The sequence below is a fragment of the Dama dama genome, chromosome 19 (assembly GCF_033118175.1).
Source record: "Dama dama isolate Ldn47 chromosome 19, ASM3311817v1, whole genome shotgun sequence".
NCBI lineage: Eukaryota > Metazoa > Chordata > Mammalia > Artiodactyla > Cervidae > Dama > Dama dama.
In genome coordinates, this window is record NC_083699.1 from 5,816,389 (window position 1) to 5,888,477 (window position 72,089).

General features: G+C 38.6%; 1 protein-coding gene and 1 pseudogene across 1 annotated transcript; both read left to right on the forward strand.

Moving 5' to 3' along the window:
* The first annotated feature begins 7,836 nt into the window (after positions 1 to 7,836).
* LOC133073859 (arylacetamide deacetylase-like 2) lies at positions 7,837 to 37,476 on the forward strand. The gene is made up of 5 exons (XM_061167850.1): positions 7,837 to 7,974; positions 29,350 to 29,572; positions 32,753 to 32,822; positions 34,763 to 34,934; positions 36,874 to 37,476. The coding sequence occupies exons 1-5, from the start codon at positions 7,837 to 7,839 to the stop codon at positions 37,474 to 37,476; spliced, it is 1,206 nt and encodes a 401-aa protein (XP_061023833.1).
* An 8,045-nt stretch (positions 37,477 to 45,521) lies between these two features.
* Positions 45,522 to 53,835, forward strand: LOC133073906 (arylacetamide deacetylase-like 2; annotated as a pseudogene).
* The last annotated feature ends 18,254 nt before the right edge of the window (positions 53,836 to 72,089 follow it).

Below are 72,089 nucleotides of genomic sequence, written 5' to 3' on the forward strand. Positions count from 1 at the left end.
CTTTTCTGCTTTCTCCCTTTGTACTTCACATGAGACAGGAAGATCAGAAGGGGCTGGAGTTGGCTATTTTTTCTTTCTCCAGGTGAGAGAAGGCTTTTTCGGTGAAAAGGAAACCTTCATTATGAAGATTACTGGGAACAACTTAAAAAAATTTTTTTTCTCTCCCTACTAAAGACAGGAAAGAATTTTCTCCACTGTTCACTATGACAACTCCCTAGTGGAGTTTCTGGATGTAACACCCAAAAAAGTGTTGGGAACCTCTTATCTCTGAGTCCTCAAGGGATTTTGACTCAAACTTATCCACATCAGGCATCCAGCCATCTACTGAAATTATAATTGAAGTCATTCTATCAATTTCTAATTTCAGTGTCTTCTGCTTCAGGTAATCTGACCTTGGCTGTGATTCTTTGTCTTTGCCTATCTCTCCAGATTGGGGCTGATTCTTTGCCTTGTGATCTCAGTTCTCTAATGAAGCAAAGAAAAAAGTTCTTAATTTTGTATCTGTTTGGAATTTATCTTTTTATGAAGATAATGTGATGACTTACAAGGTCTTTGCATGCTGAAGCTTGCAAAGTAAGCTTCAAGCATGCTGAAGCTTACTCTAAGAGATTTATGTTAAATTTCCATCTTGATAAATTGATGGTTTTGAGTGTATCTTCCAGGTTGCTGTGGAAGCCTTTGAATATGTGGTTCTTGATCAGCTCTTGCACTGGAATTGGGGAAAATGTAGACCATTAATTGAATGAGTTTCCTCTTGGAGGGTGAACTGGTACCTCTAGGCTCTAGGACCTAGACGGAAGACCCACTTCATACATGAGAAATCCATGCTTTTCCCAGAACACAGCCTGGGACCCTGAGGACCAACCCAGGAACCTCAATTTCCCCTAAGATTGTAATAGCAAATTTTTGAAAGTTTTTCTGAGTCATAAAAATATTTCTTACCAAAAAAAAAGAGAGAGAGAGAGAGAAAAGAAAAAGATGATCACATCAATGTGGTTCATGTTTGTATCTTCATGTTTCTATGTTGAATAGAGCATTTTGGGCATCCTTGGTGGCTCAGCAATAAAGAATCTGCCTGTCAATGAAAAAGATGCAGATTCTATCCCTGGGTTGGGAAGATCCCCTGGAGGAGGAAATGGCAACCCACTCCTGTATTCTTGCCTTGGAAATTCCAAGGACAGAGGCGCCTGGAAGGCTACAGTCCATGGAGTCAAAAAGAGTCACAGACGGGACTTAGCCACTAAACAACAAAACAACATAGAACATTTTGGTATACAGTTATGCATACTCTTATAATGTCTTTTTCTGCTATTACTGACATTTGTGCTAGGTTGTTCAGTTTTGATTCATTGATTTATTTATTCATTATGGGGTTTCTATTGTCCAAATATTTACACACTGGGTTATTTTGTATTGGATATCCAAAACTGTAAATCTTACCTTTCTGTATGCTGAGTATTTTTGTTTTAAAAAGTCTGATTCTTCAGATCTTACTTTTAAGATTTGTTAGACAGAACCAGAGTAGTCTTCAGTCCAGAGCTAATTACTCCCCAGTCCTAGGGGAAGACCCTCTGTGTCCTCTATTTAATAGTCCATGAATCTCAAAATTTTCCAGTGTAGTTTTTAGAACAGGCAAGATTCTTAACCCTCTGTGAGCACTGGGTCACTCTTTAATCATTTCTGGTGGTCTTTTTCTGTGCCCCATGTATGACCCCACATGCAATGTGCCAGTCAGTATTCAAGGAAGCCAGCTACAGATCCATGAAGTTCTTTTTCTGAGCAATGTTCCCAACTATGATTTTCTGTCCTGTGAATTGTAGGCACCTTGGTGTCTAAAGACTCCTTCCTCCGTGTGTTCATACCAGACTTCTTTCCCTCCTCTATGTCACAGAAAACTCTCCCAAGACAGAAAGCTAGAGCAATCATATTTCTCGTCTGTTAGGAATTACTCTCTTTTTCCTGATCTCCAGTGTCTTGCAAACTATTGTTTCATATATTTCCAAATCGGGTGGGAGTGGGGAAGGTTGTGTGAATTCGGAGGGAGAGTAGATTTGTCATATTCATCTATTTTGGCCAGAAAATGAATAGAATTTTAAATGTTTTTAAAATACATTTCCAATTTTTTTTGTGAACATTGATTTGTAATATTTATAATTTTACATTTTATTCCCCACAATCTTGCTAAATTTTCATTTCTAGAAGATGTATTCTTTTGGATTCTCTGTGAGTATTAATGAATCACTTAAAAATAACAAATTTTATTTTTTGTTTTCAATCTTGATGCCTGTCAACAATGTTCAACGAACAGTCAATAAGGAAAAGGAAATTTTATTTGGGCTAAAGTGAAGAATATAACCCAGGAGAGAGACTCTCAGAAACCTCTGAGCACTGTTCTGCCAGTTAGAAGCTGAAGGCATAGTCATACACGTTTTTGAGACAAAGGATTGTGCATCAACATGACATACTGATATTTTACATAAAGTTCTCTGAGGATACATAATACAGGTTAGCTGGTACAAAGTGAGCAGCAAGTCACCATGACCTCCTGCAGAGTTGGGAAAGAATGCTGGTCTTTTATGGAGTTACATATTTAGGGTCTGCGGAAAGGGAAAAAAATGATCTCATGGTAAGCAGGTACTTCCATCTTTGAGAGGTTTGGTTAATGTGGAAAGCAGATGCACACTGCACATGAGGATGAGAAAGAGGAGGCCAGGATGGACACAGGAAATGTTTAATTCTTTTCTTGTCCTGCCTTCAAATACAGATTTTATTTCATCATGCCTCAAATTGTTGGACTAATTTCACTGGATAAGTCCTTCAGTAAAAAAAAAAAAGTGGTGGGAATGGATATCCTTGTCTCACATCCTCTCTGGTTTCTTCTGGCCTGCTGGTATTTCTCTCTGGGATTATTTTGGCTTTTCTGAAGAAGGCTTCTTAGTATTTCTTGTAATGTGAATCTGCTGGTGACAAACTGTGTTATCTTTGCCTTTATTTACCCTCTTTAAGGATAAATATATTTTTTCATGTGTAGAATTTTATATTGGCAACTCCTTTTTTATCTTCAATACTTCTCAAATATTGTCTTATTTTCTTCAGTGTCTTTTGCTTGGTAAGTAATACCGCCCATATTTCTTCCTGCTGTTTCCTTCAACAGTATGATGTGTCCCTGCCCCCTTCACTGGGTTTCTTTAATGTTTGTGTAAGTTTCCATTCCTGTGTAATCAGTTACCACAAATTTAATTTAATGGGTTAAGTCAATTCAAATACTTCAAAACTTTGTGGATCTTGTATGGTAAGGGTGGGTTCACCCATTTGAGTTTTATATTGCTTAAATCAAGGTCTTGGTTAGAACTGAGCTTTTCTGAGCTTAGAGTCTTCCTTCAACTTCTTTTAGGTTGTTGCCTGAGTAGAGTTATTTTATTTTATTTTTTTCATTTATATTAGTTGGAGGCTAATTACTTTACAATATTGTAGTGGTTTTTGTCATACATTGACATGAATCAGCCATGGATTTACATGTATTCCCCATCCCCATCCACCCTCCCACCTCCCTCTCTACCCGATTCCTCTGGGTCTTCCCAGTGCACCAGCCCCAAGCACTTGTCTCATGCATCCAACCTGGGCTGGTGGTCTGTTTCACCATAGATAATATACATGTTTCGATGCTGTTCTCTCGAAACATCCCACCCTCGCCTTCTCCCACAGAGTTCAAAAGTCTGTTCTGTACATCTCTTTTTCTGTTTTGCATATAGGGTTATCGTTACCATCTTTCTAAATTCCATATATATGCGTTAGTATACTGTATTGGTGTTTGTCTTTCTGGCTTACTTCACTCTGTATAATGGGCTCCAGTTTCATCCATCTCATTAGAACTGATTCAAATGAATTCTTTTTAATGGCTGAGTAATATTCCATGGTGTATATGTGCCACAGCTTCCTTATCCATTCATCTGCTGATGGGCATCTAGGTTGCTTCCATGTCCTGGCTATTATAAACAGTGCTGCGATGAACATTGGGGTGCACGTGTCTCTTTCAGATCTGGTTTCCTCAGTGTGTATGCCCAGAAGTGGGATTGCTGGGTCATATGGCAGTTCTATTTCCAGTTTTTTAAGGAATATCCACACTGTTTTCCATACTGAACTGTACTGGTTTGCATTCCCACCAACAGTGTAAGAGGGTTCCCTTTTCTCCACACCCTCTCCAGCATTTATTGCTTGTAGACTTTTGGATAGCAGCCATCCTGACTGGTGTGTAATGGTACCTCACTGTGGTTTTGATTTGCATTTCTCTGATAATGAGTGATGTTGAGCATCTTTTCATGTGTTTGTTAGCCATCTGTATGTCTTCTTTGGAGAAATGTCTGTTTAGTTCTTTGGCCCATTTTTTGATTGGGTCATTTATTTTTCTGGAATTGAGCTGCAGGAGTTGCTTGTATATTTTTGAGATTAATCCTTTGTCTGTTTCTTCATTTGCTATTATTTTCTCCCAATCTGAGGGCTGTCTTTTCACCTTGCTTATAGTTTCCTGAGTAGAGTTATTTATGGTTGTAGGACTTACCCATTTTCTTGCAAGCTATTGACTGGGAGCCAGTGAACATTTAGAATCTGCCCCCATTGATTGACATTGGACCTCTGCGTATTCATGTCAGTAACTGAAAATTTGAGGTCAACTGATTTGGAGCCTTAATAACATCAGCCAAATTCTTTCTTATTAATATTTGCATTGGTGCTTGATTGAATAACTAGGATAAGTTGTTTTTATACCAGTAACCAAAAACTCCGGACAGTCACCTTAGAATTCTAATTTCAAGATTTTTGTCTTCATCTTTGATTTTCAACAGTTACAACTATGATGTGACTTCTATGTGTTTTTGTTTGTATTTATACTGTCATCAGTTCACTGAGCTGTTTGACTTGTGGGCTCATGTCTTTCATGAATTTTAGAAATTTCTCATCCAACATCTATTCCAGTATGTTTCTTCCCCATTTATTATTTCCTGTCCTCTTGGGAATCTTCAAACATATTTTAGACCATTTGATGTTGCACACATGCCTAATTTATACTGCCATATCTTTATGTTCATGTTTTTTTCTTAGTTCACTCAATTCATCCTTTATATCAGACATTTTATTTTTAATTCTAGAATAACTATCTATAACCTTTTTATTTACCTATGATGAATTCAACACTTTTCTACATTTCTCCATTTTAACTAATTTCTTTAACATATTTAAAATAGTTATTATAACATCTTTCTCTGTTGTTGTGAATTCCAATATCAGGGCTGTCTGTGAGCCTGATTTATTCATTGAATTTTTGTGTATGTGTGTGTATTAGACATTGTGTTTAAAAGAATCTTTGAAAATGAAGTAATTTTTATTTATTTATTTTTAATTGAAGGTTAATTGCTTTACAGAATTTTGTATTTTATTTTTATTACAAAGAATGAACATACCTGCTATATTTTGTAGCAAGTGTGAGGGTTAATTACTTCAAACTAAGCAGGAATTGACCTGAGTTGTGACTACATAGTATCATTAATCAGTTTCAATTCACATCTGTTTTCTACAGTTTTGATATTTAACTCTGTCTCATGTGCTTGGCAGGAGAAGGCAATGGCACCCCACTCCATTACTCTTGCCTGGAAAATCCTATGGACGGAGGCGCCTGGTAGGCTGCAGTCCATGGGGTTGCTAAGAGTTGGACACAACTGAGTGACTTCCCTTTCACTTTTCACTTTCATGCATTGGAGAAGGAAATGGCAACCCACTCCAGTGTTCCTGCCTGGAGAATCCCAGGGACGGCAGAGCCTGGTGGGCTGCTGTCTATGGGGTCGCACAGAGCCAGACACGACTGAAGTGACTTAGCAGCAGTAGCGGCGGCGGCGGCGGCATGCGCTTGGCAGATACTTCTTTTCAGCAGGAATGTGGCATACATCAAAAACATTGGGAAATATTTCTCTGCTTTCAACATCAGAAACATTGGGAAATATGTTTCCCAGCAGAAACATTGGGAAATATTTCTCTGCTTTCAACCTACTTATCAGCCTCCCTCACCACCACATCCATGAGGGAAAAATCACCAACCAAGGAAAGCTATTTCTGCATCTGAAGCTATTCCATGTTGCAATAAAGCATATGGATTTATGTCTTTATCAAGAATTCTTTTTATTAATATAAGAGATTAGGTTTCAGAATGTAGGAAGAATTTATAATTTTTTCTATTTTCTGATAGCATATTCTGTCATTTAGAAATCAAGAGAAAAAGAGCTAGCCACTGGGGAGAAGGGCAGGGCCAGTGAGGTTCCAAAGAAGATGAGAAAGGATGAGTGCGCAAAATTAGACTGATATTTCAAAATGGTGACTTTTCCATTAGGCTTTTTGCAGCCTTCTTATCCTCTTCCACCCATGTGGTTCTTATTCTTCAATTGTTTTAGAATAATCATCTTTACCCCTTTCAGTCTGATGCTTAGATAGATAATCAAGCAGGGTTGTAGCAAGAAATGATGGCATGGGGATAAAACAGCAATTACAGTAAGAATAATAACTTCTGTTGCAAAATGAATGGAGAAATGGGAGAGGCTCCAAATTTACTGTTTTATGAAAAACTCCCCAAAAATGGTCTTAAGGAAAATGGAAGTCAAAAAAGTGAAAGTGAAAGTGAAGTCGCTCAGTCGTGTCCGACTCTTTGCGACCCCATGGACCGTAGCCTATCATGCTCCTCCGTCCATGGGATTTTCCAGGCAAGAGTACTGGAGTGGGTTGCCATTTCCTTCTCCAGGGCATCTTCCCAATCTAGGGATTGAACCCGGGTATCCCGCATTGTAGGCAGACGCTTTACCAGCTGTGCCACTAGGGGTTTACTAGAAAGTCAGAAAGGTAGTTCAAAAAAAGATCCACAAAGGAATGGATAAATGCCAGATTTTTGCTCAGTTTTCTCACCATTTTGTCCGGTACTTAGCATATATAAGATATGCAATAAATATTTGTTTAATGAATACATACTTTTTGCATGATCATCCAACTAAATAGATTAAAAAGATTCCCTTTCAATGTAAGGAAACACTTTATAAGTGTTTCTGGACTGGATGAATTAATTCTGCCAAGAACACTAGGTTCCACTCTTCTTGTCTAAAGCTCAGTTGACCAAAGTGGATTTTAATTTTGTAATAATGTATGACAAAGGTATTAGCCTTCAGCATGACTAAATATTACCTGACAGGCTTTGGGGTTTTTTTTTTGTGTGTGTATGTGTGTGTGTTTGTTTTTAATCTTTTTTTCTTTTTTCTTTACACTATTCAGTAGTTTTTTTTTTTAGTTATCTTTTTTATACATAGTATAAAGTATACATGTCAATCCACTTCTTCCTCCCCCTCTTGGAGTGTAAATGTTTGTTCCCTATGTCTGTGTCTCTATTTCTGTTTTGCAAACAGATTCAAGCTCTTCACATTAATCTTTGCAAAATAAAAATAGGAGAAACAGACTTTATGGTTTATCTTGTGCTCTGTTTAGACTCATAGTAAAATTTATTGTGCTGAGTCAATGATAGTGTCACAGGATGAAAGAGCTTCTGCCAATGTTCTAAATTCTTCGCTACTCTGTCTGCATGTTTCATGAGACATATTGAGAACTGTGTTTCAGATATAGTGTGTGTGTAGCTGTTGAACCAGCTACAACTGGTCATTCTTAATTTTGGAACTGAATGTTAGGTCAGCATGGTTAACATAGTCAGATTACTTGAGAGACTTTCATGTCCCTTTGTCCTACTACTTAGCATTTTAGTATATATACGGTGGCATTGTATCATTGCTACCCAGAGGTTGTGAAAAGAATATCATGGGGTACAAAATTTTATGCTCTGGACTGATTTGTATTCTTTTTGCTTTTTATATTTATACACCAATGCCAGAAAACATTCAAGAACCCTGGAAAGTAAGGATCATGGATGCTGCTACAAAAGCTACTTCACTTATGGTAATTGTTTTTTCCAAGGGATTGGGATTCATTGTTACAAGGCACATATAAAACTTCTTGTAATTAGTATTTTGAAAATGACTTTTTTTTTTAGGATAAATCACTCAAATATTATTAATCTGTTTGATTTAATAAATCATTATAAACTACTGAATCTGTATAAAACATGGGAGATAAAATTTTGCTCTTAAATTTTGGCACAAAATATACTGTGCCAAGAATAAAAGAAATAATATTATTTAAGTGGAAAATTTAAGGGATTTTAAAGCAATTAATATTTTATATTTCTGAGAAAAACTAATCATGTATTTTCTTAAACTTACTCCTGTATACTGATTATATTTTTATATTTTGATGTACATTTAGTATCTGTATTGTTTTAGTGTCTCTCTCAGTCATTTTTGAAGTTTTTAGCTTCTATACCTATACATTTTAAATATTGAGACTCAATTAACTTTTGTAATGTGGGTTATAGTTATTAGTATTTGCATTAGAAACTGACCTCATTAGAATACAATTCAGGGATTTCCCTGGTAGTCCAGTGGTTAAGGCTCCACACTTCCATTGCAGGGGGCCTGTGTACAATTCCTGGTAGCAGAACTTAGATCCTGCATGCCCCACAGTGTGGCAAAAAAAAGAAAGAGAAAGAAATCAATGCACTTAATAATGATAATGATGTTAATATAACAAACCTATTAGAAGTTAAAATAAATAACAGTGATACTGTTTTCCATTCTTGCAAATCCCATTTATGTCTCACTTCATGGAAGAGAGCTGGAGTCACCATCTGCTTTTGCATTTAACCTGTTGCAATATTACATGTCGTGTAGCTTCTAGAAAATTCCATTACATGCTCATGAGGAAATTGGACTTTTAAAAAAGGCAGGAAGTATCAAAGTATTATGTGAATTTCCTGAATATCTCTCAGAGACCCACAAGAACTTGAAGCCCATACTTTGAAAACCACTGCTTTTGTCTATCTTCAATACTAAATTGCTCCATTTTAGATTTTTTTGTGACAATACTAGAATTTGAACTAAGATCTACCTCACTGAAAGTATCAGGCTCCCCTATCAAAGCATACTGCTAACTGGAGGCCTTATAAATGATGTGAACAATAGGAAGTTTGAGGGACAGTGCATCAACAGGCAGTAAGTGATCAGGGAAGACAGAGCAGTGTGTGGTACCAGGAAGTGGCTATCTGGTGTGCTACCCAGAGAAGATGACAGATCTGTCAAACTAGATTCCAAGATATCTCCTGCCTGAAGTTAAAAGTGTGCCACATGACCTGTTGCCTTCAGTATTCCCTCTTATTGTGAATGCTTCACCTTTTCATTCACTGGATTAGAGAGAAAAATGAGCAAGTGCCAGCCCTACAGAGAAACTGCCATGTTATTGTCTGAAGAGCTTCTATAGCTTTAAACTTCAGAGTAACTAATGCTTATTTACTGCCCTGCTTCATCAATGTTAGTACATTCTGAAACCTTGCAATTGTAGAATTCAACTTCTAGTTTATCAAATGCAAAAGAGAATTAAAATATTGCACATATAAAATAGAAATGCCTTTTGCATTTGCTTGACTATACATGCAAATTATTTTAGCAATCAATCAGCTTATAATTGCTCAAGTGATAATCACTTTGTTATTGTCATAAGTAAATTTTATAATGTGCAACAATTCTTGATCAAATGATGTGGAAAAACAAGACTACAGAGTTAGACATTCATATTTTTGGCTGCATAAAGTAGAAGAAAGAATATGAATTTAAAATCCAGATCTTAAAAGAGTCTACTTCATTTTTCTGTGGCTCAATTTCTTCAACTGCAAAGTGAGAAATCTATAAATTAATTGCACCATTACTATTAGAACAGGAGGGCACGTTTTCCAAGACAGCATGTAGTGATGTCTAAAATGGTAGCTGGTGTTTGTTCAGTAGAAATCCAGTAAGTATCTACTCCCATCATCAGAGTTATCAGAAATGAGGGGCAAAAACCCTAAAAAAGTTAATTTCTTAAATTATTTTTATTAGAGTATAGTTGCTTTACAGGATTGTGCTAGTTTCTACTGTACAGAAAGATGAATCACCCATTTACACGCATACATCCCCTCCTTTTTGGACTTCCTCCTCATTTATGTCACCACAGTGCATTAAGTAGAGTTCACTTTAAAGTGATATATCTGCTAAATTGAAATTATCTTCACTATGATTATCTTCAACCAGCAATGAAAATATTTAAGAGTATTTTTCACATATATTGACAATGAAAAAATCTAAAATTTACTGGGCTCTTATGATGTACCCTGTCCTGCTTCAATTTCCTTAAAACTATGATTTAACACTTACAGTTGCACTTTGAAGAAGTCACTATAGTTATCCTCATTTTATAATGAGGAAAATGAGGCACAGGGAATAAGAAAACCAAAGACACACAGGTAATAATTTTGAGAATTGAGAATCAAACCATACAGTCTATATTCAGACTACTTTTCTTCAACACTATGCCAAATTTTAAATTTTATTTTAGCTTTGCATAAAAGTCAGTCTATTGATTATAGAGTCCTATGTAGTCTAATATAGGTATAGGTTCCTATAACCAGCACCATCAAAATATGAAAACATAACCCCCCAAATCACCTCATGCTTCCCTTTTTAGTAAACACTTCCACACCCTAAACATCTGGTAACTGCTGATCATTGTATGCCTGCACACTTTGTGTTTCTGAAATATCATAAATGGGTTCGTGTGTGTGTGTGTGTGTTCAATCACTTCAGTCATTTCTGACTCTTTGAGACCCCATAGACTGTAGCCTGCTAGTCGCTTCTGTCCATGGGATTCTTTAGGCAAGAACACTGGAGTGGTTGCTATTCCCCTCTCCATGGGATCTTCTCCTCCCAGGGATCCTGCCCGTGTCTCCTGTGTCTCCCACATTGCAGGTGAGTTCTTTACCATGAACCACCTGGGAAGCCCAGATGGGTTCATCTGCATGTGAATCATGCATCCAGCTTAATGGATTTCACTAAACATAATACATTTGAGAGACTTCCCTGTGGTTCAGTGGTTAAAAATTCACCTGCCAATGCAGGAGACCTGGATTTGATCCCTGGTCCGAGAAGATTCCACAGGCACCGCATAGGCCATTCTCTTCTACAAGACAAGCCGCCACAATGAAAAGCCCCTACAATGCAATTATAGTTGCCCACACTTGCTGCAACTAAAGAAAGCATACACAGCAACAAAGACCCAGCACAGCCAAAAATAAAATAAATAAAAAAGAAAGATATATTCTAGAGTAATCCATGCATTGAGAGTATCACAAGTTCAACCCTTTCTAAAGCTGTGTAGTATTCCATTATGTGGTTGTATCATGAAAGTGAAAGTGAAAGGCACTCAGTCGTGTCCGACTCTTTGCCACCCCATGGACTATACAATCCACAGGATTCTCCAGGCCAGAATACTGGAGTGGGTAGCCTTTCCCTTCTCCAGGGTCTTCCCAACCCAGGGATTGAACCCAGGTCTCCTGCACTGCAGGCAGATTCTTTACCAGTTGAGCCACAAGGGAAGCTGGATGTATCATGGCTTATTCTAAATAAACAGTTGAAAGATATTTGGGTTGTTCCCACTTTGGAGTGGATATGAATAAAGCTGAAAAAGCACTCATATAGAGGATCATGAATAAGCAAACATTTTAATTTCTACCAGGTAAATACCTAGAATTAGATGTTCTGAGTCATATTATAAATGTATATTTAACATATAGCAAACTGCCTAATTGCTTTTTATTTTATTTTATTTTTTTTAATTGTTTCCTTATTATCTTTATTTTTTTTTTTATTTTTTTTTTCATTTTTTTTTTTTTTTTATTAGTTGGAGGCTAATTACTTCACAAAATTTCAGTGGGTTTTGTCATACATTGAAATGAATCAGCCATAGATTTACACGTATTCCCCATCCCGATCCCCCCTCCCACCTCCCTCTCCACCCGATTCCTCTGGGTCTTCCCAGTGCACCAGGCCCGAGCACTTGTCTCATGCATCCCACCTGGGCTGGTGATCTGTTTCACCATAGATAGTATACATGCTGTTCTTTTGAAATATCCCACCCTCACATTCTCCCACAGAGTTCAAAAGTCTGTTCTGTATTTCTGTGTCTCTTTTACTGTTTTGCATATAGGGTTATCGTTACCATCTTTCTAAATTCCATATATATGTGTTAGTATGCTGTAATGTTCTTTATCTTTCTGGCTTACTTCATTCTGTATAAGGGGCTCCAGCTTCATCCATCTCATTAGGACTGGTTCAAATGAATTCTTTTTAATGGCTGAGTAATATTCCATGGTGTATATGTACCACAGCTTCCTTATCCATTCATCTGCTGATGGGCATCTAGGTTGCTTCCATGGCCTGGCTATTATAAACAGTGTGCGATGAACATTGGGGTGCACGTGTCTCTTTCAGATCTGGTTTCCTCAGTATGTATGCCCAGAAGTGGGATTGCTGGGTCATATGGCAGTTCTATTTCCAGTTTTTTAAGAAATCTCCACACTGTTTTCCATAGTGGCTGTACTAGTTTGCATTCCCACCAACAGTGTAAGAGGGTTCCCTTTTCTCCACACCCTCTCCAGCATTTATTGCTTGTAGACTTTTGGATAGCAGCCATCCTGACTGGTGTGTAATGGTACCTCACTGTGGTTTTGATTTGCATTTCTCTGATAATGAGTGATGTTGAGCATCTTTTCATGTGTTTGTTAGCCATCTGTATGTCTTCTTTGGAGAAATGTCTGTTTAGTTCTTTGGCCCATTTTTTGATTGGGTCATTTATTTTTCTGGAATTGAGCTGCAGGAGTTGCTTGTATATTTTTGAGATTAATCCTTTGTCTGTTTCTTCATTTGCTATTATTTTCTCCCAATCTGAGGGCTGTCTTTTCACCTTACTTATAGTTTCCTTTGTAGTGCAAAAGCTTTTAAGTTTCATTAGGTCCCATTTGTTTAGTTTTGCTTTTATTTCCAATATTCTGGGAGGTGGGTCATAGAGGATCTTGCTGTGATTTATGTCGGAGAGTGTTTTGCCTATGTTCTCCTCTAGGAGTTTTATAGTTTCTGGTCTTACATTTAGATCTTTAATCCATTTTGAGTTTATTTTTGTGTATGGTGTTAGAAAGTGTTCTAGTTTCATTCTTTTACAAGTTGGTTGGCCAGTTTTCCCAGCACCACTTGTTAAAGAGGTTGTCTTTTGTCCATTGTATATCCTTGCCTCCTTTGTCAAAGATAAGGTGTCCATAGGTTCGTGGATTTATCTCTGGGCTTTCTATTCTGTTCCATTGATCTATATTTCTGTCTTTGTGCCAGTACCATACTGTCTTGATGACTGTGGCTTTGTAGTAGAGTCTGAAGTCAGGCAGGTTGATTCCTCCAGTTCCATTCTTCTTTCTCAAGATTGCTTTGGCTATTCGAGGTTTTTTGTATGTCCATACAAATTGTGAAATTCTTTGGTCTAGTTCTGTTAAAAATACCGTTGGTAGCTTGATAGGGATTGCATTGAATCTATAGATTGCTTTGGGTAGAATAGCCATTTTGACAATATTGATTCTTCCAATCCATGAACACGGTATGTTTCTCCATCTGTTTGTGTCCTCTTTGATTTCTTTCATCAGTGTTTTATAGTTTTCTATGTATAGGTCTTTTGTTTCTTTAGGTAGATATACTCCTAAGTATTTTATCCTTTTTGTTGCAATGGTGAATGGTATTGTTTCCTTAATTTCTCTTTCTGTTTTTTCATTGTTAGTATATAGGAATGCAAGGGATTTCTGTGTGTTAATTTTATATCCTGCAACTTTACTATATTCATTGATTAGCTCTAGTAATTTTCTGGTAGAGTCTTTAGGGTTTTCTATGTAGAGGATCATGTCATCTGCAAACAGTGAGAGTTTCACTTCTTCTTTTCCTATCTGGATTCCTTTTACTTCTTTTTCTGCTCTGATTGCTGTGGCCAAAACTTCCAACACTGTGTTGAATAGTAGTGGTGAGAGTGGGCACCCTTGTCTTGTTCCTGATTTCAGGGGAAATGCTTTCAATTTTTCACCATTGAGGGTGATGCTTGCTGTGGGTTTGTCATATATAGCTTTTATTATGTTGAGGTATGTTCCTTCTATTCCTACTTTTTGGAGAGTTTTAATCATAAATGAGAGTTGAATTTTGTCAAAGGCTTTCTCTGCATCTATTGAGATAATCATATGGTTTTTATCTTTCAATTTGTTAATGTGGTGTATTACATTGATTGATTTGTGGATATTGAAGAATCCTTGCATTCCTGGGATAAAGCCCACTTGGCCATGGTGTATGGTTTTTTTTAACATGTTGTTGGATTCTGTTTGCTAGAATTTTGTTAAGGATTTTTGCATCTATGTTCATCAGTGATATTGGCCTGTAGTTTTCTTTTTTTGTGGCATCTTTGTCTGGTTTTGGAATTAGGGTGATGGTGGCCTCATAGAATGAGTTTGGAAGCTTACCTTCATCTGCAATTTTCTGGAAGAGTTTGAGTAAGATAGGTGTTAGCTCTTCTCTAAATTTTTGGTAGAATTCAGCTGTGAAGCCATCTGGTCCTGGGCTTTTGTTGCTGGAAGATTTTTGATTACAGTTTCGATTTCCTTGCTTGTGATGGGTCTGTTAAGATCTTCTATTTCTTCCTGGTTCAGTTTTGGAAAGTTATACTTTTCTAAGAATTTGTCCATTTCATCCAAGTTGTCCATTTTATTGGCATAGAGCTGCTGGTAGTAGTCTCTTATGATCCTTTGTATTTCAGTGTTGTCTGTTGTGATCTCTCCATTTTCATTTCTAATTTTGTTAATTTGGTTCTTCTCTCTTTTTTTCTTAATGAGTCTTGCTAATGGTTTGTCAATTTTGTTTATTTTTTCAAAAAACCAGCTTTTAGCTTTGTTGATTTTTGCTATGGTCTCTTTAGTTTCTTTTGCATTTATTTCTGCCCTGATTTTTAAGATTTCTTTCCTTCTGCTAACCCTGGGGTTCTTCATTTCTTCCTTCTCTAAGTGCTTTAGGTGTAGAGTTAGGTTATTTATTTGGCTTTTTTCTTGTTTCTTGAAGTAAGCCTGTAATGCTATGAACCTTCCCCTTAGCACTGCTTTTACAGCGTCCCATAGGTTTTGGGTTGTTGTGTTTTCATTTTCATTCATTTCTATACATATTTTGATTTCTTTTTTGATTTCTTCTATGATTTGTTGGTTATTCAGAAGCGTGTTATTTAGCCTCCATATGTTTGAATTTTTAACAATTTTTTTCCTGTAATTGAGATCTAATCTTACTGCACTGTGGTCAGAAAAGATGACTGGAAGGATTTCAATTTTTTTGAATTTTCCAAGACCAGATTTATGGTCCAGGATGTGATCTATTCTGGAGAAGGTTCCGTGTGCACTTGAGAAAAAGGTGAAGTTGATTGTTTTGGGGTGAAATGTCCTATAGATATCAATTAGGTCTAGCTGGTCCATTGTGTCATTTAAGGTTTGTGTTTCCTTGTTAATTTTCTGTTTAGTTGATCTATCCATAGTCGTGAGTGGGGTATTAAAGTCTCCCACTATTATTGTGTTACTATTAATTTCCTCTTTCATACTCGTTAGTGTTTGCCGTACATATTGCGGTGCTCCTATGTTGGGTGCATATATATTTATAATTGTTATATCTTCTTCTTGGATTGATCCTTTGATCATTATGTAGTGTCCTTCTTTGTCTCTTTTCACAGCCTTTATTTGAAAGTCTATTTTATCTGATATGAGTATTGCGACTCCTGCTTTCTTTTGGTCTCCATTTGCATGAAATATTTTTTTCCAGCCCTTCACTTTTAGTCTGTATGTGTCTCTTGTTTTGAGGTGGGTCTCTTGTAGACAGCATATATAGGGGTCTTGTTTTTGTATCCATTCAGCCAATCTTTGTCTTTTGGTTGGGGCATTCAACCCATTTACATTTAGGGTAATTATTGATAGGTGTGGTCCCGTTGCCATTTACTTTGTTGTTTTGGGTTCACATTTATACAACCTTTCTGCATTTCCTGTCTAGAGAAGATCCTTTAGCATTTGTTGAAGAGCTGGTTTGGTGGTGCTGAATTCTCTCAGCTTTTGCTTATCTGTAAAGCTTTTGAATTCTCCTTCATATCTGAATGAGATCCTTGCTGGATACAGTAACCTAGGTTGTAGGTTATTCTCTTTCATTACTTTCAGTACGTCCTGCCATTCCCTTCTGGCCTGGAGGGTTTCTATTGATAGATCAGCTGTTATCCTTATGGGAATCCCTTTGTGTGTTATTTGTTGTTTCTCCCTTGCTGCTTTTAATATTTGTTCTTTGTGTTTGATCTTTGTTAATTTGATTAATATGTGTCTTGTGGTGTTTCGCCTTGGGTTTATCCTGTTTGGGACTCTCTGGGTTTCTTGGACTTGGGTGGCTATTTCCTTTCCCATTTTAGGGAAGTTTTCAGCTATTATCTCCTCGAGTATTTTCTTATGGCCTTTCTTTTTGTCTTCTTCTTCTGGAACTCCTATGATTCGAATGTTGGGGCATTTCACATTGTCCCAGAGGTCCCTGAGGTTGTCCTCATTTCTTTTGATCCTTTTTTCTTTTTTCCTCTCTGCTTCATTTATTTCCACCATTTTATCTTCTACCTCACTTATCCTATCTTCTGCCTCCGTTATTCTACTCTTGGTTCCCTCCAAAGTGTTTTTGATCTCATTCATTGCATTATTCATTTTTAATTGACTCTTTTTTATTTCTTCTAGGTCTTTATTAAACATTTCTTGTATCTTTTCAATCTTTGTTTCCAGGCTATTTATCTGCAACTCCATTTTGTTTTCAAGATTTTGGATCATTTTCATTATCATTATTCTAAATTCTTTTTCAGGTAGATCCCCTATCTCCTCCTCTTTTGTTTGACTTGGTGGGCTTTTTTCATGTTCCTTAACCTGTTGGGTATTTCTTTGCCTTTTCATCTTGTTTAGATTGCTGTGTCTGGAGTGGGCTTTCTGTATTCTGGAGGTCTGTGGTTCCTTTTTATTGTGGAGGATTTACCCAGTGGGTGGGGTTAGACGATTGGCTTGTCAAGGTTTCCTGGTTAGGGAAGCTTGCGTCAGTGTTCTGGTGCGTGGAACTTGATTTCTTCTCTTTGGAGAGCAATGGAGTGCCCAGTAATGAGTTTTGAGATGGGTCTATGTGTTAGGTGTGACCTTGGGCAGCCTGTATGTTGATGTTCAGGGCTATGTTCCTGTGTTGCTGGAGAATTTGCGTGGTATGTCTTGCTCTAAAACTTATTGGCTCTTGGGTGGTGGTTGGTTTCAGTGTAGGTATGGAGGCTTTTGGACAGTCACTTATTACTTAAAGTTCCTTGTAGGCAGGAGTTTTCTGGTGTTCTCAGGTATTGGGCTTAAGTCTCCTGCCTCTGGATTTCAGTTTTATTCTTCCTGTAGTCTCAGGACTTCTCCAAATATACAGCCCTGATAAGAAAACTTCTAGGTTAATGGCGAAAAGATTCTCCCCCGTTAGGGACACCCAGAGAGGTTCACAGAGTTACATGAAGAAGAGGAGAGGGAGGAGGGAGATAGAGATGAGCAGGAGGAGAAAAAGGGGGACTCAAGAGGAGAGAGACAGATCTACACAGTTGTCTGTTCCTGGAGTGTTCTCCGTAGCCCAGACACCCACAAAGATTCAAGAACTGGATTGGGAAGAGAAGGGGAAAGGAGGAAATAGAGGTGTTCTGAGGTAGAAAACAGAGAGTCAAGATTGGGAGAGAATAACCTTCGGTTTAAAAATAGGGCTTCTCTCTCTCTCTTTTTTTTTTTTAAGGTTATAGTGTATTGAATATGAAAATTAAGGAGTAGTAGAGGAGTACTAGAGGACTTTAAAAGAAATAAGAGAAAAAGAAAAATAGAAAATGGAAGAGAAAAAGGAACAAAAAAAAAGAAAAAAGAAAAAAAAAAAAAGAAAAAAAAATTTTTTTTTCCCTAATTAAAAAAATCATAAAAATCTATGGAAATGAAAGTTAAGGAGTAATGGGGGAGTAATAGGGGATTTTAAAGAAAAATAAAAGAGAAAAAATAAAAAAGAAAAAATTAAAAAAGAAAAAAAATGAGAAAAAAGTAAAATTACATCTAGGAATTTCTCTGGAGCTGTTGTGGTCAGTGTGGGTTCGGCTCAGTTTCAGATAGCTCCTTGTTCCAGCTTATGCTTCTCGATATCTATAGGCCCCTTCCGGTGTAGTCAGTGTTTTCTATAGGGATTTTAATCTGTTGCACCAGTCCCTTCTGAAGCGGTTCCCTTTGTTTATTTGGCTTCTGTTTGCTGGTCTCTTCAGAGCCTCATTTCCGCCCTGACACAGGCGGGCGGAGGTGGACTCTTATTCAGGTAGCTAGTTCCGTTGCTCTGCGGGGAGGGGCTGGCGCTGCCGGGAGGGGCCGACGCTGCCCTCTCCGTCTGCGCTGCTCAGGCTCCCGGCTGTTCTATATGGAGCGCGCCCCGCGCTGCGCGAGGTTCCAGCCCTCGGGTGTTCCCCAAAAGCGCGGAAGGAAAAGCTGCGCCTGCTCTCTGTGCCTTCCCCGTCAGAGCGGTCCAGGCAGCCAGGGGCTCGGTGGGCGCACTCTCCCCAGGTGTGGCGCGCCCACTACCCTCCGCGGACCCAGTCTCAGTTTCCGCCGGCGCCAGTCGGGTGCGCGCGCCTTCTGCTCTCCGCGTCCCCAGCCCCAGTCCCCGCCCGCGCCGGTCGGGTGCCTGCGCCCTGTGCCTCGCCGCGACCTTCCCCTCCCCCCTGCCTCCTGCCTCCGGCGGGGCTGGGCCGGTCCGCAGCCTGCGAGCTCTCCTCTGGACTTTCTCGGTCTCTTTGTTCTGCGAACGGCCGGCAGTGTGTTCGGGCCAGTTAATTTACTCTCTCTCTTTTGGTCTCCCACAGTTCAAGTTGGCAACTCACAAAAGCTCCCTCCAATTGTCCTCAGGGCACTCAGGCCCGGACCCTACCCCAAGCAATGCCGCCTAAGACTTCCCTGGATGGATCTCCGTCCTTAGCTCTTTTGTCTCACTTTTTATCTTTTATATTTTGTCCTACCTCCTTTCGAAGACAATGGGCTGCTTTTCTGGGCGCCTGATGACCTCAGCCAGCGATCAGAAGTTGTTTTGCGAAGTTTGCTCTGCGTTCAGTTATTCTTTTGATGAATTTGTAGGAGAGAAAGTGGTCTTCCCGTCCTACTCGTCCACCATCTTGGCTCCTCCCCCCAATTGCTTTTTAAAGAGCTAGTACAATTTGGCAATCAGACCAGCAAAATGTGAAAGTTTTAGTTGTTCTGTGTCCTTTCTACACCTAATATTTTCAATTATTTTAAGAGCAATTTTAATTATTGTTTCAAAATATTTGATTGTAGTACACATTTGCATTTCCTTTATGATTACAAGTGTTAAGCATTGTTTCTTGTGTCTATATCTTATTCCATGTTTTTGTGGTGACATGCATGTCTAATTGTTCCTCCATTTTGAAAGATTGGTTCTTTGTTTTCCGTTTTTAACTATAGAGAGTTCTTCCTGTTGGGGATACAAGTCATTTGTTGTTGCTCAGTGCTAAGTTATGTTAGACTTTTTGCAAACCCATTGACTACAGCACGCCAGGCTTTCTTCACTCTCTCCCAAACTTTGCTCAGGTTCTCGTCCATTGCCTTGGTGATGCTATCTAACCATTTCATGCTCTGTGGCCCTCTTCTCCTTTTGCTTTTAGTCTTTCCCAGAGCCAGGGTCTTTTCTAGAGAGTTGGTTCTTTGCATCAGGTGACCAGTGTATTAGTGCTTCAGCTTCAGCATCAGTCCTTCCAATGATTATTCAGAGTTGATTTCCTTTAGGATTGACTGGTTTGATCTCCTTGCAGTCCATGGAACTCTAAAGAGTCTTCTCCAGCACCACAATTTGAAGGCATCACTTCTTTTGTGCTCAGCCATCTCTATGGTACAACTCTCACGTCTATACATTACAAATGGAGAAACCATAACTTTGACTATAGTTATGTCACTTTGTTTGCAAAGAGATATCTTTGTTTTGTAATATGCTGTCTAGATTTGTCATAGCTTTCCTTCCAAGGAGCAAGCAATTTTTATGGCTGCAGTCAACTCTGCAATGATTTTGGAGTCCAAAAAAAATAAAATCTGTCATTGCTTCTACTTTTTCGCCATCCATTTACCATGAACTAATGGGACATGTGGTCATGTATGGATGTGAGAGTTGGACTGTGAAGAAAGCTGAGCACTGAAAAATTGATGCTTTTAAACTATGGTGTTGGAGAAGACTCTTGAGAGTTCCTTGGACTGCAAGGAGATCCAACCAGTCCATCCTAAAGGAGATCAGTCCTGGGTGTTCATTGGAAGGACTGATGCTGAAGCTGAAACTCCAATACTTTGGCCAGTTGATGCAAAGAGTTGACTCACTGGAAAAGATGCTGATGTTGGGAGGGATTGGGGGCAGGAGGAGAAGGGGACAACAGAGGATGAGATGGCTGGATGGCATCACTGACTCTATGGGCATGAGTTTGAGGAGACTCCCGGAGTTGGTGATAGACAGGAAGGCCTGGCATGCTGCGATTCATGGGGTCGCAAAGAGCCGGACACGACTGAGCAACTGAACTGAAGTGAAATGAACTGAATATTCCATTGTGTATATGTTTACTACAGCTTTCTTATCCATTCGTCTGCCGATGGACATCTGCATTGCTTCCATGTCCTAGTGATTGTGAACAGTGCTGCAATGAACATTGGGATACATGTGTCTCCTTCAATTCTGGTTTCTTTGGTGTGTATGCCCAGCAGTGGGATTGCTGGGTCGTGTGGCAGTTCTATATCCAGCTTTTAAGGAATCTCCATTCTTCTCCATAGTGGATATACTAGTTTGCATTCCCACCAACAGTGTAAGAGGGTTCCCTTTTCTCCACACTCTCTCTAGCATTTGTTATTTAGAGACTTTCTGATGGCAGTCTTTCTGACTGGCATGAGATAGTACCTCATTTATGGTTTTGATTTGCGTTTATCTGATTATGAGTGATGTTGAGTATCTTTTCATGTATTTGTTAGCCATCTGTATATCTTCTTTGGAGACATGCCTGTTTAGTTCTTTGGCCCATTTTTTGATTCATTTTTTGAGCTCAGTCACTCAGTCGTGTCCGACTCTTTGTGACCCCATGAACCACAGCACACCAGGCCTCCCTGTCCATCACCAACTCCTGGAGTCCACCCAAACCCATGGCCATTGAGTTGATGATGCCATCCAACCATCTCATCATCTGTCATCCCCTTCTCCTCCTGTCCTCAATCTTTCCCAGCATCAGGGTCTTTTCAAATGTGTCAGTTCTTCACAGCAGGTGACCAAAGTATTGGAGTTTCAGCTTCAACATCAGTCCTTCCAATGAACACCCAGGACTGATCTCCTTTAGGATGGGCTGGTTGGATCTCCTTGCAGTCCAAGGGACTCTCAAAAGTCTTCTCCAACACCACATTCAAAAGCATCAATTCTTCTGCACTCAGCTTCCTTTATGGTCCAACACTCTCATCGATACATGATCACTGGAAAAACCATAGCCTTGACTAGATGGACCTTTGTTGGCAAAGTAATGTCTCTGCTTTTTAGTATGCTGTCTAGTTTGGTCATAACTTTCCTTCTAAGGAGTAAGCATCTTTTAATTTCATGGCTGCAATCACCATCAGCAGTGATTTTGGAGCCCTAGAAAATAAAGTCTGGTACTGTTTCCCCATCTATTTCCCATGAAGTGATGGGACCGGATGCCATGATCTTAGTTTTCTGAATGTTGAGCTTTAAGCCAACTTTTTCACTCTCCTCTTTCACTTTCATCAAGAGACTCTTTTGCTTCTTCACTTTCTGCCATAAGGGTGGTGTCATCTGCATATCTGAGGTTATTGATATTTCTCCCGGCAATCTTGATTCCAGCTTGTGTTTCCTCCAGCCCAGCGTGTCTTATAATGTACTCTGCATATAAGTTAAATAAGCAGGTGACAATATACAGCCTTGACATACTCCTTTTCCTATTTTTTGATTGGATGGTTTATTTTTCTGGTATGTAGCTGCATAAGCTGCTTGTATGTTTTGGAGATTAATTCTTTGTCAGTAACTTCATTTGCTATTATTTTCTCCCATTCTGAAGGTTGTCTTTTTGCCTTGGTTTCTTCAATGTGCAAAAGCTTTTAAGTTTAATTAGGTCCCATTTGTTTATTTTTGCTTTTATTTCCATTATTCTGGGAGGTGGGTCATAGAGCATCTCACTATGATTTATGTCAGAGAGTGTTCTTTCTATGTTTTCCTCTAGGAGTTTTATAGTTTCTGGTCTTACATTTAGATCTTTAATCCATTTTGAGTTTATTTTTGTGTGTGGCATTAGACAGTGTTCTAGTTTCATTCTTTTACAGGTGGTTGGCTGGTTTTCCCAGCACCAATTGTTAAAGAGATTGTCTTTTCTCCATTGTATATTTTTGCCTCCTTTTTCAAAGATTAGGTGTCCATAGGTGCATGGATTTATCTCTGGGCTTTTTGTTTTTTTCCATTGATCTATATTTCTGTCTTTGTGCCAGTACCATACTCTCTTGATGTCTGTAGCTTTGTAGTGTAGTCTGAAGTCAGGCAAATTGATTCCTCCAGTCCATTCTTCTTTTTCAAGATTTCTTTGGCTATTCTAGGTTTTTTGTTTCCATACAAACTGTGAAATTTTTTGTTCTAGTTCTGTGAAAAATACCATTGGTAGCTTGATAGGGATTGCACTGAATCTTTAGATTGCTTTGGCTCGTATACTCATTTTCACTACATTGATTCTTCCAATCCACAAACATGGTATATTTATCCATCTATATGTATCATCTTTGATTCCTTCATCAGAGTTTTATAGTTTTCTATATATAGGTCTTCTGTTTCTTTAGGTAAATTTATTCCTAAGTATTTTATTCTTTTCATTGCAATGATGAATGGGATTTTCCCCTTAATTTCTCTTTCTGTTTTCTCATTGTTAGTGTACGGGAATGCAAAAGATTTCTGTGTATTAATTTTATATCCTGTAACTTTACTTTATTCATTGATTAGCTCTAATAATTTTCTGGTGGTATCATCAGGGTTTTCTATGTAGAGGTTCACGTCATCTGCAAACAGAGTTTTACTTCTTCTTTTCCAATCTGGATTCCTTTTGTCTCTTTTTCTTCTCTGTTCAGTCTCTTAATATTTTTCTCTGCTCCATTTCTTATAGGCTGTTTTGTAAAACATAATTTAGCCATAAATTATATGTAGAGTAGTACAAATAGTATATATTGCAGTGGTCTAGAAAAATGTATTTACATCTTGTCAATTACTAGGCATCTAGCTTGGGTCAGAAACTGGAACTTTCTAGGTCTCAGTATCCTCATCATTAAAGCACATTGCTTATATGATTTTTTAAAATAAGTCATAAAATTTAAGCAACCTCTGATAGCTATAATAATAAATGCTGTGTAATGTTCTTTTTCTCCACAATATTTCACAATTCTTTTGTGTCTGTGTGTGTGTGTGTGTATGACTATTCAGTGGAAGATACTACAAAGATATTAGAAGCCTACCAAAAACAGTAAAGAGAGCTTGATTCCAATGGCATGCAATTTACAAATAGCGTTTTTTTTTTTTTCTCCAAGTCTTTCTTAAAAACAGGAATGTGTTTGCAGTTCAAAAAATGGGCATAGTTTTATTAGTAAAGTCATAAGCATACACTTTATGAAATTTTATATAAATTAAATTACAATGAGTTAAATGAAAATATTTAGAATACCCAAAGAAGTTGAAAATCTTTTCTCAAACATTTTTTTCAGATAAAATTTATAATTTATAATTAAGAAATAAGTAGGCCAATATAAGATAAGCTGCAAGTAAATTGACCACATTACTCATTTAAAAAACACTATATATGTGGATTTATTTAGAAGCACCTGACAGAATGTGGTCCACTGGAGAAGGGAATGGCAAACCACTTCAATATTCTTGCCTTGAGAACCCCTTGAACAGTATAAAAAGGCAAAATGATAGGATACTGAAATAGGAACTCCCAAGGTTGGTAGGTGCCAAATATGCTACTGGAGATCAGTGGAGAAATAACTCCAAAAAAAATGAAGGGATGGAGCCAAAGCAAAAACAATACCCAGTTGTGGATGTGACTGGTGATAGAAGCAAGGTCTGATGCTGTAAAGAGCAATATTGCATAGGAACCTGGAATGTTAGGTCCATGAATCAAGGCAAATTGGAGGTGGTCAAATAGGAGATGGCAAGAGTGAATGTCAAATTCTAGGAATCAGTGAACTAAAATGGACTGGAATGGTTGAATTTAACTCAGATGACCATTGTATCTACTACTGTGGGCAGGAATCCCTTAGAAGAAATGGAGTAGCCATGATGATCAACAAAAGAGTCTGAAATGCAGTACTTGGATGCAGTCTCAAAAATGACAGAATGATCTCTGTTCATTTCCAAGGCAAACCATTCAATATCACGGTAGTCCAAGCCTATGTCCCAACCAGTAATGCTGAAGAAGCTGAAGTTGAATGGGTCTATGAAGACATACAAGGCCTTTTAGAACTAACACCCCCAAAAAGATGTCCTTTCCATTATAGGGGACTGGAATGCAAAAGTAGGAAGTCAAGAAACACCTGGAGTAATAGGGAAATTTGGCCTTGGAGTACATAATGAAGCAGGGCAAAGGCTAATAGAGTTTTGCCAAGAGAACACACTAGTCATAGCAAACACCCTCTTCCAACAACACAAGAGAAGACACTACACATGGACATCATCAGATGGTCAACAGTGAAATCAGATTGATTACATTCTTTGCAGCCAAAGATGGAGAAGCTCTATACAGTCAGCAAAAGCAAGACCAGGAGCAGACTATGGCTCAGATCATGACTCCTTATTGCCATATTCAGACTTAAACTGAAAAAAGTAGGGATAACCACTAGGCCATTCAGGTATGACCTAAATCAAATCCCTTATGACTATACAGTGGAAGTGAGAAATAGATTTAAGGGATTAGATCTGATAGACAGAGAGCCTGATGAACTATGGACGGAGTTTCATGGCATTGTACAGAAGACAGGGATCAAGACCATCCCTATGGAAAAGAAATGCAAAAAGGCAAAATGGTTGTCTGAAGAAGCCTTACAAATAGCTGTGAAAAGAAGAGAAACAAAAAGCAAAGTAGAAAAGGAAAGATATTCCCATTTGAATGCAGAGTTCCAAAGAATAGCCAGGACAGATAAGAAAGCCTTCCTCAGCGATCAATGCAAAGAAATAGAGGAAAACAACAGAATGGGAAAGACTAGAGATCTCTTCAAGAAAATTAGAGATATTAAGGGAACATTTCAGGCAAAGATGGGCTCAACAAAGGACAGAAATGGTATGGACCTAACAGAAGCAGAAGATGTTAAAAGAAGAAGTGGCAAGAATACACAGAAGAATTGTACAAAAAAGATCTTCACGACCCAGATAATCACAATGGTGTGATCACTCACCTAGAGCCAGACATCCTGGAATGTGAAGTCAAGTGGGCCTTAGAAAGCATCACTACGAACAAAGCTAGTGGATGTGATGGAATTCCAGTTGAGCTATTTCAAATCCTGAAAGATGATCCTGTGAAAGTGCTGCACTCAATATGTCAGCAAATTTGGAAAACTCAGCAGTGGCCACAGGGCTGCAAAAGGTCCTTTTTCATTTCAATCCCTAAGAAAAGCAATCCAAAAGAATGCTCAAACTACCGCACAATTGTACTTGTCTCACACGCTAGTAAAGTAATGTTCAAAATTCTCCAAGCCAGTCTTCAGCAATATGTGAACCATGAACATCCAGATGTTCAAGCTGATTTTAGAAAAGGCAGAGGAACCAGAGATCTAATTGCCAACATCTGCTGGATCATCGAAAAAGCAAGAGAGTTCCAGAAAAACATCTATTTCTGCTTTATTGACTATGCCAAAGCCTTTGGCTGTGTGGAACACAATAAACTGTGTAAATTTCTGAAAGAGATGAGAATACCACACCTGACCTGCTTCTTGAGAAACCTGTATGCAGGTCAGGAAGCAACAGTTAGAACTGGACATGAAACAACAGACCGGTTCCAAATAGGAAAAGGAGTACGTCAAGGCTGTATATTGTCACCCTGCTTATTTAACTTCTATGCAGAGTGCCTCATGAGAAACTCTGGGCTGGAAGATGCACAAGCTGGAATCAAGATTGCCGGAAGAAATATCAATAACCTCAGATATGCAGATGACACCACCCTTATGGCAGAAAGTGAAGATGAACTAAAAAGCCTCTTGATGAAAGTGAAAGAGGAGAGTGAAAAAGTTGGCTTAAAGCTCAACATTCAGAAAACTAAGATCATGGCATCTAGTCCCATCACTTCATGGGAAATAGATGGGGAGACAGTGGAAATAGTGTCAGACTTTATTTTGGGGGGCTCCAAAATCACTGCAGATGGTGATTGCAGCTATGAAATTAAAAGACACTTACTCCTTGGAAGGAAATTTATGACCAACCTAGACAGCATATTAAAAAGCAGAGACATTACTTTTCCAACAAAGGTCTGTCTGGTCAAGGCTATGGTTTTTCCAGAGGTCATGTATGGATGTGAAAGTTGGACTGTGAAGAAAGCTGAGCACAGAAGAATTGATGCTTTTGAACTGTGGTGTTGGAGAAGACTTTTGAAAGTCCCTTGGACTGCAAGGAGATCCAACCAGTCCATCCTAAAGGAGATCCGTCCTGGGTGTTCATTGGAAGGACTGATGCTGAAGCTGAAACTCCAGTACTTTGGCCACCTGATGCGAAGAATTGACTCATTGGAAAAGACCCTGATGCTGGGAGGGATTGGGGGCAGGAGGAGAAGGGGCCGACAGAGGATGAGATGGCTGGATGGCATCACCAACTCGATGGGCATGAGTTTGAGTAAACTCCGGGAGCTGGTTATGGACAGGGAGGCCTGGTGTGCTGCTATTCATGGGGTCGCAAAGAGTCAGACACGACTGAGCGACTGAGCTGAACTGAACTGAACTGAACCTATAGTATATGTGTTAGGATGTACAATGAGACCTCTACAGTATCATTATATTTATTTAATATCAAAAACATTTTGTATTGGGGTATAGCCAATGAACAATGCTGTGATAGTTCCAGGTGAACAATGAAGGGACTCAGTCATACACATACATGTATCCATTCTCCCCCAAACACCCCTCCCATCCAGGCTGGAACATAATGTTGAGCCGAGTTTCATGTGCTATAAAGTAGATTTTTGTTGGTTATCCATTTTAAATATAGCAGTATTGCATGACCTTCCCCAAATTCTTAACTTCCCTCGGGCAGATGTGAGTATGTTTTCTAAGTCTGTGAATCTCTTTCTGCTCAGTAAGTAAGTTCATGTGTTCATTTCTTTTTAGATTCCACATATAAGGGATGTCATATAATATTTCTCTTTCTCTGTATGACTTAGTTCACTCAGTATGACACTCTCTAGGTCCATTCATGTTGCTGCAAATGGCCTTATTTCAGTCTTTTTAATGACTGAGCTATAGTGAATTGTATACATGTACCACCTCTTTATCCATTCCCCTGTCAATGGACATCTAGGTTGTTTTCATGTCTTGGTTATTGTATACAGTGCTGCAATTAACACTCAGGTGCATGTATCTTTTCAGGCCCTTTTCTTTCCTGGATATATGCCCAGGAGTGGGATTGCAGGGTCACATGGTAGCTCTACTTTTAGTTTTTTAAGGAACTTCCATATTGTTCCAATAGTGGCTCTACCAATTACATTCCCACCAACAGTGCAGGAGGGTACCCTTCTCTTCACATCCTCTCCAGCATTTGTTGTTTGTGGATTTTTTGATGAGAGTCATTTTGACTGATGTGAGGTGATATTTCATTGTAGTTTTGATTTGCATTTCTGTAATAGCTAGTGCTGTTGAACATCTTTTCCTGTGCCTGTTGGCTATCTGTGTGTCCTCTTTAGAGAAATGTCTGCTCAAGTCTTCTGTCCATTTTTTTTTTTTTTTCTGTCCATTTTTTGATTGGGTTGTTTTGATGCTATTAAGTGTCATAAGCTGTTTGTAAATTCTGGAGACTAACCCCTTATCAGTCACATCATTTGCAAATATTTCCTCCCAATCTGTGGGTTGTCTTTCTGTTTATTGTTTCCTTTGCTGTGCAAAAGCTTTTGAGTAGGTACCATTTGTTTATTTTTGCTTTTATTTTTATTATTCTGGGAGATGGATTGAAAAAGATGTTGCTGTGATTTATGTCAGAGAGTGTTCTGCCTATGTTTTCCTCTAAGAGTTTTGTAGTGTCTGGTCTAACGTTTAGGCCTTTAATCCATTTTGAGCTTATTTTTTGTGCAGAGAGTTAGTGTGTTAGTCATTCAGTCGTGTCTGACTCTTTGCAACACCATGGACTGTGGCCCGCCAGGCTCCTCCTCTGTTCATGGGATTCTCCAGTCAAGAATACTGGAGTAGATTGCCATTCCCTTCTCCAGTATGAAGTTAAAGAATGATCTAATTTCATTTCTTTACATGTGGCTGTCCAGTTTTCCCAGCACCATTTGTTGACAGACTGTCTTTCCTACATTATGTAGTCTTGCCTCCTTTGTCATAGATTAATTGACTATAGGTGCATGAGTTTATTTCCGGGTTTTCTATCCTGTTCCATTGACCTATATTTCTATTTTTTTGTACCAATACCACACTGTTTGATGACTGTTGCTCTGTAGTATTAGTTAGGGAGCCTGATTCCTCCAGCTCTGTTTTTCTTTTTAATAATTGCTTTGGCTATTCAGGCTCTTTTGTGTCTCCTTACACAATTCTGAGATTTTGTTTGTTTTAGTTCTCTGAAAAATGCCTATGTTAATTTGACAGGGATTGCATTGAATCTGTAGTTTGTCTTGGGTAGTATAGTCATTTTGACAATATTGATTCTTTCAGTCCATAAACATGGTATATCTTTCCATCTGTTTGTGTCTTCTTTGATTTCTTTCATCAGCATCTTATACCTTTCAGAGTACAGGTCTTTTGTCTCTTAGGTAGGTTTATACTTAGGTATTTTATCCTTTTTGATGCAACAGTAAATGAAATTGCTTCTTAAATTTCTCTTTCTGATCTTTTGTTGTTAGTGTATAGAAATGAAACAGATTTCTGTGTATTAATTTTGCAACCTGCAACTTTACCAAATTCATTGATGAGTTCTAGTAGTTTTATGGTATTATTCATCTTTTATTCTTCCTCTTTGATTATATATTTATATGTATTGATATTACTAAAAACTGAAATATTTAAAGTTCTAATTTTTTTGTTTGTTTTGACAGTCTACTATATTGGAAAAAATAGGCCTTAAAAGATTTGATGAATTGTTTTCCATAATAATAAAACTGGACTATACACAACCAATTTCAGATGAAAATGTTACAGTGATGGATACAACATTTAGTGATATTCCAGTACGTTTGTACTTGCCGAAGAGGAAGAGAGAAAGCCAGAGACCAGCTGTAATTTTTATTCATGGTGGTGCCTTTGTCTTAGGAAGTTACAGTAAGTACTTTTTATATAAGCAAATGTTTGTGAGTATATGTGTTTGTATGTGTTGCACATTATAAGTATTTATATTAAAATAATTTTTGTATATTATATTTGGCAGAACTTTTGTTGATATAATTTATGTTTGTAAGTAAGTGTACTTAGCAGAGAGATAAACTATATCAGTCAAGGTTCATATATATGTCTTCATATACTTTTTTGTAAATAAATCATAAAAATATCAGGTGAGATTTTTGCTTTAAAAAAGTTATTATCAAATAAAGTTACACTGACAATGTATAATGGGAGATTCAAGTAGTAAACTTAAAGCTTAAGTTTGAAATTACCTGATGACATGATTTTAGGTTCAGAAAAACAGAAGTGAATAAGATGATTTAAATGTTTGTTCAGAAGTGATAATATCTGCAACTTCCAAGTAGCAAATGTATACTCATATTGTAGACAGTGATGCATCAATTCTTATCACATTGAGGCTTAGAATCCAATGCATATTTTTGAACTTGAAAAATAAAATACACCTGAGTAATCAAGTACCTCTCCTCAAGTATATTTCTGTCTAATGTTTGGAGATGATTCCAAGAGGTATGATGGAATAGCTAAGACAGTTACACACTCATGTACATTCCCAAACAGACGCAAACTCAAACATGCTCAAACATACACACACACTCACATACACACATATATACACAGTTGCTTTTAGACTATTGATATTATTGATGTACCATACAGCACAGAATATGATTGATATTGTATTGAAGAAACTCCAAAATGTAAGAAACAAATGAAAAGACGCCTTTCATCAAAGAGACACAGCCTGAGTGATTATATCCAGAATTTTGATTTTATGATCTGTTAACATTTCAAAATAACCACAAATGCTACAGTAGTTTGGTGAGTGGTCCACTCTTATTTGATAGATACTCACAATATTAGGATATGTATTATTATCATGCTTTTAGAGGTAAGGTAGCTACAGAATGGTTCAGTAACTTGTTCCAAGTCCTATTAGCAAGTGGAGGGACCAAAAACCAAACCAAGGCCTGTCAGCAGAATCAACAGACTTAACCCTCCCACCACTGGTGAGCAGTCTCATCCTATGAACCCTCAAGGTGGTTTTAAGATGTTGTCTCTTGTGTGTATTTAGTTCCTATCCTTCATATCAATGCCATTTTCAAAACCTCATGCTCTTTCAAGTCTCTCAGCTTATCCTCCCTCATCTATCAAGAATGTCTGTGCAAATTCAGCAACCATCCACTCTTTACTCCTTGCCAACCATATATGTCCTCAAAAATTATAGACTGTATTAATTCTTAACTTTACTTCTTTCTACTTATATTGTAGAAAATGCATTTTTATCTTTGCCAAGATTTAATCTCTTTTTTGTCTGTGGTCATATTTCCTACTATTGTTAGGATTTTAATCAATATTTTTCTTCTATCTATAAATGTGTCCTCTCTATTGGCACCTAAACATGTTATAACATCTTCTACCTTGATCTTCCTTGTTTCCAAATATCTCTCTCTAGATAGTCACTTATCACTCTCTTATCTTTCTCAGGCTCATTTTTATACACTGTGGAATCCAATTTCTCCTTTAAGAATTCTTAAATTGTGTAATTTGACAATGATCCCTCCTCTTTGCTTCACTGAAATTCTCTGCTCCTTTGGTTTCTATGAAACAAACTTCTTTTGATTTTTGCCTCTCCCCCTTAACTTCACATGTTTCTCTTTCTTTAAAATAAAGCAAATATAAACAAATGCACAAAATGGGCCTGTTTTTAGATTTTTTTTTCTATTTATTTTTATTAGTTGGAGGCTAATTACTTTACAATATTGTAGTGGTTTTTGCCATACATTGACATGAATCAGCCATGGATTTACATGTATTCCCCATCCTGATCCCCCCTCCCACCTCCCTCTCCACCCGATCCCTCTGGGTCTTCCCAGTGCACCAGGCTCGAGCACTTGTCTCATGCATCCAGCCTGGGCTGGTGATCTGTTTCACCCTAGATAATATACATGTTTCGATGCTGTTCCCTCGAAACATCCCACCCTCGCCTTCTCCCACAGAGTCCAAAAGTCTGTTCTGTACATCTGTGTCTCTTTTTCTGTTTTGCATATAGGGTTATCGTTACCATCTTTCTAAATTCCATATATATGTGTTAGTCTGTTTTTAGATTTTTATAAGTGTTCGTGTTCTCCAGTAGCCCTTTCATTAGTTTTTGACTCTGCATGCTCTTGTATTTAGACCTTTCCACTTTTCAGCACTACCCCTCACACCTATGCTGTTGAATTCCAAAGCTATACCTCCAGCTGTAACCACGGTCCTAAGTTTAAGATCAATATGTATAGAACTTCAGAGCTTGCCAGCATATTTGGAGGAACCACAGATAATTTAAGGTTAACATGATTAAACAACCTGAATCATATCTACTCCCCACCCCAATAGTCTAGGAAAAAAAAAACCCAAATAAACAACAAAAGTAAAAACACCTTCAAGAAAACAAGCAGAGGAACTGCTCCTCAGCTGTTCTATGAGTGTGAGAACTGCAATCGATTACTTATTGTACCTTAGCATCTATGTTTAGTAACCAATTCTGTCCACCTGTCTTCCTAAATAGCTTTTTCTCTCTCTCCACACTTAAAAAAAATATTATTTTTATTTCCTTCTGTTGCTTCTCCTTTTTTTTTTTTTTTTTTGCTCACCACTATTTCCTTGTTTATGTCACCCTTTTTCTAATTTCTGTTATATGCAAATCTGGTCATAAATTTTATAACTAAATTCTTTGGTAAGATCTATCGCCTTGTTGACAAAGAAATCTTTAGTGTAGCATCCAAGTACTGGTACCAGTATTCCTATTTTCCAATGTGGTTTCACTTTATATCCTACTTCTCTCTCAGTACTTGTTTCAGTTGTACTTAACAGTTAATTCCCTGAGCTCTGTATGTATTCTCATGATTCTTTGAATGTATTTCCTTCTGCAGTGACCTTCCCCATTTGGTGGCAGCCATCAAATCTTTCATCTCTGGATCCTAACATGTGGCAGCAGGAAACGTGGAAGTGTGAGGATCCCACCAATTAATCATATTTCTGTCAGGTTTCACAGTGTTGTCAGTTTTCAATTGCCATTTATTTACAGGGTAGATGTTCATATTAATTTCTTCATTTCAGAGCAAACACCTTTGGACCTCCTGAATAGATGGACGGCAAACAAAGTTGATGCTGTTGTTGTTGCAGTGGAGTAAGACCGTGATTTTTTTTTAATATTATGATTCTTGCCCTTGTGACATAGTTTTGGTTTCCAAAGAAGGCACCCAAGCCTCCCAGAGGACTTGGAACCTGGGGATCTTACATTCATGTTAGTAGCTTTTGCTAATGTTACATTATCTTATCTTCCTCAAAGGTGCCTAGTTTCCCTTCAACCTCTGTCATTGCACAGACTTCTGAGAGGCACCACAGGCTGAACGTCTTTGGCAACACAGCTGTGGTACTTCTAGAAATGTCTAGGCGCTTAGCTACCCATTATGCACTTGGGATGTTGAGTTTTGTGGTTTTTTTTCTTTTGAGTTGGTGATAAAAGATTAATTTTATAGATTTTTTTTTTCACTGAAGTGCCATTCTTTACCATATTGTGTTAGTTTCAAGTATACAGCAAAGTGATATAATTACACTCATATATATTCTTTTTTAGATTCATTTTCGTTATAGTTTATTAGAAGATATTGGCTACATAGATACTCTTAATTGGAGAAACATCAGATGCAAATGTTGGGACCGTCTGAAAATTTAAAATCATTCTCAAAATGAGAGAACTTAAGTGCTAATGATTTTTCCAACAACATACAAGAAAAACTAGCATATGTCCAGTACTATGTAATCTATTCAGGGGTTCTCTGTACTTCACTTTCATAATGAAGTTTTTTTTTCCCATTTTCCAATCAGTTAAGTAGACTTGAGTTAAGCAAACAGAGAACACAGTAGTATTTTTGTTAATTGAGAACTTAAGGGTATTAAATAGAGCATACAAGTGCAACCACTGCTGTCCTACTCACTAATGCTGCCTTAGGGCAACCAGAAGAGTCAGATGATGTCAGAGGTACTTCTTGTTTACAGTAGTTAGGATGCTCTCCCTTTCTCTCTGTAATTGAACCTAATATACCACTTTCTTATTTTAAGATGCTTTTAAAATCGTGATGCATATTGTACTGAGTTTAAGAATTCAATCAGTTACTTCTGATATTTGTTCTTTCTTTGTACCCTGAAGACCATTTAAAGTAACAATACATTTTTGATATGCTATTTTCCTTAATTTATACTACATTTCAGATATTTTAGATATTGTTACAATATGACAAGATTGCAAGGGTCATCAGGTCAGCATTTAATGGTTGATACTGACATTATTAATTCACCAATTCTTTTGCAAAGTAAGGTTACTATTATAGGTAGAAATAATACAGCCCAATAGAGTTCACCTCAATATTAGAAGAAAAAATTTAAAAAATATATATATATACATATATATATATATATATAGTGGATACATTAACAGATGCTCTAATTTGTCTTAGAATGACATTTACAGTTGTCATGCAAGATCACTTACTATATTTAAATATTTATTTTGAATTGTGTTTTCAGGTCATATGTAAGCTCATACTCATGTACTCAGCTTATGATACAAATTCTGATAACAGAACACACTATTTTGTAGAATTTTTACTTAAATAAATTTCTAACATAAGACCTCTACAAATCATTCATTCTCAGATTTGCTGCTTTGAAAATCTAGTGCACACTGTTAATATGGTTGTGAAAATATTTGCTACCAACTGCATTTGAGAATCTAATAAATGCTACAGAGAGATCATCTCCCCTATTGATTGCACATTTGCTGAAAAAATTCTATACAATTTTATGAGGATAAAGATAGAATCCTGATCTCTTTCATCTTCTATAGAACAAATATTTTAAAAACATTATACAAGAATCTACATTTTACTTTAAAAACAGAAGTTAGTAGGAAGTCCAGGTATGACTGATGACACTAAAGATCGAAAGTAGGGCCAATTTTCTACTCTGGACCTGCTGGTTAAATTGAGAGATACGTGGATATACGCAACTGAAGTTTAAACCTAAATGCTTTGTCTCTTTCTTTCTTTCTTTCTTTTTTTCCTGAAGCCCTAGACTAGCTCCTCAATATCCATTTCCTGTTACCCAGGAGGATGTTGTTTCTGTGGTCAAATTCTTTCTACAGGATAAAATCCTTGCAAAATATGGAGTGGACCCCAATCGAGTTTGTATTTCAGGTGATAGTTCTGGGGGCACACTTGCAGCAGGTGTGACTCAACTGGTAAGCTGTGTGTGTTATATGTTATATATATATTTATAACACATACACACATGCTATAACTCTAATGCAAAATAATCATTTTCTTTGTTAGGATATTTTTAATGGTTTTATATTTTAAGCTATTAAGTGGGAAAAAAAAAACCAGAAGAAACCCTCCTGTCCTTTTACATAATTTTACCATTAGACAATGAGGCTTTAGCAGCATTGAGGAAAAGTGACATATAGTAGTAAGTAAGGCTTTTAATTAGTTAACAATTTTGAAGGAAACAGAACAATGTCTAGGAATCACTGTTTAATATGACAAGGGATTTTTTGTTCTCCTTAGCTATTGTAGTTCATGTATTTCAGTGGAATGTTAGCAGATAACATTTGGGCCACATGGCATGCTTGCAAGGAAGAATCACCACTGTAATAAAAAAGAAAATGGTCTATGTTAAAACCATTGCTGTGTGCAGTTAAATAATTGTTGTTCCCAATAACTAATATAGTTGAAAAATGAATTCAGTACAATAGATAATTTTTACCCCCAAAACTAAATTTTATGGAGCAAAACTAACATAAGAAGGAGGATACCTACCAGTAAAACCAGCAGGCTCTTCTAGCTCCTCTTGTATGACTTTGCTACTAGCCTGAGAAAGTATTGGTTGAGTTTCTCTCATTTTTGATCTCTCATTCTGCCTCATTTTTGTTTTTGAGGTTGCTGTTGTTTCCTCCACTCTGCTTATGACATGAGCCAGTTGATTTAGAAAATAATCTGTATGGAGGACACTGGGAAGGGATCAAGGGCATAAGAAAGATTGTTAGACAGATTTGTTTTTCTTCATCGTCTTTTTGAAACTGTGCTCCCACTATACCTTGAGTGTGTAGTTTGCAGTTGGTTGGATATCACGTCTCCTTGTGAGGTTCTACTGGGATTAATTTCAATTAATTCTCATTTTGTATGTCAGCTACTTCTGGGAGGGGTTAGCATTAAGAAACACCCTCCAGAGACTGAGCCTTTCATGTGTAGTGGCAACTGGTATATTCATTTCTATAGATGTCACCATTGAGGCTGTTGGTCTGGGGTTAGGCTCCTCAGATTACTTTTAAGTTTTCTTCTTTAGAGTGTAGAGGTAAAATCAAAGGAAAGGAAAATATATGGTGGCTCATCTCACCCCATAGTTGAGATATTAGGATGCTTCTTATTTCTGTAAGAAAGAAAAACTTCAAATACAATGCTCCATGTCTTTTTTTGCCCTTAAAATTTTCATTAACTACTATGCTTATTTCCCACCACACTACACTTTTGTCTTTTGGTTTTCTCCAAAAGACAAGTTGTTTATTGTGCGTGTGTGTGCTCAGTCACTTCAGGCATATCTGATTCTTTGTGGCCCCATGGACTCTAACACACTAGTTTCCACTGTCCATGGAAGTTTCCAGGCAAGAATACTGGGGTGGGTTGCCATTTCCTACTCCAGGGGATCTTCCTGACCTAGAGATCAAGCCCATGTCTCTTGTGTCTCCTGCACTGCAGACAGATTCTTTACCACTAGTGCCACTATACTGTCTTCTCCAAAAGACAAATTGTATGTTAGGAATATTTTTTTTTAACTTGATTGAACTCCATTTGAATTTAGTTAATATGTGAGTTTGAGTAATGGTATCTATTATTACATTCATTATTTCTTCTCAGGTTACTGTAGGTCAGATTTTTCAGTATAGACTGCTTATTCACAGGAATTACATAATTATTTTTTTTTATTTGGTTGTCATATGTGAGTAAACCTGTGTGTGAATCATTATTGATGAAAGTGGGATGACACTTTTTAAAGCACTCAATGTGCAACTATGAGGTACTATATCATTCTTGTAATTATTTACGTAAGAGCTGATGTGACTGGAGGAAAGCCTCCTACTCCTAGGCTTGGACTCATTCACATTTTACTGCGTCTTTTTTCAGATACAGAATGATCCAGAATTCAAAAATAAATTGAAAGCACAAGCTTTAATCTACCCTGGCTTACAGCTAATTGATTTGTCCTTGCCATCTCACCAAGAATTTGAGCATGGTCCACTTCTGTCAATGAAACTGGCAATCAGACTTGGAAGCCTACATTTGACCCAGGATAAAGCACTCGCCCAGGCAATGATGAAAAATCAACACATGCCTCATGGATCAATGCATCTGTTCAAGTTGGTTAACTGGAGCACCTTCCTTCCTGAGAAGTACAAGAAAAACCATGTATATACTGAACCAATTCTTGGAAGACTTAACCCTTCGTATTCAATACTTTTGGATAGTAGGTTATCACCCTTGGCAGTCAATGATTCCCAGTTGCAAAATCTGCCCTTAACTTATATCCTCACCTGTCAACATGATGTTCTAAGAGATGATGGACTTATGTATGTCTCACGACTTCAAAATGTTGGAGTTAAAGTTTCTCATGACCATATGGAGGATGGAATCCATGGAGCTTTATCATTCATGACCTCGCCAATGTACTTACAACTAGGCATTAGAATAAAAGATAAGTATATTAATTGGCTAGAAGAAAATCTGTAAGTAGTACATATAACTAACTAGCTAATCGGTGTTATAGTCCAAAGGCTATGTTTTGAGATTTGTGAATTTAAGTGACAGTATGATGTTAGTTTTGATCAATCAAGGTTTAAATCAAAGCAAAATTATTGTGTATCTTTGAAAAAACTTAATTTCCCTAATATTAGATCTTGCTAAAAAGGAGACTATACCATATTTATCCCAATAAATGTAATTTATTCAGAGTGATACATATTAAATATTCACAAATTTCATAGTAAAGTATAAAAATAAGTATGATTATAGGCAACATACACATGATAGTTTCCTAGTAGTGACATGAATGGTAATGGTGAGTGAGAAGTAATTTTAAGAAAGGAAAATTGCAATGGCTTTTAGATGGGATTGGGAAGCAATACCTTTCAAGCCTTTTTATCATTTAGTGGCCCATACATTAGTTTTACCCTCTCTGTATAAATCATTAGTTTTCTTTCACTCACACAAAATCTGCTTTCAGACGTATCGCTAGCCTTCTTTGCTGATAGAGGGAAAAGGCCAACATCTGAACTGTAAATCCTTTCAAAAGCCTAAAATTTTAGCCCATACTCAAATGTTTAGAAACATCAACCCAGAAGATAGATGAGTTACTCCACTGATTTCTACATGCTGATTATCCAAGATGTCCCCTCACCAACTGTACATTGCAGTAAGTATTGGGTATTCTATTATTTTGAACTTCTGGACTGATACATTTATCTTTACAGGGAGCTATATAACTAGAAAGATATTTAAGCTGATGATATCTGAACCTATGGACTCTCCCGTGATGATGGGGCCCACACTCATGTTAGTCTAGGTGAACCTCATGAATAAAATCCATTCCCATTAGGACATGTCATAAATAGTGTCTCCTTTTCTGAAGTCCCTGTGATGCTACTCTTTGCATGCTATTGTTCTGTGTCTTTTTTTAAACTGAGTAAATTTGGTGCTGTATAAGTGTAATTGTATTTGCTCATTTGTTTGATAATCTAATCCCCAAACACATTGCTTGAGTCTGCAGCTTCATTATTTGCTTTTTGGTCATCTCAGCACCTAATCTGTTATCCAATCTCTTAACATATTCTACCATGTTAAACTCTTCCCTGAAATCCAAACACTGAACTATTATATCAGGACCCACAAGTACAGACTATTCTGTTTTTCACTGGTATTTGTTGTCTCATCCCATGTATGAAATAACATCTTATTCAACAACCATCTAGTTGTGTTTTTTATAAAAGAGAGACACTTTCAAAGATATTGTCTTAAATCAGATGAAAAAAATTTGCTTGCCTGAATTAATCATTGGAATCATGCTAATTTTTGTGGTTCAAGATTCATTCTGTAAACATCATTAATTACATTAATCATAAAACTTAACATAAAGCTTATAGCTTATATGTTAAAGCTTATGTTAAAGCTTATATGTTAGGTCAGTATTACAAACCAGCAAGTTGATATGTAAATACTACAGTGACTAACACACGAGGAGAGGAAGGTCTGTGGCATTGAGGACAATTTTTAAACTATGAAAAATTTATGACTCATGCAGATATAAAATTTATGACTCATGCAGATATAAAAATACAGATATGTTAAAGACTATATTTTAATTCAATTCATTCAGTAAGATAACCAAGCCACTGTTATACAAAAGATAATTCAGAGGACCAATATAATAAAAAGAGGTCAAAGACAATGAGCAATAGAGGGTGTGCTTAATGTAGACAATGCATAGTTGTAAAATATTTCAAAGGCCATAGTATACTAGACCCAGATAACCTAAAGGAACACACAGATGATACAGAAGAAAGAAGATCTCTTTATTCTAGGCAACACAGAAGATCAGTTTTGTATTAAAGTACATTCTTTTTCCTTTAGTGGAAAGAAGGACAAGATGAGAGTGAAGTTCTCAACTCTTTAAAGCATCAGAAAAATTTGCTAGGTGAATTATATCTGTAGTTGTAGAGTGGTATCAGTGAGCCAATTAAAGAGCTTTAGGAGAGGGGGAGAATCAAGATGGCAGAGGCGTAGGAAGTCAAATCACCTCCTCCCACAGAAACATTGAAAATACAAGTGGAAAGATTCACACAGAAAAGCTACTGAGAATTGACAGACCTCAGATCTCTGAAAAGACAAGGAAACTTCCATGTAATCAGGAAAGAACAAAAGGAAGAAGAAAAAGAAGGAATCAGTCCTGTGCCCAAGGGAGGCAGCCGTGAAGAAGGAAAGGTTCCCACAACTCTGGAAGTTTCTTATCAGCGAGGAGATCAGCCTGGACAGATGGGAAATTTCAGAGCCTAAGCGGAGAGAGCAGCAATCCATCTGTGGAAGGCATAACAGAGAGTAACTTGTCCAGAGGGTCCCCACAACCTAGACAGTCCTCTGCTGGTAGGGGTGAGAGGTGCATGCTGACGCTCAGATTCAAGAGCTCAGTCCCAGGGAGAGGACCAGGGTTGGATGTGGAAACAGCTGAAAAGTTCAGGCTGTAGCAACTGAGGGTGTACTAGGAAGAAGCCTGGGCCTGCCAGAGCGGTGAGGCACCATTATTGGGAGATGCCCAAGGAGAGGGGTGGGACCGCTGTGAAAGTGTCTTTCCCCATGAGAGCCCTCAGGCTCCAAGCACCTCCCACAGGAGCTCTGGGGATGGGCACAAGTCGCCACTGCCGTCCTGGGCTCCAAAGATGGGCACTGGCCACCTCTTCCAGACCACAGGCAGATGCCAGGCTCTGCATCTGTGGACCCAGAAGGGTATGGGCAATTCCTACCACTACAAATTTCAAATTTTGCCAGTGGGCCCCAGGACCACCCCCTCCACTGACTCAAACAGGCACAGAGAGCTTCCCAAACTAGTAATTCCACCAACAGGCCATAGGACCTGCCCACGCTGGCCCAGCAAGGAGCTGACAGCTCTGGCCTCTAGGAATTCCACCAGTGGGTCCTAGGATTTGCCTGCACTGTCCTCAAATGGCAAGGAAACATCTGTGACTAGGGCATCTACCAGTAGGTGCTGGGACTTGCCCTCCAGTCCTGGGAGATTTCCCCTACTAAGTCCATCAGTGAGTGCTGGGACCTGCCCCATTTTCCCAGATTTGTGAGGAAGGCTCTCACTATTAGGAAATCTGTCAGTGGGTCCTGGGATGCACCCTGCTATCCCAGGAGGAAATGGATAGCTCCTCCAACTAGGAGGCATTGAAACCATAGCTGAGCCCCAATGGCTGTGTGACTGAGGAAGAGGAGTTGAAATCTCTCCTTGTAGCTGCATGAACCTCCTTTGATGGCTTCCTAAATTCAGTGGTTACAAAAGATCTGAAAGAATAAATACCTTCGGAGCTGGAATAGGTCTGACTTTAGCAGCTGTGGGCTTTGTGGGCATGCACACATAGAGATTAGGTCAGGCCAGAATCGGAGCTGCTTCCATCGCTGGTCCCAGTGCATGACCACTGAAGTCCTGGGTCCTGATCTCAGTGGATCTGTGCCAGTGTCCTGGTGAAAACAACACCCGAGATTCACCAGGGCCAAATTCAGGCATCCCCACAGGTAAGGTGAGACAGAGCAATGCCAGCAGCAGTGTCCTTTGTGAGCCCACACAAGACCAAAAGGGAACACGGCAGAGGACATTCACAAACGAACGGCTCCAGAGGAGGAATATTCAGTGGCTTCTCTCCCAGGGGGAGTGCTCTAATACAATACTCCTTGTGCCACAGATAAAAATGACAGCTAAGAAACAGATCAGGGGCCTCTACTACAACAACTAGGGAGCAGACCTCACTCCTGGCAGGGCAGTGACAAGCAAAGAGCAAATGGGAGGCCATGCTCAATATCCAGGGCAGGCTCTGGTCACTATAGCACTAATCAACCCCCCTATTAAGAGGACAGTGGCACAAACATCTGGATCAACCTCACACACCAGGGATCAGACACCAGAAACAAGAGGAACTATAATAGTGCAGCCTGCAGAAAGGTGACCACAAACTCAATAAGTTTAACAAAATGAGGTGACAAAGAAATATGTCCCAGACAAAGGAGGAAAATAAAAACCAACAATAACAACTAAATGAAGGGGAGATAGGCAATCTACCTGAGAAAGATTCAGAGTAATGATAGTAAATATGATCCAAGATCTCAGGAAAAGAATGGAGGCACAGGTCAAGAAGATACAAGAAAAGTTTAGCAAAGACTTAGAAGAACTAAAGAACAAACAGATGAACAATACAATAACTGAAATGAAAAGTACTCTAGAAGGAATCAGTAGCAGAATAACTGAGATAGAAGAATGGATAAATGACCTGGAAGACACAATGGTGGAAATCTCTGTCAAGGAACAGAATAAATAAAAAGAATGAAAAGAAATGAGGACAGTCTCAGATCTCTAGGACAACATTAAACACACTTTTTTTTCTCAGAAGAAGAAAGAGAGAAAGGGCCTGAGAAAATATTTGAAGAGACTATAATCAAAAACTTCCCTAACATAAGAAAGGAAATAGTCACTCAAATCCAGTAAGTACATAGAGTCTCATACAGGATAAACCCAAGGATGAAAACACTGACACATATTAACCAAACTATCAAAAATTAAATAAGAAGGAAAAAAAAAATACTAAAAGCTACAAGAGAAAGGCAGCAATTAATATACAATGGAACCCCCATAAGGTTGTTATTGTTTAGTTGCCCAGTCGTGTCTGACTGTTTGCAACCCCATGGACTGCAGCACGCCAGGCTTCCCTGTCCCTAACCATCTCCTGAAGTTTGCCCAAGTTCATGTCCATTGCCTTGGTGATGCCATCCAGCCATCTCATCCTCTGATGCCCCCTTCTTCTGCCCTCAATCTTTCCCAGCATTAAGGCTTTTCCAATGAGTCGGCAGGTCTTCCAATGACTATTCAAGGTTAATTTCCCTTAAGATTGACTAGTTTGATCTCTTTGCTGTACAAGGGACTTCCAGGAGTCTTCTCCAGCACCAGAGTTTGATGGCATCAAGAGTTCTGGCTTCTTTTCAGTCCAGCTCTCACAACCATACATGACCATTGGGAAGACCATAGCCTTGACCATGTGGACCTTTGTTGGCATAGTAATGTCTCTGCTTTTCAACACACTATCTAGGCTTGTCGTAGTTTCCTGCCAAGAAGCAATTGTCTTCTGGTTTCATGGCTGCAGTCACCATCCACAGTGATCTTAGAACTCAAGAAATGGAAATCTGTCACTACTTCCACATTTTCCCCCTCTATTTACCATAAAATAATGGGGCCAGATGCCATGATCTTAGTTTTTTTTTTTTTTTTTTTTTTAATATTTAGCTTTAAGCCAGCTCTTCCCCTCTCCTCCTTCACCCTCATCAACAGGGTCTTTAGTTCCTCTTCACTTTCTGCCATTAGAGTGGTGTCATCTGCATATCTGACGTTATTGATGTTTCTCCCACCTATCTTGATTCCAGCTCATAACTCATCCAGCCCAGCATTTCTCATGATGTGCTCAGCGTATACTTTAAACAAACAGGGTAACAGCAGATAGCCCTGTTATACTCCTTTCTCAATTTTGAACCAATGAATTGTTCCATACAGGGCTCAAACTATTGCTTCTTGACCTGCATACAGATTTCTCAGGAGACAGGTAGGGTGGTTTGATATGCCCAGTTCTTTAAGAACTTTCCACAGTTTGTTATGATCTACACAGTCAAGGGTTTTAGCATAGTCAATGAAACAGAGGTAGATGTTTTTCGGGAATTCCTTTGCTTTCTCTATGATCCAGAGAATGTTGGCAATTTGATCTCTGGTTCCTTTTCCTTTTCTAAACCCAGCTTGGACTTCTGGAACTTTTTGGTTTGTATAATGCTGAAGCCCAGCATGCAAGATTTTAAGAATGACCTTGTTAGCACTGGATATGAATCCAGTTATCTGATGGTTAGCACATTCTTTGGTACTATCCTTCTTGGGAATTGGGATAGAGATTGACCTTTTCCAGTCCTGTGGTCTTCCAGATTTGCTAACAAGTTGAACGCAACACCTTGACGGCATCCTCCTTTAGGACTTTGAATAGTTCTACTAGAATTCCATTGCATCCACTAGTTTTATTAACAGCAGTGCTCCCTAAGGCCTGCTTGACTTTGCACTCCAGAATGTCTGGCTCTGGGCAACTGACCACACCATCCAGTTCATTAAGATCTTTTTTGTACAGTTCTTCCATGTATTCTTTCCATCTCTTCTTAATCTCTTCAGTGCCAACTAGTTCTCTCTACTGTTTCTGTCCTTTATTGTGCCCATCTTTGGGTGAAATGCTCCCTTGATATCTCCAATTTTCCAAAAGAGATCTCTAGTCTTTCCCCTTCTGTTGTTTTTAGTTTTATGTGCTGTTCATTGAAGAAGCCCTTCTTGTCTCTCTCTGCTATTCTTTGGAACTCTGTGTTTAGCTGGATGTACTTTCCCCTTTCTGCCTTGCTTTTTGCTTCTCTTCTTTCTTCAGCTGTTCATAAAGCCTCCTCAGATAATCACTTTGCCTTCTTGCTTTTCTTTTTCCTTGGGATGGTTTTGTTTGCCGCTTCCTGTACAATATTACAGACTTCCATCCATAGTTATTCAGGCACACTGTTAACTAGATCTAATCCCTTGAATGTATTCATTACCTCCACTGCATGTTCATAGGGGGATTTGATTTAAGTTGTATTTGGCTGGCCTAGTGCTTTTCCCCACTTCTTTAGTTTAAGCCTGAATTTTCCTATAAGGAGCTGATTATCTGAGCCACAGTCAGCTCCAGGTCTTATTTTTTCTGACTGTATACAGCTTCTCCATCTTTGGCTACAAAGAATGCAATCAATTTGATTTAGGTATTGACCATTTGGTGATGTCTATGTGTAAAGTTATCTCATGTTGTTGCAAAAGGGTATTTGCTATGACCAGTGCATTCTCTTGGCAGAATTCAGTTAGCCTTTGTCCTGCTTCATTTTGTTCTCCAAGGTCAAACTTGCCTGTTACTCCAGGTATCTCTTGACTTCTCATTTCTGCATTCCAATCCCCAGTGATGAATAGAACATCTTTTTTTGGTGTTAGTTCTAGGTCTTCTAAGTCTTCATAGGACTAATCAACTTCAGCTTCTTCAGCACTGGTGGTAGGGGAATAGACTTGAATTACTGTGATGTTGAATGGCTTTCCTTGGAAACAAACTGGGATCATTTTGTCATTTTCGAGGTTGCACCCAAGTATTGCCTTTTGGACTCTTTTGTTAATTATGAAGGCTACTATATTTCTTCTATGGGATTCTTGCCCATAGTAGTTATAATGGTCATCTGAATTAAATTTGCCCATCCCTGTCCATTTTAGTTCACTGATTTCTAAAACTTTGATGTTTATTCTTACCATCTCCTGCTTGAACCACGCTAAAGTTACCTTGATTCATGGACCTAAAATTCCAGGTTCCTATGCAATACTGTGGTTTTTTTTTCTTTTCAGCATTGGTTTTTTCTTTCATCCCCAGACACATCCACAACTGAATATTGTTTCCACCTTGGCCCAGTTGCTTTATTTTTCTGGGGCTATTATTAGTAGTTCTCCTCCACTCTTCCCCAGCAGCATATTGGATATCTTCAGCCCTGGGGGACTCATCTTTCAGTGTCATATCTTTTTGTCTTTTTATACAGTTCATCAGGTTCTTAAGGCAAGTATTCTGGGGGTGGTTTGCCATTCCCTCTTCTAGTAGATCATGTTTTGTCAGAACTCTCCCATAATATTATCAGCTGATTTTTTAGCAGAGACTCTTCAGGGCAGAAGAGAGAGGCACAATACATTTAAAGTGATGAGAGGAAAAACCTACAACCAAGAATACTCTACCCAGCAAGTGTCTCATTCAGATTCCATGGAGAAATCAAGTGCTTTACAGACAAGCAAGAGCTAAGAGAATCCAGTACCACCAAGTCAGCTCTATAACAATTGCTAAATGAACTTCTCTAGGCAGAAAATACAAGAGAACAAAAGGGGAAGGGAATAAAAAAGACCTAAAAAACAAACCCAAACAATTAATAAAGTGACAATAGGAACAAACATGGCTGCATGGCACTGGAGCAGTGAGCGGCCAAGAGGAGACACCCCGCGTCCAAGGTCAGTAGCAGCGGCCATGAGGACCTACCACACGTCCAAGGTAAGGAGCAGCGGTTGCACTTTGCTGGAGCAGCTGTGAAGAGATATTCCACATCCAAGCCTTGTCTAACTCAGCGAAACTAAGCCATGCCATGTAGGGTCACCCAAGATGGATGGGTCATGGTGGACAGTTCTGACAAAATGTGGTCAACTGGAAAAGGGAATGGCAAACCACTTCAGTATTCTGGCCTTGAGAACCCCATGAACAGTATGAAAAGGCAAAAAGATAGAACACTGAAAGATGAACTCCCCAGGTCATCATGGGAGTAGCTTGACAGGCTCCTCTGTCCATAAAATTCTCCAGGCAAGAATACTGGAGTGGATTGTCATTTCCTTCTCCAGGAGATCTTCAGACCCAGGGATCAAACCTGCATCTCCACAGTTACAGTATAGGGATTGTCTTATGATCTGTTGCATGTGTATATCCCCAATTAGATTCTAAGTGTTTTGAAAACTGGGATAATAATTTTTTAAAAAATCTGTATATTTCTGAAGTCTGGCAGCATACCTGTCTTCTCTCTCCACTCTTCAGAATATCCCAGGGTTTAAACTCCTCCTCTCTTCAACTTGTTGTACCTGGTTAGCTACTTTACTTAAGCTGTCCCATTGTGTAATAGAAAACAATCTTACAGTTAATCCTCAATGTCTTTGTAGAAAAAAATTAGAGCTCTTGTCACAGAGCGCCTGGTTGAGCTTGTGGTGTTATACTGCAACTTCCCACAAGCTATCTGTTTTACATATGGTAATGTATATGTTTAAATGCTAATCTCTCAGTTCACCTCACGGTCTCTTACTTGCCCAAAAGACTGTGTGTAGATTCTCTTTGTCTCTCCCTGTGCAGGTTGTCATTGTTTGTTTCCTTCCTTGGCTTCTGATCCAAACAAATGAAAGAAGTCCATAGATGTTATATCAGAGGAAATGAGGAAAGTATAGTGAGTGATGAGGTTAGAAAGACTGGTGGGGCAAATCACGAAAGGACCTTGTGAGATATGATTCCTTGACTCCAAGGGGACAAAGAAGTTATTGAAAAGTTTCAATCACATTCTTATGTAAAAATGACTGATGTTGGGACATCCCGGGCAGTCCAGTGGCTAACACTTCACTTTTTAATGCAGGTTCCAAAAACCCAAAACATAAAACAGAAGCAATATTGTAATAAATTCAATAAAGACTTTAAAAATGGTCCACATCAAAAAATAATAAAAATCAAAGAAACTTTTGTTAAAAAAATGGAGAGTAAATTGGAAAGTGGAAAAGGAGGGAGTAGGGAAAGAATTTCAGTACTTTGAGCAACAAATAGAGTGTCATGGATTAAGAGAGTGGCAGTGAGAATGGAGAAAAGTGGATGATTAGTGAAATAAAAAGAAGTGGAATTGACAGGTCTGGGGAACTATAGTATCGGATTTGGGGAATAATGAATAAAGATGAGTAGAGGAAGTAGATTTGAGAGTTTTATGATATATACGAGAGGAAATTCAATATAAAGCAGTAACCAGAATGTCTTGCTTGGAATAAATATACATTGAATATTAGTAATCATGACTTCTCAAAGAGTAGATAGCTTGGATCCAAAGTGAACTTCTGGGAGCTAGGATTCTATTTAAAAGTGGAGGTGGGGCTTGTCAAAAATGTGTATTTTAGAGAAATAAGGGAAATAACAATAGGAGAGAACTGGGTAACAGACCAGATTGAGCAAGTCATTGAAATGGTAAAAAGAAGCAGTGCATGACAACGCTGCTCCATCATATAGTGATACTTACATAGGGTTGGGGGAGCATATATTTTTCAGAAGCCTTTTGTGGTTTGATCCATGGTTTCTGTAGGAGTTATTAAGATGTTTGTCCAGTTCAGACAGTACCTCTGTATCTTCAATCAAAAATGGAGCTAAGCCATCATTTCCTATGGTTTGCCTGCTGGAAGATCAACAAATATTTTCTGAAGCGTTCCAAAGATAAGCTGTTGGGTTCCTTCAACATTTATTTCAATGGCAATAAGAAATATAGTCAGTATTTACGGAGTGTCTTCTGTATGCCAGAAGCTGTACTATGAATGCTTTATCTCACCCTGGCAAAAACCATATGCCACACTTACTATTATTACATCAGTTTCAAAGATCAAGAAACTGAGCATTTACAGGTTAAGTAACTTGCCCAGGACTCAAACGCAGATACAAAAATCTTAAGCTTGAAGTAGCACTGATTTCAAGCTCCTCTTTCCCAACTGACTGGGTATTGCACCTGGGCATGGGTCACTGTGAATCTGGCACTTTTAGGTCATATGCTGTGTTGCACTGTCCTACTTTTAGAACATAATGGGAGGTGGCATTCTTGAGGGGATAATAAGAAACAGGAAAGGATGGGATGAATCCATAAAGAGGAGAGTTAAGTTGGGTTCTTCAAAGGGCCCCATCTTAGTCTGTTTGAGCTGCTGTATATAATACCAGTGTCTAGGTTGCTTATAAATAACAGAAACTTATTTCTCACAGTTCTGGAAGTTGAACTGGGGCCCTCTCCCAGCTCACAGGCTTTTCACTGCATCCTTACATGATGGAAGGGGAGAGCTAGCCATTTGAGGCCTCTTTTAGAAGGGAATTAATCCCATTTACCAGGGTTTCATGTCATGACCAAATCAATTCTCAAATGCCTTCTTACTAAGACCATCACCTTGGTCATTAGATTTTTAATATATGAATAATGGAGGCACATTTAGATAACATTTAGACTACAGCAGGCCTGGTGTGGGATTTCTCCAGCTTCCAGTATGGTTGTTACACGTGTCCTAGAATGAGACCAAAAGGCCTTTCATATTGGAATTCCTTCATGGTCATCCATAGTACATCCAGATACTCACTGACTACCTGTGTTTTTGTAAAATTGGGTGCGGTGTGGGGGGTGGAGTTAGGTCAGTGGAGAGGAAATTAGTTGGTGGGGTGGGGAAAGGAGGGTGATAAAAGCTGAGGGTTCAAGGTTGAAAAATTACAGATTTGCTGGGCTGTGTGAGTACAAAGACATTGCTAGCAATGTAGGAACACCATAAATAAGTTAACATCTTGCACACATCCATTCTCTATGAGGATGAGATGGCTGAATGGCATCACCAACTCAAGGACATGAGTTTGCGCAAGCTCTGGGAGCTGGTGATGGACAGGGAAGCCTGGCATGCTGCGGTCCATGGGGTTGCAAAAAGTCTGACACCACTGAGCAACTGAACTGAACTGATTTTTCTACAAATGACAGGCAGTGGGTAAGCTGCTGTGGGTGTGTAGGGCTTTGGATGGATAACACACCCCCAAACCAGGAGTCTAAGTTTGGAAGGGACCCTTGTGAGCCAGTGAGTGGTGAGAGGCAGTGGATAATGAGGGATTCAGTGCAAGGACTGCAGTATAGTCCATTGGAAGGAGGAACCTACCACTCTCCAGGAAGGCACCATGCTCTAGATATTTGGTCTCAGGACATTTGGCAGGTAGAAGAGGACTTGATAATGCTTCAAGCAGCCTGGAGCAGGCTTTATACCAGGCATAGTTGTTCATGACACAGACAACTGCTTTGAGTGGGCTTCAAAGTAGCTGAATTGGTGGACCGATGCAGGCCTCTCTGGGCATGGTAGAAAGTCATGGAGCATCATCTCTTCTCTGACTCTGTGACCAATCAGTCCTCAGCTATGACTCCCAACTCCTGGGGATTGGTTGTGAACAAAGAAATTGATGTAGGAGTGTACATGTTACAACAAGCTTTAAACCATAATATAGATGCCTTTCATGAACTGGTCCCAAATCTTGCTCTCAAATATCGAGTTCAAGGATGATCTCCTTGATCTCCTTGATTATTAACATGATGTTAATAAACTACTCTCACAATAACATAGTATTAGTGACAAGGCCTATAACTTGAAAAATTAGGGATTCAAAGTAGGTAATTTAATAAATAAGGGACAGAGTGAATAATTTATATAGGATAATTTTCCATTGAGTAGCCTAAATTTAGGATTAATGCTGTTTAAATATATAAGGTTTAATATCAAACCCCTTGTACTCTTATTGAAAAAGATTAAGAATGGGCTTTGTTGAACATCTTCCATAATCATTTAATTACTGAGTTACCCAAAGGTCTTTGTTTTACTGAAAAAGTAATAAAAAGTGAAACGGACAATTTAAATACAGTTACTGATGTCTAATCCTCAAGAATATTGCTATGAGCTGGGTATGTTTTTCAACTTTCTTGACTTTGTACTTTCATTCTTGTTTCTCCAAAGTAGTGACATCTTGAGATGAATGTCTTACTTATTTTTTGCATTCAGGTACATATAAGTTGACCACAAAATGAGGAATACATATCCATTTATGTGATATTCATGTCCATTTTATAGTGTGTTCCATTCAGGGCTTTTTCAGCATTAATATTTATGGTTCAAGATTAATGTTTATTTGTACCTTTGCATTCTGATTAACTGGTTGTCTTTGAATCCAGGTGGCTTTAGAAGGGATGAACTAAGCTATAGATAGTTCAATAATTCAGTGTTATTTTGGGGATCTACTTATATGCCTGTTACTGCTTTTTATATCCTGTGATTCCTGGTCCCAAGAATAGTGTCCTCTTAACAAAATTATAAAATGAACAGCAATATTTATTCATTCATTTTCTATTATTTTTTCAAACTGTATTGAGCATTTTACTATCTTAGACCCAATGGGAAATAAAATAATAGCAAGTATTGAGCCAGTGTTTGTGGAATTTGAAATCCAATAGAAAGATTACTATGTACATTTTTATAAGGAGGGAAAACTTGTTCATTGGCTTGAAAGAGGTAAAAGTGTTTGGAATTTAGAGGTGTTGAGAGAAAGAGAAGTCTACTTCAATCAGATGTTTACATGCATCAGTTCAGTTCAGTTGCTCAGTCATGTCTGACTCTTTGAGACCCCATGAACCGCAGCACACCAGGCCTCCCTTGTCCATCACCAACTGCTGGAGTCTACCCAAACCCATGTCTATTGAGTCAGTGATGCCATCCAACCAGCTCATCCTGTCATCCCATTCTCCTCCTGCCCTCAATCTTTCCCAACATCAGGGTCTTTTCAAATGAGTCAGCTCTTTGCATCAGGAAAAGTATTGGAGTTTCACATCAGGCCAAAGTATTGGAGTTTCAGCTTCAACATCAGTCCTTCCAATGAACACCCAAGACTGATCTGCTTTAGGATGGACTGATTGGATCTCCTTGCAGTCCAAGGGACTCTCAAGAGTCTTCTCCAACACCACATTTCAAAAGCATCAATTCTTTGGTGCTCAGCTTCCTTTAGAGTCCAACTCTAACATCCATACATGACCACTGGAAAAACCATAGCCTTGAACAGACGGACCTTTGTTAGCAAAGTAATGTCTCTGCTTTTTAATATGCTGTCTAGATTGGTCATAACTTTCCTTCCAAGGAGTAATCATCTTTTAATTTCATGGCTGCAGTCACCATCTGCAGTGATTTCGGAGCCCCCAAAATAAAGTCAGCCACTGCTTCCACTGTCTCCCCATCTGTCACATATATATGGTTCTAAGTATATAGAAAGTGTGGAGAAAATATCTGAGAAGTTTACAGGAGACTGAGAACACAGATATTGAGACTATGGAAGAACTGCCAAATGTGAAGGATCTAACTAGAAGGTGCTCTCCCAATATCTTGAAAATGGTTGATTTTGAAAGGAGCTTTGGAGGACAGGAGAGAGACAGGAAAAAGTATTAAATAGCAAGAAGGGGCACAATAGGAATGCAGGGGTGGCAAAGAGTGACACATGCATAGGAAAATGATTTATTTCATGCAACAGTACAGAAAGGAAGGTTAGAGCTAGATAAGAGAGTTGGTAGATTCCTTTTTGCCTCATCCCTGGGCATGTGGTCCCTGTCTCTTAAGTGTGGGACACTGAGGGTGAGTTGCAGTGGGCCTTTGCTCATTAGATCATCTACCTGAGGGTGCTTGGGAGAGCTTTGGATCTAGGGGAGTTTCTGTCAGGGGTCTTTATCTTGGCTCAGTTTTATTATATACTTGTGAAATGTCTAGCACCCTGAGCATGCCTTATGGAGGTGCATTTCCCTTTCTGGTGGGCCTCTTGAATTTCAATGTATTCCCTCCATTAGGTTCAGCTAGACACTGTGGTGAGAGGTTGACCAGAGATACATCCTTCTGTCCTGAGCTTTGACCTGGAGCAGTAGCAGGTTTTTTCATTTGTCCAGATGCCACTGTCTCAGATGCCACACTTCGGCTGAGACACTTGTTCCCTGGACATTATCCTGAGGTTCTCTATGATAGTCTGCAGGGTCACAGATGAGACTTCAGGATACCCACTACCTCTGGAAAGGAAAATCCTTGTCCATTATTCCACATCTTTCCCTTGCACGTAAAACTGTGTGAAGGTCATCAAGATGTTTTTTGTAATTTTATCCCTTTGTTTCACAAACACGTCACTATTTTTTCACAAGCTAAGTTCCTATTGATTGGCTTCTGTTTATTTTTTGTCTCGGTACTTCTACATTTGGATAATATTTCTTAAAAATTTATGGCATGATGTTGGGAACTTTTCTTATTAGCTAAATAACATTATGTTAAATTTTAGGAATATTTTAGAATATTTTAATTTTTAATATTTATTTTAAATACATAAACATTTATCTTTAATTTTAAAATGAAATAAGATTATTTTAATAGTTACATTGATTTCTTCTATTCACTTTGGTTACTTTCAGCCAAGAATTTTTACAAACTTATATATACTGTCAATTTTCTGTAGGAATGTCTTATTTAGGTAATTTCTATTGGTGATTTTTGACAAAAACACCATACACGTAGGTACCTTCCTTTCTCCTCTCTATCTCTCCCTCTCATTCTTTATTTTCCCCCTTGCCCACTGTGCTGACCTCATTTTATGTACTGACGCAACTGATTATAAGACACCAATTTGCTAACACAAATCTAAGCAATAGTTTTTGCTGTTACTGTGGTAACGGAGCCAGGTTACTGATACTTTGTCAACATCTCAGATTGAGAACCTCACTGAGGCTGAGGCTCCAGTTTCCCCAGCTTTTCTTGGGTATAGACAAATAGTGCACCTTCTGCCATATGACTTTAGAAAAATGTGTATTGAGATGTAACTGACATATAACAGTATATCAGCTACAGGTGTATGGTATAAAAATTATATACATATGTATATATAAAATGAAAAGACCACCACAATAAATCTAGTTAATATCCATCACCACATGTATTTAGAACTTTTTTCTTGTGATGAGACCTTTCAAGATTTACTGTCTTATCAATGTTTAAATATATGACATAGTATTATTAGCTATAGTCACCATGTTATATATTACATATGAGACATTTATTTTATAACTGGAAGTTTGTATCTCTATCAGTCTCACCCACACCATGAAAACTTTTAAATCTTTACTACTGAAATAAGTTTGACACTTTTTTTTCATATCACTGAAAGACATAAGTATTGTGAAAATAATTGTGACATCCATCAATTTACATAGACTTGTTTATCTCAAGACTGCATAAATTATTAAAATTAATTTTCCTTCTCCTGGTGTTTCAGAAGTCTTTGCATTATAGGATACTATCTTTTTTTTTCAGGTGCAAAATGATCTTGAAATAAAACATAAAATCAAGATACAAGCTTTGCTTTCCCCTTTCTCACAGGTAATTGATTCTTATTCGCCATCTCACTGAGAAATTGAACATGGTATAGTTCTGACAAGAGACATAGCCATAAAACTTGTGAGTGTGCATTTAACCAAGAATGAAATATTTCCCCAGGCAATGAGAAGAAACCGACATATGCCTCTGGAATAAAGACGTTCGTTCAAGTTTGTTAACTGGAGTACTCTCTTACCCAAGAAGTATAGAGAGGGCCATATTTATACTAAACCAGTTCTTGGAAGATCTAGTTATTCATCACCAGCACTTATGTATATCATATTATCACCCTTTTGGACAATGATTCCCAGCTACAGAATTTGCCATCAACCTATATTCTTACCTGTGAATATGATGTCCTGAGAGATGATGGACTTATGTATGTTTCAAGACTTCAAATGTTGGAGTTCAAGTTGCTCATGACCATATTGAGGATGCAATCCGTGGAGCTTTATCACTTATGACATCACTGTATTTAAATCTAGGTCTCAGAATAAGAGATAATGTATGTTAGTTGGCTGGATAAGAATTTATAAACACATTTATAGAAAATATGTGTGGTCATGACTTAATGGGTTGTAATTTTTGATATTTTGTAATTGCAGTGCAAAGAATAATATCATTTGTGTTGTCTAAATCTGGATTTGAATGTTACAACATTAACTGTAGGTCCTTGAATAGGTTATCAATTTTTCTGACTCACAGAACTTGTATATAAAAAAAGTATGTAATCACATCTGTTTTCCGTGTGTGTGTGTGTGTGTGTGTGTGTGTGTGTGTGTGTGTGTGTGTGTGTTAGTCACTCAGCAGTGTTCAACTCTGCAAGCCAGTGGACTGTTTTACATCCTTGGACAGCCCACCAAGCTCCTCTGTCCGTGTAATTCTGCAGGCAAGGATATTGGAGTGGGTTGCCATTAACTTCTCCAATTTGCCCTTACTTATAGTTTATTGTAAGTATGTTGGTTTTAAAGGGACAAGTGCTTATTAAAGTTGAGAAATAAGATGGTAACTAGCAAGTTAGAGAAGAGAGTTTCCAGACAGGCACAAAAATTGCTGTAGCAAGTGGAAAGAGGAAAAAAAATGCAAGGTAATTGTATCAGTTTCCAATGCCTGTTGTACTAAATTATTGTAGGTTTGGTGGCTTACAACAATAGAAATTTACTCTCTCAAGGTTCTAGACAGCTAAAGTCCAAAATTAGTATCATTGGGCCAAAATCCAGGTTCTGACAAGAGCCATGCTACCTTTGAGGCTCTAGTCAGGCCTCCTTGACTCTTTCATCTATGGCTGCCAGTGTTCCTTGCTGTAGACAAGTCACTCTAATCTCGAAGGTCAGCATCTTTAAACTTCTCTCTTCTCCATCTTTATATGGCCTTCTCCTCAGCCTTCCTCTCAGAAAAACACATGTTTTTGCATTTAGGGTCCATTCCAATAACTCAGGGTAATCTTCCTATCTCAAGATCCTTAATTACATTTACAAATATTCTGTTTTTTTTCCCCCCATATCTGGTAACATTCATAGGGATTAAGATTTACATATTTTTTAGGAAGCCTTTTTTCCCCACATTTTCAGTCAATTTGTATTTTTTAAAAGGCAACAGATCAACATTATAATTTATAACTCAATCAAATCTAAATATGCACTCACCAATGTAGCCCATATGAAAGTGAAGTGAAAAAGGTTTTTCAAAAAAACCCAAAACCCCATCAAATACATCATCTCAAAATACCCAAGTAATAAATTATATCTGCAAGAATTTTGTTGAGTGGAATCATAAAACAGAATACTTATTGTTGTAAAAACAAATCTATAGTACAATGGTATGAATTATGAACCTTGGGTATTATGCTTAATCAGTTGAATCAAGAAGTTGGAAATGTAGTAAGAAATCATGTGTGTGTTTTTGGGGAGTGGCAAGAAAATCTAAACCCAGCTGACCCAAGAGAAACTGAGATATCTAACTTCTTCAGTTGAGAACAGACATTGTGGCAAACCTACATATTTCAGATGGCAAATTAAAAATGAAAATTTCAACAGCCCACAAACCACACACATTTTTCAAATGCATAAAGAAATTAACTATGAGCAAAGAGCCACTTTTCTTCAGCTCAATTTTAGCACCTAAAGGATGAAAAATAACCCCATGACTGTCACAAATGAAAACAAAAGTCATTGTCATCAGTTATTTTTCTGCATTGTGGTTTATACACTCTACATAGAAATTTGACAATATAACAACTTATACTTTCACAGTTTTGATATAATTTCCTTTAAACTCTTTTAATATATATTTTAAAAGTTGTTTTAAAAGTATTTCTTTTTTAATAATAATGAATCTCCTTTCAGTTGTCATCATGTAGAATATTGGCTACTAGTTCTTATCAGGAAAAAAAACACTCTTGGAAATCTCTTCATTATAAAAGCATATTCAGCAACAATAACTGATATGTAAGCAAACCATAAAAACTGCAGTTTGCCAGAAAAAATACTTTGTTGGTTGTTCCACAGTTTGAATGTTTTTTACAGTAAATCTTGACAAAAGATTCTTTCAACCTTATGAGTGTTAGTGTGAGTCTCACTAGCATATAGCTTTACATCCTTGGACAGGAAAGTGGCCCACATCTAGAGAAAAGCTCAAGGAGTTTAGGTTTTGATTCCTGAAAAACTTTATACTCCTCTGAGCAGGAAATCATTTTTTAAATTCTTTCCCTTCTTTTTTTTTTTTTTCCTCTACTTAAGACTGTGGATAGATATATGCTAAGGTAGCCCAGTCAATCCTCATTTATTTACTTTGTGAATTTGGTCTCAGGACATTTCTGAAAGAGACCGTTGAAAAGAGCCTGGATAAACTTCCACTGCAAACTCTAACAGTAAGCATCTGGCTTCCTCTTAAGTTTGGAAACATCTAAGCAAAAGTAATCTTTTGTAATTTCTTTATTGGCAGTATAAAGGAAGACTTGATTGGATCCCATACCATAACATCTAAAATTTCCAAGCTTTTTATTCTTTTCTCTAGCTATGAGAGAGAAAGAGAAAGTTTTCTATTGTCATTTGTATCTTAGATCCAGTATTGATATATCTCTGTAATCTACTTCTATGGTACCTGGAGAAAGTATACGGAGGAAATTCTTGATTTCATATATTCAAACTTTGCAAATCCTCTGTCACTTTTACTGATAATCCTCCCTATGCTTCTAGAAACATCTAAAGTATAGATTTCCACTAGCATATGACACAAATGAGGTTATCTACAAAACAGAAACAGGCTCACAGACAGAAAACAAGACTTGTGGTTACTAAGGGAGAGATGGGAATTCTGGATTAGCAGATGCAAACTATTATATATAGAATGGATAAATAACAAGTTCCTATTGTGCAGCACAGGAAGCTACTTTCAATATTCTGTGACAACCACAATGCAGAAAAATATGAAAAAGAGTGAATATATACATATAACTGAATTAATTGGCTGTCCAGCAGAAATTAACACCACGTTGCAAATCAACTATACTCCAATAAAAATAAAAGAAAACATAGATTTCCTAATCGCATGTCCAACATGCAACCCAGTAACGATGTCCAAAGTAAATCAACAGTGCCCAATCCGAAAGGAAATTCCTAGGCGTTCTCCTCCTCAAATATATATTCCAGCATTGTATTGATTTGCTAGAACTGCCTAATAAAATACCACAAATCAAGTGGCTTAAACAAAACAAATTCACTGTCTCACAGTTTTGGAGGCCAGAAGTCTGAAATCAAGGTGTCCGCAGGGTCACGTTTCTTCCTTTCCTCTGCAGGCACTAGGGATGGATCCATCCCAGGCCTCTCTGCTAGCCCCTCTCCTAATTCCTTGCTTTGAGGCAGCAGAGATCCAATCACCACATGCTAGTCTCCCTGTATACACGTGTCTATTCACATTTTCTCCTTTCATGAGAACACAAATCATATCGGATGGGGGCCCACCCCACTAAACTCACTTTAACTCGGCAACGCCCCCACGGTGGGCTCTGGACGCCTGAGGTCTGGGTGGGTGGGCCCGCTCCTAGCCCCGCCTCCACGGCGCCGCGCCGCCTGCGCGGGAGCTTCGTGGGTCTCTGAGCCGCGTGGCGCCGTCCGGCATGCGTGCCGCGGCTCCCACGTGATGAGGTCATCGTGGTTCCCCTGGCCTGTGCAGCTGCTGGGGAGCCTGGTGAAGCATCACTTTTTCAGCCTACTGTGGTAATTATAAGGCCGGGGCATTTTGCTCTCTTCCAGTCTATTTATGAATGCATGCATGTGTGCTAGGGCGCTTTAGACCTGTCCGAATCTGTGCGACCCCCGACTGCAGCCTGCCAGCCTCCCCTATCCATGGGGTTTCTCCAGGCAAGGATACTGGAATGGGTTGCGGGTTGCCATTTCCTCCTCCAGGGACTCTTCCCAGACCCCGGGATTGACCCCCACCCCACCCCCGCACCCCAGCCCTCACCGCCAGGGCCACCTGGGAAGCCCGTTTATGAATGAGCAGCAGTCAAACCAGCTGCAGTCAGTGTGATATGTCTTCCGCTTTTATGTGAGCTCAATGAGGAAATCCCGTGGACAGAGGAGCCTGACGGGCCGCGGTTCATGGGGTCCCAAAAGAGTCGGACACGACTTGGAGACTAAATAACAACAAAAATGAGGAAATGCGCTTTCCATTGTATGACAGTTCTTTTTGCTTTGTTTGCCTCCTGGGGAATCATCCTGTTCACTAATCTTCCTGTAGCTGGTAGTTCATGAAGCAGTCTTCCGACTCAAGTCCTGAGCTGTTGCCTCACTTCAAAAACGTATTGGTGGATATATGTTGTCCTTCCTGTTATCACAAGGTACGGTGTGCAGGGCAGGGTCAAATGTATATGATTTTATATTCCACCACCTTTGGGCTATTTATCAGTTCCACCCTTTTCCATTAATGTGAACGAGTACGTGCTCAGTCATGTCCGACTCTTTGTGACCCCCATGGACTGTATTCCTCCAGAATCCTCTGTCCATACAATTCTCCAGGCAAGAATACTGGAGTGGGTTGCCATTTCCTTCTCCAGGGGATCTTCCTGACCCAGGGATGGAATCGGGGTCTCCTGCACTGGCAAGCTACCACTGAGCCACTTGGGAAGCACTAATGTGAATACTTGGACATTATTTCTTTCATAAAATATGTGTGCAAAATATTTCCACAGAGGCTAAGCGGAATGTTTAACAAAAGTGCTGGTGTCATAGTAATTCTGTGAATGTATGTATATTTGGATGTGTGTGTGTATAACATTTTGGTTCCTTAAAAAGCTAAAAATAGAGCTACTGTGTGATCTCACAATCCCACTCTTGGGCATATATCTGGAGAAAACCACGGTTCAATAGGATACATGCATGCCAATATCCTTACAGCGCTATTTACAATAGCCAGGACATGGAAGTAACCTAAATGGCCATTGACAGAGGAATGGATAAAGAAGTGGTACATGTTTACAATGAAATATTATTTAGCCTTTAAAAAGGATGAAATAATGCCACTTCAAGCAACAGGGATGGATTTGGAGATTATCATACTAAGTGAAGTAAATCTGAAAAAGACAAATGTCATATGATATTGCTTATATGAGGAATGTTTAAAAAAAATTATACAAGTGAACTTATTTGTATCGAAACATTTAAAATAGATAACCAACCAAACAGAAACATTTAAAATAGATACCCTACTATAAAAAAAAAAAACTAGTAATTTTTGATGATCAGTATGACAAATAATGGGAGTTCTCTGGTAGCTCAGATGGTACAGAATCTACCTACAATTCAGGAGACCTGGGTTTGATCCCTGGGTTGGGAAGAGCCCCTGGAGAAGGGAATGGCTACACACTCCAGTATGCTTGCCTAGAGATTTCCATGGGCAGAGGAGGCTGGCAGGCTACAGTCCATAAAGTCACAGAGAATCAGAAAAGACTGAATGACTAACACATATGCCCCCTGACACACACACAACAAATAACTGCCACCTTGATACATAGGATAAAAAAATAACAACTTTCTAACAATTTTAGTAATGAAAAAGAACATGGGAAATATTAATCATAAGTGATTACTATATGCCTAAGAGGGCAAAATATTTAAAACATAGAAGGCCTGGGCAAAATAGGTACAAAAGAAACTGGACCCTCCCTCAATTTGTAAAGGTGAAGAAATATAGGAAGTTAATAATACATAATTAGAGAAGATACAATGACTAGATGGATCCATAGTAGCATGGATTTTATCTAGTTAGTTAATTTCAGTAGTTTTGAAATTATTCTAAATGATATAAAGACAATAAAATCTCCTAGTTCTTTTTAAGAAGCAAGAGAATGATACATCAAAAGAATGATATCATTTGACCAAGCAGATTTTCTTTCAGGCATGCCATAATGACTCAATGCTAGCATATATATCAACACAACTTATTCTATTAAAAAATTAAGAGAGGAACCAAATAAGAAAATCAGATTTTAAGAAGGCATCGTAAAAGTTAATAACTGGTCCTTAATTTATATAAATTAGGGAAAATAATAAATGAAAATTTGTTAATAAAATAAAGACTTAATTACCAACTGTAGCAGAAATGATTATCACAATTAATGAATCACTGTAACACTTTCAATTGAAATTGTAAACAGGAAGTGATGCCTATTATCACTAATAAGTTTAATTCTTCAATAAAATAACTCCTGAGTTCATACTGAAATTTTCAATTCAAAGCCTGGACTTTGGGACATTTATCAGTGTTTTCCTTTACATCTCTGTCTCCTTTTCTTCACACTGAGATTCCTAGTTCTTGTGTACACTGGAAATGACATAGTTATAATATAGTATAATTGTTAATCTGCTTTATCCCACATTCCTTAGAAATCATTTCCAGAATAATATACTGCCACCAAAGTATGGTTATTGAAAATATTTAAATCTTTTTGCATGTATTCTCCTTTTTTGTTCCCCATTTTTTAAAGTAAATTTTTTACTCTGAAATAATTTTAGATTTTCAGAAAATTTGCAAAGATAGTACAGAGAAATCCTATATACCTCTTCCCCATTTTCTCTTGTTGATTTTATAGAACCATGATACATTTTTTAAAACTAAGAAACCAACATTAGTATATTACTATTAGCTAAACTTCAGATTTTATTCAAATTTCACTGTTTTTTCCAATAATGTCCTTCTTCCATTCCAAGATCTAATTCAGGATACCATATTGTGTTTAATTGCCATGGCTCCTTGGTCTCCTCTGGTCTTTCATAGTGTTCAAAACCCCAGGAATGTCTTGTAATCTGAAACCTGCCCCTTAAATGGAGGTCAGGGAGAGATCAAATAAATAGGCCGACTACTCCAGATTGGTAGGTAGCAGGTTTAATAAGCAAGGAAACTTAACTTTTGAGCCTTGTTTTGGGCATCAAGACAAGTAGATTTCTGCATCTGTCAGCAAGAATCTTAAAAGGCTTTAAGACTATATCCTTGTGGAAGCTTCTGGGAACACAGAAAGCAACTGGAAAGAATATTCCAAGGACAGTGACAGGGTGAGGAGCCTCCTGGTCAATAGTCAGGACTCAGCTTGCAGGTGAAATCAGTTGTTACATCTTCTTGATAACCTCCTCCAACAGATAGTTTTAATCTTTGTTTTTCATGATCTTGACAGTTTTGAGGAGTACTAGTTAAGTATTTTATATAATGTCCTTCAATTTGAATTTACCTTTTGTTTTCCCATAATCAGTCTGCATGAAAGGCTTGGGGAAGAAATGCTACAGGTGAAATGTCCTTCACATGTCATCATACCAGGGGATACAGTACTATCAACATAACTCATAACTGATGATGTTAATCTTATTCATTTGGCCAAAGTAGTTTTTGTCAAATGTCTCCATGGTAAAGTTATGTTTTCCTCCATTTTTCCATACTGTATTCTTAGTAAGCAAGTCATTAAGTTCAGCCACGCTCAAAAAGTAGGAAGAATTAAACTTTGCCTCCTGCAGGGTAAGATCTACATCATTTATTTGGAATTCTTCTGTGGGGAAAATTCAAATCTTCTTTCACATTTGTTTATTTAATCATTTACTTGTGACAGTAGGGGCTCATAAGTATTTGTTTTGTATTTGGGGTTATAGGCTAGTACTATGTTTTTTTTTTGACACTCAAATTGTTCCAGCTTTGGTCATTGGCAGCTCCTCCTTCAGGTTGACTCATGAATGAATGCCCTTCATATATCCCCTACTTCTGATTTTTGAGCACTTCCTTATTTCTGGCACTATAAGAAGTTCCAAGCTTATATTTATCCTACTCCAGTCCAAAAGTAAGCCATTTATCTAAGAAGTCTTGGTTTCTTTTATTAGATAATATATTTAGAAGCAGACATCTGGGTATGTTAATTGGTACTTTTAAAAAACAAACAGTTGTACTCTAGCTACATTTTCAGAGCATGTAGGTAGACATTGTAGGCTGTGCTTTCTCATCCTTTAATTTGTTTATAGTTGCACGTAATATATACTTAATGCTCACCACCAGTGTTCATCCTTATGTCACTCCAGTAATTTGGCTCTTTGATCCTTTCTCAGTGTTGTCTGATGCCTTCACAGTAACACTCCAGAGGAAGAACTCGTAGAGATATTTCTTGAATTCTTGTATGTTGATGGTAGTTTCTTGTTAGCCATTAATATTTCATATTAATTTCTGCTGTATAGAAAATCATTTATATATATACACACAATTTTTCTTTTTCTTCCCCTTATAAGTTAGTTATTTGGTCTTTTTTGCTCAATGTACAAGAGATTTTTATTTTTTTCTTTAAAGTCTATAATTTTTGCTAAACTATAGCTGAATATTTGTTATTCTGGTTTGATATTTCCCAGGTGTGTCATTTACCTTATCAATATCTACATATATATATATATATGTGTGTGTGTGTGTGTGTGTGTTTGTGTGTGTATTTGATTTTAGGGGCATCTTGAATTATAGCTTTTAGTTATTGTTCTATTCTCCTGCTTTTGTTTTTCTTTATATCATCATATCTATTATTGGATGTTCTTTCCCTGTGTTCATTATTTATTGGCTTTCAAATATCACTTTAATCTAGTTCATTATCTCTTTTTAGCATTCACATTTTTACATTGATAATACTATAAAATTCACTAGATTTGGTGTATAATCCAATGTGTTTCGACAAATGCATACCATCCTGTAAATTTGTCCACAGTGAGGCACAGAACAGGTTTATAACCCCAAAACAATCTGGAACCCAAGAGAATTACTGGGAGAACCTAGAATTGTCCAAATGCTCACTCTGTGGTGAACGTTAAATAATTCCATATACCAGGAGGACAACAGGAGATAAAAAGAGATGATAAAAGTAAGGGTAAAGAAAAAAAAAAAAAGTAGGGGTAGCAATCCCATCAATTCATTAAATGGCCTATATGAAAAATGAAGATTAAGTACGTGCTTTGGAAGAATAAAGTAGTCCTACCAGTAACCTCTGCTCAGCCAAACATGATAAAAGGTCTTTGAGAAGAACATCAAAATAAAGGTGTCTAATATGCTTTCATGGGCTTCCCTGGTGGCTCAGCAGTAAAGACTCTGCCTGCAATGCAGGAGATGCAAGTTTGATCCCTGGGTCAGGAAGATCCCCTGGAGAAGTGTAGAGGAACCCATTCTAGGATTCTCGCCTGGAGAATCTCCGGGACAGAGGAGCCTGGTGGGCTGCAGTTCACAGGGTCCGAGAGTCAGACACTACGGAAGCAGCTTAGCGCACACACACACACACACGCAGTATGCTCTTACAGATACAGTCACTGCTTTCTTTTTACCCCAACTTCAGAAAAAAATGGAAACACAACATGTCTTCCTTTGAACAGCACTCCAGTATATGTCTGTTGTCTATCCCCATGATATCCGAGCCTTCTCAAATATTGCCACCGCTATGTTAGGGGCAATTTTGATCTGATGAGTATTAAGGGGAATGTAATTCATTGTTTCAGTAATATGAGGATAATTTCTCTCTGAGGACAAAACCAAAGTGCAGTTGATTGGCTGAGGATGGTTAATCAAACTATCTAAAATTCAGGAAGCAGCCTATATTTCCCAAGAATAACTTGATCCAGAATATTGAGATACATTCTGTGAACATATGGACAAAAGAGCACCTCTGTTTGATGAACAGTAAGAAAGAAACACATTCACTGCAGACTGGGTGATGGTAGATGTAAATACCAATACAGAAACCCTGCTAGCTACTATACATTAAAATAGTTCTGCATTTGGCTGGGATCCAGAACAAAAAACAGGTATGCACAGATGATTTTGGAGATATCCACTATTCAGACACTTGCAGATGAAGTCAAAACTGCCACAGGACTTTGGAATTCAAGACTTTGGAATTCAAGATTCAAAATGAACTTGATGCAGTAGCAAAGTGTTGCTGTTTTTGAGTGACAACTGTTAGTCTATTGTTGAGCTCAGGAGCAAACAGCTTCCATTACAGAAGTCCAATGTGCTGTGTGCTGTACTAAGTCACACTCAGTCGTGGCCGACTCTTTGCAACCCCGTGGGCTGTGGCCCACCAGGCTCCTCAGTCCATGAGATTCTCCAGGCAAGAATACTGGAACGGGGTGTCATTTCCTTCTCCAGGGAATCTTCCTCACCCAGGGATCAAACCCACCTCTCTTCTCTCTCCTGCAGTGACAGGTGGGTTCTTTACCCAGAAGTCCAATAGATAATTGTAGAAGCTAAGATACCATTTGTGTCATAGGTAATGTCAGAGAAATATCCTAATAAATACAGGACATCACAGCAGAGCTCTTGGATAATATAGAAATTATGTATTTAGGATACGTCTGGAGAAGTATATGGATGGTATTAAATCATCTCATGTTTCCTCTTTGTCATATTTGCTCATTTTTCATCATTTTTCTTGCATTTTGGATTAATTCGGTATTTTATAATTTAATCATGTTCTTCATTATTGGGTTTTAAAATACATGCCTTGGTTTTATTATTTCGTAGTAGCAATGTTCATCTTTATGTTATCATGTATAAGTTCAAATAATATACTTCAGTTCAGGTCAATTCAGTCGCTCAGTCGTGTATGACTCTTTGCGACCCCATGAATCGCAGCACGCCAGGCCTCCCTGTCCATCACCAACTCCCAGAGTTTACACAAACCCATGTCCATTGAGTCGGTGATGCCATCCAGCCATCTCATCCTCTGTCGTCCCCTTCTCCTCCTGCCCCCAATCCCTCCCAGCATCAGGGTCTTTTCCAATGAGTCAGCTCTTCGCATCAGGTGGCCAAAGTATTGGAGTTTCAGCTTCAGCATCAGTCCTTCCAATGAACACCCAGGACTGATCTCCTTTAGGATGGACTGGTTGGATCTCCTTGCAGTCCAAGGGACTCTCAAGAGTCTTCTCCAACACCACAGTTCAAAAGCATCAATTCTTCTGCGCTCAGCGTTCTTTATAGTCCAACTCTCGCATCCTTACATGACCAGTGGAAAAACCATAGCCTTGACTAGATGGACCTTTGTTGACAAAGTAATGTCTCTGCTTTTTAATATGCTATCTAGGTTGGTCATAACTTTCCTTCCAAGGAGTAAGCATCTTTTAATTTCATTGCTGCAATCACCATCTGCGGTGATTTTGGAGCCCCTAAAAATAAAGTCTGACACTGTTTCCACTGTCTCCCCATCTATTTCCCATGAAGTGATGGCACCAGATGCCATGATCTTAGTTTTCTGAATGTTAAGCTTTAAGCCAACTTTTTCACTCTCCTCTTTCACTTTCATCAAGAGGCTTTTTAGTTCATCTTCACTTTCTGCCATAAGGGTGGTGTCATCTGCATATCTGAGGTTATTGATATTTCTTCCGGCAATCTTGATTCCAGCTTGTGCTTCTTCCAGCCCAGCGTTTCTCATGATGTACTCTGCATGTAAGTTAAATAAGCAGTGTGACAATATACAGCCTTGACGTACTCCTTTTCCTATTTGGAACCAGTCTGTTGTTCCATGTCCAGTTCTAACTGTTGCTTCCTGACCTGCACACAGGTTTCTCAAGAGACAGGTCAGGTGGTCTGTTATGCCCATCTCTTTCAGAATTTTCCACAGTTTATTGTGATCCACACAGTTGAAGGCTTTGGCATAGTCAATAAAGCAGAAATAGATGTTTTTCTGGACTCTTGCTTTTTCAATTATCCAGTAGATGTTGGCAATTTGATCTCTGGTTCCTCTGCCTTTTCTAAAACCAGCTTGAACATCTGGAAGTTCACAGTTCCCGGATTGCTGAAGCCTGGCTTGGAGAATTTTGAGCATTACTTTCCTAGCGTGTGAGATGAGTGCAATTGTGTGGTAGTTTGAGCATTCTTTGGAATTGCCTTTCTTGGGGACTGGAATGAAAATTGACCTTTTCCAGTCCTGTGGCCACTGCTGAGTTTTCCAAATTACACTTACTACATGAAAATGTCAAAACTTTACAACAGTATACTGCCTTTTCTTTCATCCCATTTTTTGGTTATGGTTACCATATATTTCATTCTGTATGTGTTACCAACCCAACATTGTATTAATATTTTTGTTTTAAATAGTTTATCTTTTCAAGCATTTTTAAAATGAAGAAGATACATCTTTTCTACTGACCCTAATGACTATTTCTGGAACTGTTCAGTCTTATCTATGGCCTTTTGTATGTAATTTATTTTTTTCTTTTAATGTCTGGTTCACTTGAAGAACTTCCTTTTCAGTCAATTTTTCAGTAACGTCTTTGTGACATGACTTGCTGTGGTTTATATTTTTATTAATCTGGGGGGATTTACTGAGCTTATTGGATCCTTGGGTTTATAGCTTTATTCAGATTTGGAACATTTTTGACTTTTTTAACTTCAAATAAATTATCTTCCCCCCTCCGATAATTTATCTGCTACTTCTTTCTAGAACTCCAGTTACACATATTAAGTTGCTTTATAGTTTCCCAGAGGTCACTGAGATTCGTTTGTCCATTCCTCTGCCCCCCCTGTGTACCTCATTTTGAATACTTTCTATTGCTAGTCAAGTTCACTTATCTTTATTCTAAGTTTGAAATCTGATTTGATAAATACTCTAACTTTGTCCTTCTTTAAATTTTCTTGGCTATTGTATGTTCTTTGTATTTAAAAATAAATTAGTATCTATTTGCCAACCCTCCCCCAAATTTTTTGAGATTTTTAAAATCAGATTTCATTGAGTCTGTGCATTAATTTTAGGAGAATTAATTAGTTAAAAATAGTACATCTTCCAACCCATAAATGTATATCTCTCAATTGATTTAAATATTTTCTAATTTCTTTTGACAATGTTTTGTAGTTCCCAGTGTTATGGACTAGAGGTAGAAATTGCTAGGCAGTCAGTGTAGAACTCTGAGACCACCGTCTTGTTTTCAATAAACACCTCACTCCATTAGCCTTAAGTTATACCCTGTGTTCCAAGCTCCTGGAACGTGTCCTTGGTCTGATAAATAATCAGTACTGAGATCCAGGATGTGTGTGCTCAGTCTTTCAGTGGTGTCCGACTCTTTGTAGCCCCATGGACTGTAGCCTAAGATCATGGCATCTGGTCCCATCACTTCATGGCAAGTAGATGGGAAACAGCGGAAACAGTGGTAGACTTTATTTTGGGGGGCTCCAAAATCCTTGCAGATGGTGACTGCAGCCATGAAATTAAAAGATGCTTGCTCCTTGGAAGAAAATCTGTGACCAAACTAGACAGCATGTTAAAAAGCAGAAACAGGTGGTCCTAAGATGGTGGAGGAATAGGATGGGGAAACCACTTTCTCCCACACAAAATTCATCAAAAAAAATCATTTGAATGCTGAGCAACTTCCACAAAACAACTTCTGAATGCTGGTGGAGGACACCAGGCACCCAGAAAGCCAGCCCATTCTCTTTGAAAGGAGGTAGGACAAAATATAAAAGACTAAAGAGAGAGAAAAAGAGTTAGGGATGGAGACCCATCCCGGGGAGGGAGTCGTGAAGGAGGAGACGTTCCAAACATCAGGAAATCCTCTCACCAGTGGGTTTATGGGGAGTTTTGGAATCTCAGAGGGCAGCATAAATGGGAGGGGGTGGACAGAAAAGAAAGGAATCCCATAGAACACGTGCCTTAACTGCAACTCCCTGGGGAGAAATAGTCCAGACACTTGGCGACCACCGCCAGCGAGCGGGAGAGGCACAGGTTGCATGCTTAGGGTAAGAACTGGGCCTGAATGCCCTGAGGAGCTAATGTGAAATAGCAACCCAAACTGTGGGATAGCTGCGGGGGGCGGGGGGGGGGGGGAGGGGGGGTTTGAGAGAGAGAACTTTCCCCCCAAAATCTCTAACCTAATGCACAGCCTGGCCTGCTCACAGAACAAAGGATTGAGCAAACACAAAAGGAGAGCTAGCTGGCTGCAGACCGGCCCCTCCCCCCACTGGAGGCAGAGAGGCAGGAGGGCGACACCCAGAGCCGGAAGGCAAGGGGCAATCTCGGCCCCAGTGACGACATCCTCCACCGAACTGTGAGCAGGCTCCAGTTGCTAACCAAGTCTTCCTGGGATCCTGGACGGTTGACATCTGCCAGGAGGGTCACAGCCTGAGATCAGCTCCCCAGAGGAGACACACCCGAGACAGCGCTATTGCAGTGCACTCAGGGAACCGAGCGGCCGGGACCGGGGAGGTGATTAAGACTCACTGCCCACCCAGGACAGTATGCTCACCAAGCACCTGGTTGCCTGAGCTCCTTGGACCTGGGAAGAGCACAAAACGCAGGCCCAACCGAGTCTGTGCCTTTCTGGAGTACCCAAGACCCTGAACCTGAGCATCTTAGACCTGGAAAGGGCATGCAACCCAAGGCCCACTTTGGACAGTTCCCCTTCAGAGCAGCCTGGAGCCTGAGCAGTGTAGACCAGGAAAGCACACACGCTGTGAGCTGAGGCAAACCCAGTGTGGTCCATACACTGTGAGCATTCCCCACACACCCCAGTGATATTTGCTTGCAGTGTTCCTCTGCCCCCTTGTGTCAGGGTGGAAATTAGACACTGAAAAGACTTGCAAGCAGAGGAAGCCAAAATAAGCAAAGAGGGAACCACTCTGGAAGTGACAGGTGCAACAGATTAAAATCCTGTTGTTAAAAAAATAATAATAATAAAAATAAAACCCTGTAGTTAGCATTGACTAAGCATTGGAAGCCTGGAGAAGGAAATGGCAACCCAATCCAGTACTCTTGCCTAGAAAATTCCATGGATGGAGGAGCCTAGTGGGCTACAGTCCATGGGGTTGCAAAGAGTCGGCATGACTGAGCGACTTCACCGTCACCCCCTATAGACCTTGAGAAGAAGTATAAGCTAGGACAAGGAACTACCTGAAACTGAACTGACCTCACACTGCCCTCAACAGCTCCAGAAAAATTCCTAGATACGTTTTTACTATTATCATTTTTTAATTTTTTAAGTAATTTATTACTCCTTAAATTTTCATTTTTATAACCTACTATTATCTTGAAAAAAGGACACCATTTTTAAGGCAAATTTCACATATATATTTCTTATAATTTTTGTGATTGATTTTGATTTGTATTTTTAATATTGTATTTTTTATAGTCTAACCTATACTATAGATTTTTAATCTTTGCTTTTTGGTATTTGTTATCAATTTTTACCTTTAAGAATCTAATCCTCAGTACCCATTTTTACATAGGGCTGTGATTACTGGCTTGATTGCTCTCTCCCCTTTTGACTCTCCCTTTCCTCGCCCAGGTCACCTTATCTCTTCCCTCACCCTTCCCTTCTCTGCTTAACTGTGTGAATCTCTCTGTATGTTCTGGGCTGTTGAGAGCACACAGGAAACTGATCACTGGCTAGATTGGGTCTCCTCTTTTGATTTACCCCTCTTCTCCTTCTGGTCACCTGTCTCCCTCCTCCCTCTTCTCCATGTAACTCTGTGCACCTCTGGGTCTCCCTCACTGTGGAGAATCTTTTCACCATTAACCTAGATTTTTTTTTATTATTATTATTATTAGTTGGAGGCTAATTACTTCACAACATTTCAGTGGGTTTTGTCATACATTGACATGAATCGGCCATAGAGTTACACGTATTCCCCATCCCGATCCCCCCTCCCACCTGCCTCTCCACCCGATTCCTCTGGGTCTTCCCAGTGCACCAGGCCTGAACACTTGTCTCATGCATCCCACCTGGGCTGGTGATCTGTTTCACCATAGATAGTATACATGCTGTTCTTTTGAAACATCCCACCCTCACCTTCTCCCACAGAGTTCAAAAGTCTGTTCTGTATTTCTGTGTCTCTTTTTCTGTTTTGCATATAGGGTTGTCGTTACCATCTTTCTAAATTCCATATATATGTGTTAGTATGCTGTAATGTTCTTTATCTTTCTGGATTACTTCACTCTGTATAAGGGGCTCCAGTTTCATCCATCTCATTAGGACTGGTTCAAATGAATTCTTTTTAATGGCTGAGTAATATTCCATGGTGTATATGCACCATAGCTTCCTTATCCATTCATCTGCTGATGGGCATCTAGGTTGCTTCCATGTCCTGGCTATTATAAACAGTGCTGCGATGAACATTGGGGTGCACGTGTCTCTTTCAGATCTGGTTTCCTCAGTGTGTATGCCCAGAAGTGGGATTGCTGGGTCATATAAACACTCTCCGACATAAATCACAGCAAGATCCTCTATGACCCACCTCCCAGAATATTGGAAATAAAAGCAAAACTAAACAAATGGGACCTAATGAAACTTAAAAGCTTTTGCACTACAAAGGAAACTATAAGTAAGGTGAAAAGACAGCCCTCAGATTGAGAGAAAATAATAGCAAATGAAGCAACAGACAAAGGATTAATCTCAAAAATATACAAGCAACTCCTGCAGCTCAATTCCAGAAAAATAAATGACCCAATCAAAAAATGGGCCAAAGAACTAAACAGACATTTCTCCAAAGAAGACATACAGATGGCTAACAAACACATGAAAAGATGCTCAACATCACTCATTATTAGAGAAATGCAAATCAAAACCACAATGAGGTACCATTACACGCCAGTCAGGATGGCTGCTATCCAAAAGTCTACAAGCAATAAATGCTGGAGAGGGTGTGGAGAAAAGGGAACCCTCTTACACTTTTGGTGGGAATGCAAACTAGTACAGCCGCTATGGAAAACAGTGTGGAGATTTCTTAAAAAAAAAACTGGAAATAACCTAGATGTTTTATCGTCAGTGCTCTATGGATGGAGAAGGCTTGAGGCTATTGTAAGAATAAGACTGAAAGCCAGAGGCAGGAGGTTTAAATCCAAAACTTGAGAATGCCTGACTCTGGGGAACATTAATCAACAAGAGCTCATCCAAAAGCCTCCATACCTACCCTGAAACCAAGCTCCACCCAAGAGTCAACAAGTTCCAGAGCAAGACATACCATGTTAATTCTCCTGCAACGCAGGAAGATAGCCCTGAGCATTAAAGTACAGGCTGTCCAAAGTCACACCAAGCCCATAGACACCTCAAAATTCACTACTGGACACTTCATTGCACTCCAGAGAGAAGACATCCAGCTCCACTCACCGGAACACTGATGCAAGCTTCCCTAACCAGGAAACCTTGACAAGCCAATCGTCCAACCACACCCACAGGGAGCAACCTCCACAATAAAGAGGAACCACAAACTTCGAGCATACAGAAAGGCCACCCCAAACACAGCAATCTAAACAAAATGAAAAGGCAGAGAAATATTCAGCAGGTAAAGGAACATGATATTGCCCACCAAACCAAAAAAAGAAGAGGAGATAGGAAGGCTACCTGAAAAAGAATTCAGAATAATGTTAGTAAAGATGATCCAAAATCTTGAAAACAAAATGGAGTTACAGATAAATAGACTAGAGACAAGGATTGAGAAGATGCAAGAAATGTTTAACAAGGACCTAGAAGAAATAAAAAAGAGTCAATCAATAATGAATAATGCAATAACTGAGATCAAAAGCACACTGGAGGGAACCAACAGTAGAATAACTGAGGCAGAAGATAGGATAAGTGAGGTGGAAGATAGAATGGTGGAAATAAACAAAGCAGAGAGGAAAAAAGAAAAAAGAATTAAAAGAAATGAGGACAACCTCAAAGACCTCTGGGACAATGTTAAATGCCCCTACATTCGAATCATAGGAGTTCCAGAAGAAGAAGACAAAAAGAAAGGCCATGAGAAAATTCTTGAGGAGATAATAATTGAAAACTTCCCTAAAATGGGGAAGGAAATGGCCACCCAAGTCCAAGAAACCCAGAGGGCCCCAAACAGGATAAACCCAAGGCTAAACACCCCAAGATATGTATTAATCAGGCTAATGAAGATCAAACACAAAGAGCAAATATTAAAAGCAGCAAGGGAAAAGCAACAAATCACACACAAGGGAATTTCCATAAGGATAACAGTTGATCTTCCAACAGAAACTCTTCAGGCCAGAAGGGAATGGCAGGACACACTTAAAGTGATGAATGAGAAAAGCCTACAATCCAGATTACTATACCCAGCAAGGATCTCATTCAGATATGAAGACTTCAGATATGAAGAACAACACAAGAGAAGACTCTACAGGTGGACATCACCAGATGGTCAGTACAGAAACCAAATTGATTATATTCTTTGCAGCCAAAGATGGAGAAGCTCTACACAGTCAGCAAAAACAAGACCAGGAGCCGACTGTTGCTTAGATCATGAACTCCTTATTTCCAAATTCAGACTTAAATTGAAGAAAGTAGGGAAAACCACT

Excerpts from the sequence above, each read along its gene's own strand:
- LOC133073859 (XM_061167850.1), top strand. The coding sequence starts at position 7,837 with ATGGGGTACAAAATTTTATGCTCTGGACTGATTTGTATTCTTTTTGCT. Across the intron at positions 7,975-29,349 it reads CAAAAGCTACTTCACTTATG|TCTACTATATTGGAAAAAAT; the intron begins GTAATTGTTTTT and ends TTGTTTTGACAG. Across the intron at positions 29,573-32,752 it reads CTTTGTCTTAGGAAGTTACA|AGCAAACACCTTTGGACCTC; the intron begins GTAAGTACTTTT and ends TCTTCATTTCAG.